The sequence below is a fragment of the Globicephala melas genome, chromosome X (genome assembly GCF_963455315.2).
Source record: "Globicephala melas chromosome X, mGloMel1.2, whole genome shotgun sequence".
NCBI lineage: Eukaryota > Metazoa > Chordata > Mammalia > Artiodactyla > Delphinidae > Globicephala > Globicephala melas.
In genome coordinates this window covers 41,370,248-41,442,336 of record NC_083335.1, presented here as the reverse complement: position 1 = coordinate 41,442,336, position 72,089 = coordinate 41,370,248, and the positions used below count along the sequence as shown (strand labels likewise).

General features: G+C 40.6%; 1 protein-coding gene and 1 pseudogene across 1 annotated transcript; one reads left to right on the top strand and one right to left on the bottom strand.

Annotated features, from left to right (window-relative positions):
• Positions 1 to 40,460: 40,460 nt before the first annotated feature.
• On the bottom strand, positions 40,461 to 43,140 carry LOC132594451 (melanoma antigen preferentially expressed in tumors-like). The gene is made up of 3 exons (XM_060292015.1): positions 42,851 to 43,140; positions 41,809 to 42,135; positions 40,461 to 40,974 (listed from the first exon to the last, which is right to left on the bottom strand). Exons 1-3 carry the CDS (start codon positions 43,138 to 43,140, stop codon positions 40,461 to 40,463), a joined length of 1,131 nt encoding a protein of 376 aa, XP_060147998.1.
• Positions 43,141 to 53,379: 10,239 nt separating this feature from the next.
• Positions 53,380 to 55,615, top strand: LOC132594502 (pantothenate kinase 3 pseudogene; annotated as a pseudogene).
• The last annotated feature ends 16,474 nt before the right edge of the window (positions 55,616 to 72,089 follow it).

Below are 72,089 nucleotides of genomic sequence, written 5' to 3'. Positions count from 1 at the left end.
GTGAGTCTCTTATAGGCAGCATATTGTACATTCTTGTTTTGTTTTGTTTTTTTATCCATTCAGCCACTCTGTCTTTTGATGGGAGCACTTAGTCCACTGATATTTAAAGTAATTATTGATAAGTATGTACTTACTGCCATTTTAAACCTTGTTTTCCAGTTGACTTTGTAGTTCTCTATATCTTTCACTTTGGCCATTTTAATTATGCTACGTCTTGGTGTCACTCTATTTGGGTTCTTCTTGTGTGGGACCCTCTGCGCTTCCTGTACCTGGATATCGGTTTTCTTCTTTAGGTTTGGGAAGTTTTCAGCCATAATTTCTTCAAATACATTTTCTATCCCCTTTTCTCTCTCCTCTTCTTCTGGTACCCCTATTATGCATAGGACTGTGCACATTATGCATATGATTATGCATATTACGCATGCTTTATATTATCCTATAGATCTCATATGTTTTCTTCATTTTTAAATATTTGTCTTTCTGTCTGCTGCTCTGATTTCCATTATTCTATCTTCCAGATCAATTATTTATTCTTCTGCTTTGGTTAGTCTGCTATTTATTGCTTTTAGTTTGTTTTTTTATCTCTGCAATTGAGTTGTCTAGTTTTGATTGATTTCTCTTTATAGTTTCTAGTTCCTTGTTGCAGGGATCTGCATGTCTATCAATAATCTTTCTTTATTTCTTTGGCCTTTTTCTTACCTCCTTTCTGAATCTGGGGACTAGTAGACTGGCGAGGTCTCTTTCATTATTTGTTCCTTCAGGGGATTTCTCTTGTTCTTTTTGTTGGGAAGAGTTCTCTGTTTTTCATTCCACTTAACTTTCTTTGTCTCTGAATTTAGGAGAAGCATGAATCTACTGTGTTCTTGAAGGGGTGTTTTGAAGTTGGAGGATTCCTGTGTAGACGGTACGAGTCCAATATTTTTGGTGCAAGGGCTGGTTTTGGTGTGGGTGCTTGCCACATATTTCCTTAAAGTGTGCTGGCCCTTGTTCCCTTGATAGGGGGTGTGTTTGAAGTTGTGTTGACCAGAGCCTGCACTGGTTGTTGGCTGGGGCCTCCTCTTTGCTCGATGGGTGTCACAGCCCTGTTGGGGCTGGGGTCTGCTTCCCAGCTGTTGGAGTAGAAGCCCTGAGGGTCAGGTTCAGTCAGGTTCCATTGCCCCTGAGCACATGCCCTGATGCAAAGGAGGTGACCACTGAAGCTAATGAGGTCCGTGTGGTCACCACAAACTTATCTGCCTCCCGTGCAGGCATCTATGGTCCTGCCCAGAAGCAGCCCAAGGTTGCATCCCTTTCTCTGTTGTGTTTTCATCCCAGACCTAGTGCTGGGCTGTGGTGTGGAGTAGGCTGGTGCTGGCGGCCGGGGCCCTGTGGCTGCAGGAATTGAGGTGGTTGTGCCGCTGCCTGGAACCTGGGCTGCCTCTGTGGCAGACCTCTCCCAGGACCTGTCAGCTCCAGATCTGGCTCCAAGCTATGGTGTAGTGTGAGCGGAGCAAGTGTACTCCCACCGTGAAATGAACGGCTGCATACTCCTGCCAAGAGCCCGTCCAACCGAGATGCAGTGCCCAGCTGCTGTGCCTTTCCGTGGCGCCATCTGGTGCACGTGCTGGCAAAGTCCACCATGGCCAGACCTGCCCCCACTGTGTGCACACTGACAATGGGCACTGTGGCAGGACCTGCCCCCACTACGTGTGGGCTCACCATGGGCTCCTTGGTTTGGCCCAGACCGTACCCCAGGCCCGCCGGGCTGTCTCGACACATCTAGATCAAGTCCTCTCCCTGGACCTGTGTACCTAAGATTCAATGCTCAGCTGCTGTGTGCATCTGAGGCCCCACCACCTTGTGGGTACGTTGGATTGGGAAGTGTAGCAAGGCAGCAACCACCAGTGCCAGTCTCTCTCTGCCCTGATTGTTAACAAGCCAGCACGCATGCACTCCTTGTGAGTAGAATTTAGGCTCTTCCATCCCCTCCATCTATCCCAGCGACTTTTCCAGCAGGCACGGGGGCTCGCCCGGGTAAGGTTCTGCCTATGTGTACCTTTCCTCCTTTACAGATCTCTCCCAGGGGTGCCAGGACCATCCTCATGCCCTTAAATTTTTTTTCTGTCCTTCCTGGATATGTAGAGATATTCCTTGCAGCTTTGGTTGTATTTGAGATCTTCTGCCAGTTTCCAGTTGGATTTCTGTGAGAATTGCCTCACATGTAGGGGTATTTTTAATGTGTTTGTGGGGAGAGGTGAGCTCCACATACTCCTACTCCACCATCTTGAACCCCTTCCCTATTTGGGAGACTTTGAATTGCATCAAAGTATCCCATATAAAAACGGATACACTAGACTAAATTAGAATTTCAGAATCCAGTGATAGTCAACTATTGCAAATGCCTTTCAGTTTTTAGAGAGCACAGGATATGCCATGTTTTTCCAGATTTTGTGGGGAAAAAAGGTAGAGCATCATGTACATTTTAGATTATCATTGGACCCAAAGAGGCTACATGAAGTAGATAATTAAAAATCATCTGGTGATGTTATGGAAATGCAAAGTTCATTGATAGAACTTAGTCCTCAAAGCCTGCTTTCATTCTAAAGAAAACTGGCAAAGGTCACTCATTTACATCATATGAGAACATATCCACCATCAGTAGATGCCAGTGTGATATCGTAACAAGAAAACAATGTGGCTGTTTACGTAGAAACCCATCTCACAATACTTTCAAAGAGTATACTTAGAATTATTTGTGGGGTGTGGCAAATAGTAGTTACAATGAGTGGATAACAAGAGCCAAGCTAGGACCACTTCAATTCTCCCTATCTAATAATTTTTAAAACCTTGAACCATACTTATTTAATTTTTAAATGCTTTTCACCTGGATGGGATTTTCAAACTGTACCAGAGAATCATACCATCACAAATGACATAGTTTATGAGCAAAAACCCTGTAAGGAATCCCTGCCTTCTCACCCCTTTCCATCCTTTGGCCTCAAAAGAAGTTTTCACTGTGGATGTAGTTTTCTGATTCCAGGCTGTGGTAGTCCGCAAGAATGAGTTCATCACCTAGAGCTGTTAAAATTTACACTGTGCTGGGGGAAGGGTGCACACTGAGTACTTTGACAGGGAGCACTATCTACAATTGTTTCTGTTCTTTCCCATTGCTTGACACTGACAGTTAAGTCACTTCTAGTTAATTAACGAGTTTCTTAAAGGAACAAAGAAAAACATGTTTTGATTACCATTTCTATAAAGGTATAGCAATATCTGATAAATTCTCTTGGATAATGTTACCAGATTAAGTCAATTTTCCTTTCTGAAAGTAAATTCACATAGGATCTCTACTTGAGTTGTACATATTTGTGTTTGAACCAAAAGCATTTGAGTATTTGTGTTTAATTTAGCAGCATCACAAATGTCTGCTATTCTCCTTTCCCAAGTCTCTGTGTTAAACAAAGCCACTAGCACTGACCTCCAAAACCTCCACCCCAAAACAGAAATATAAAAGAGTAAAAGTTGTTCCCAGTAAACCTTGCCAAACAACATTCAAGAAGAATAGCTTATCAGCCTGCCTCACCTAAACAGACACAGCACCTGATACATGCAGTGAGTGCCGAAACTGCCTAGCTCACATAAGCTGTGTTCATACAGGTGTTTACCCATAGCCTTAGCGTCCCTTCCCCAATGTATGTTATAAAGAGCTGACAGGCACCCACTGGTGTAACTAAATATATTTTTAAATCCTAAAATAACTCCTGGTAATCATCGCAGGGAAAGAATAAATGATACGACCATTAGTTCTGGCAGGAGAATATCTGACCCTTCCCAAGAAAAGTTATACTTAGAACTCCAGGGTTTGCCTTTTGGTGAAAGAAGTTGACCTCAATCACCATTAGTGGATTTGTCCATTACAGAAGCTACAGTTGGGACAGACATCAGGTCTTGATGTCGGATTCCATCCAGTGATTGTATACAGATGCTTCCTAAATGCATCTTGAGGTTTCATAATAGGCTCTACTGTAAACACGTGGCTCCATTTTCATACCGTGCATTTACATGTGTCCCATAAATAATTTTCCAAAATTATCCAAGTAACAGCAATGTGCCCAAACAGAGTCACTCCAAAAAATCACTACTTCCTTCAACAGGCTTAGAACTACAAACACAGTCTGTTATCCTTACTAGTATATTCAAATTTAACCATGGTGCAAAATTTGGTCTGTTGTATTTTCTTCAGGTTATTTATGTAGCCATGCCACGTTGCAGGGTGCCGGCAAAATAATCCCACTGCTTGTATAGCATTAAGTTTGCCTAAGCCAGCAAACGGGCAAGATCACATCAAATCTCTTTTGGATATACAGACAGATCTTCAGTTTTCCGCACCAATCAGCAAAAGAGGCGTTTGTAAAACTGCAATTAAAAAAAAAACTAAAACTATATTGTATATTCTCCTTTCTCTGTCCTTTCTAGGAAGATGCAAACAAAATATAAGTGCAGTAATATCTAATTCAGATTCTGCTCATTTTTAACCTTTGAATTCCGTTAAGAGCCATAAAGTCTGCAATATTTATCTTAGAATGTTTAAAAATAAAAGAAGGAAATGTTTTCAACTAACGTGTAACATTTTATACCACCTTTTATATACACAAATACTTCACTTATTAAGGATAAGTTTATATTTATACCTTAAAATGAATCCGAGGGCCTTAACTGGCTTCTGCTTTGATTAGTGAAAACTGGAATAATAATCATAGTAACTAGTCTATAGAATTGCCACTATTAAAGGAGTTGACGTTTTAAAGTGCCTGACACAAAGTAATCATTATATACATTTTTTTTCAAATTAACAGCTAAAATTCACTTACTGAGTTTGCTTTCGTTTCTCTTAGACTTGCATGAAATTACGGCAACAAAGCTTACCTGGGGGGAGAGCAGGAAGATGGCGGAAGAGTAAGACACAGAGATCACCTTCCTCCCCACAGATACACCAGAAATACATCTACACGTGGAACAACTCCTACAGAACACCTACTGAAGGCTGGCAGAAGACCTCAGACCTCTCAAAAGGCAAGAAACTCCCCACGTACCTGGGTAGGGCAAAAGAAAAAAAAGAATAAACAGAGACAAAAGGATAGGGACGGCACCTTCACCAGTGGGAGGGAGCTGTGAAGGAGGAAAAGTTTCCACACACTAGGAAGCCCCTTCGCGGGCGGAGACTGCGGGTGGCGGAGGGGGGAGCTTCGAAGCCGCGGAGGAGTGCACAGCAACGGGTGCGGAGGGCAAAGCGGGGAGATTCCCGCACAGAGGATCGGTGCCGACCGGCACTCACCAGCCCGAGAGGCTTGTCTGCTCACCCGCCGGGGCGGGCGGGGCTGCGAGCTGAGGCTCTGAGGCTCGGGTTTCGGTTTCCGACGGAGCGCAGGGAGAGGACTGGGGTTGGCGGCTTGAACATAGCCTGAAGGGGTTAGTGCACCACAGCTAGCCGGGAGGGAGTCCGGGGAAAAGTCTGCACCTGCCGAAGAGGCAAGAGACTTTTTCTTCCCTCTTTGTTTCCTGGTGCGTGAGGAGAGGGATTTAAGAACGCTGCTTAAAGGAACTCCAGAGACGGGCGCGAGCCGCGGCTAAAAGCGCGAACCCCAGAGACGGGCGCGAGCCGCGGCTGAAAGCGCGGATCCCAGAGACGGGCGCAAGCCGCGGCTGAGGGCGCGGACTCCAGAGACGGGCGCAAGCCGCGGCTGGAGGCGCGGACCCCAGAGGCGGGCGGGAGACGTTGGGGCTGCTGCTGCCGCCACCAAGGGGCCTGTGTGCGAGCACAGGTCGCTCTCCACGCCCCTCTTCCGCGGATCCTGTGCAGCCCGCCACTGCCGGGTTCCCGGGATCCAGGGACGACTTCCCCGGGAGAGCGCACGGCGGGCCTCGGGCTGGTGCAGGGTCACGCCGGACTTTGCCGCCGCAGGCCCGCCCCGCATTCCGTGCCCCTCCCTCCCCGCCGGCCTCAGTACGCCAGAACCCCCGAATCAGCGGCTCCTTTAACCCCGTCCTGTCTGAGCAAAAAACAGACGCCCTCCAGCGACCTACACGCAGAGGCAGGGCCAAATCCAAAGCTGAGCCCCTGTGAGCTGTGAGAACAAAGAAGAGAAAGGGAAATCTCTGCCAGCAGCCTCAGAAGCAGCGGATTAAAGCTCCACAATCAACTTGATGTACCCTGCATCTGTGGAATACATGAATAGACAGCCAATCATCCCAAATTAAGGAGGTGGACTTTGGGAGCAAGATCTATGATTTTTTTCCCTATTCCTCTTTTTGTGAATGTGTATGTGTATGCTTCTGTGTGAGATCTTGTCTGTATAGTCTTGCTTCCACCATTTGTCCTAGGGTTCTATCCGTCTATGGTTTTTTCTTAAAATTTTTTTCTTAATAATCAATTTTAATTTTAAGAACGTTATTATACTTTACCTTCGTCCTTTCTTTCTTTCTTTCTTTCTTTCCTTCCTTCCTTCCCTCCTTTAGACAACGAATCATCCCAAATTGAGGAGGTGGTCTCTGACAGCAAGATTTATGATTTTTCTCCCTTTACCTCTTTTAGTGAGGGTGTATGTGTACGCTTCTGTGTAAGATTTTGTCTGTATAGCTTTGCTCCCAACATTTGTCCTAAGGTTCTATCCGTCCCTTTTTTTTTTTCTAAATAAGAATTTTTTAATTCAATAACTTTATTATACTTTATTTTATTTTTACTGTATCTTCTTTCTTTCTGTTTTTCCTTCTTTCCCTCCTTCCTTCCTCCCTCCCTCCCTCCCTCCTTTCGTTCCTTCTTGCCTTCCTTCCTTCTTTGCTTCTTTCTTTCTTTCTTCCTTCCTTCCTTCCCTCCTTTCCTTCTTTCTTTCCTCATACTTCTACTAATTCCCTCTACTTTTTCTCCCTTTTATTCTGAGCCGTGTGGATGAAAGGCTCTTGGTGCTCCAGCCAGGAGTCAGGGCTCTGCCTCTGAGGTAGGAGAGCCAACTTCAGGACACTGGTCCACAAGAGACCTCCCAGCTCCACATAATATCAAACGGCGAAAATCTCCCAGAGACCTCCATCTTAACACCAGCACCCAGCTTCACTCAACGACCAGCAAGCCACAGTGCTGGACAACCTGTGCCAAACAACTAGCAAAACAGGAACACAACTCAACCCATTAGCAGAGAGGCTGCCTAAAATCATAATAAGGCCACAGACACCCCCAAAACACACCACCAGACGTGAACCTGCCCACTAGAGAGACAAGATCCAGCCTCATCCACCACAACACAAGCACTAGTCCCCTCCACCAGGAAGCCTACACAACCCACTGAGCCAACCTTAGCCACTGGAGACAGACATCAAAAACAGGAGGAACTACAAACCTGCAGCCTGCAAAAAGGAGACCCCAAACACAGTAAGATAAGCAAAATGAGAAAACAGAAAAACACACAGCAGATAAAGGAGCAAGATAAAAATGCACCAGACCTAACAAATGAAGAGGAAATAGGCAGTCTACCTGAAAAAGAATTCAGAATAATGATAGTAAGGTTGATCCGAAATCTTGGAGATAGAATGGACAATAGAATGGACAAAATGCAAGAATCAGTTAACAAGGACCTAGAAGAACTAAAGATGAAACAAGCAACGATGAACAACACAATAAATGAAATTAAAAATACTCTAGATGGGATCAATAGCAGAATAACTGAGGCAGAAGAACGGATAAGTGACCTGGAAGATAAACTAGTGGAAATAACTACTGCAGAGCAGAATAAAGAAAAAAGAATGAAAAGAACTGAGGACAGTCTCAGAGACCTCTGGGACAACATTAAACGCACCAACATTCGAATTATAGGGGTTCCAGAAGAAGAAGAGAAAAAGAAAGCGACTGAGAAAATATTTGAAGAGATTATAGTTGAAAACTTCCCTAATATGGGAAAGGAAATAGTAAATCAAGTCCAGGAAGCACAGAGAGTCCCATACAGGATAAATCCAAGGAGAAATATGCCAAGACACATATTAATCAAACTGTCAAAAATTAAATACAAAGAAAGCATATTAAAAGCAGCAAGGGAAAAACAACAAATAACACATAAGGGAATCCCCATAAGGTTAACAGCTGATCTCTCAGCAGAAACCCTACAAGCCAGAAGGGAGTGGCAGGACATACTGAAAGTGATGAAGGAGAAAAACCTGCAGCCAAGACTACTCTACCCAGCAAGGATCTCATTCAGATTTGATGGAGAAACTAAAACCTTTACAGACAAGCAAAAGCTGAGAGAGTTCAGCACCACCAAACCAGCTTTACAACAAATGCTAAAGGATCTTCTCTAGGCAAGAAACACAAGAGAAGGAAAAGACCTATAATAACGAACCCAAAACAATTTAGAAAATGGGAATAGGAACATACATATCGATAATTACCTTAAATGTAAATGGACTAAATGCTCCCACCAAAAGACACAGATTAGCTGAATGGATACAAAAACAAGACCCTTATATATGCTGTCTACAAGAGACCCACTTCAGACCTAGAGACACATACAGACTGAAAGTAAGGGGATGGAAAAAGGTATTCCATGCAAATGGAAACCAAAAGAAAGCTGGAGTAGCAATTCTCATATCAGACAAAATAGACTTTAAAATAAGGACTATTAAAAGAGACAAAGAAGGACACTACATAATGATCAAGGGATCGATCCAAGAAGAAGATATAACAATTGTAAATATTTATGCACCCAACATAGGAGCACCTCAATACATAAGTCAAATACTAACAGCCATAAAAGGGGAAATCGACAGTAACACATACATAGTAGGGGATTTAAACACCCCACTTTCACCAATGGACAGATCATCCAAAATGAAAATAAATAAGGAAACACAAGCTTTAAATGATACATTAAACAAGATGGACTTAATTGATATTTATAGGACACTCCATCCAAAAACAACAGAATACACATTTTTCTCAAGTGCTCATGGAACATTCTCCAGGATAGATCATATCTTGGGTCACAAATCAAGCCTTGGTAAATTTAAGAAAATTGAAATTGTATCAAGTATCTTTTCTGACCACAACGCCATGAGACTAGATATCAATTACAGGAAAAGATCTGTAAAAAATACAAACACATGGAGGCTAAACAATACACTACTTAATAATGAAGTGATCACTGAAGAAATCAAAGAGGAAATCAAAAAATACCTAGAAACAAATGACAATGGAGACACAACGACCCAAAACCTGTGGGATGCAGCAAAAGCAGTTCTAAGGGGGAAGTTTATAGCAATACAAGCCCACCTTAAGAAGCAGGAAACATCTCGAATAAACAACCTAACCTTGCACCTCAAGCAATTAGAGAAAGAAGAACAAAAAAACCCCAAAGCTAGCAGAAGGAAAGAAATCATAAAAATCAGATCAGAAATAAATGAAAAAGAAATGAAGGAAACAATAGCAAAGATCAATAAAACTAAAAGCTGCTTCTTTGAGAAGATAAACAAAATAGATAAACCACTAGCCAGACTCATCAAGAAAAAAAGGGAGAAGACTCAAATCAATAGAATTAGAAACGAAAAAGGAGAGGTAACAACTGACACTGCAGAAATAAAAGAGATCATGAGAGATTACTACAAGCAACTCTATGCCAATAAAATGGACAATCTGGAAGAAACGGACAAATTCTTAGAAATGCACAACCTGCCAAGACTGAATCAGGAAGAAATAGAAAATATGAACAGACCAATCACAAGCACTGAAATTGAAACTCTGATTAAAAATCTTCCAACAAAGAAAAGCCCAGGACCAGATGGCTTCACAGGCGAATTCTATCAAACATTTAGAGAAGAGCTAACACCTATCCTTCTCAAACTCTTCCAAAATATAGCAGAGGGAGGAACACTCCCAAACTCCTTCTACGAGGCCACCATCACCTTGATACCAAAACCAGACAAGGATGTCACAAAGAAAGAAAACTACAGGCCAATATCACTGATGAACATAGATGCAAAAATCCTCAACAAAATACTATCAAACAGAATCCAACAGCACATTAAAAGGATCATACACCATGATCAAGTGGGGTTTATTCCAGGAATGCAAGGATTCTTCAATATACGCAAATCTATCAATGTGATAAACCATATTAACAAATTGAAGGAGAAAAACCATATGATCATCTCAATAGATGCAGAGAAAGCTTTTGACAAAATTCAACACCCATTTATGATAAAAACCCTGCAGAAAGTAGGCATAGAGGGAACTTTCCTCAACATAATAAAGGCCATATATGACAAGCCCACAGCAAACATCATCCTCAATGGTGAAAAACTGAAAGCATTTCCACTAAGATCAGGAACAAGACAAGGGTGCCCACTCTCACCACTCTTATTCAACATAGTTTTGGAAGTTTTAGCCACAGCAATCAGAGAAGAGAAGGAAATAAAAGGAATCCAAATCAGAAAAGAAGAAGTAAAGCTGTCACTGTTTGCAGATGACATGATCCTATACATAGAGAATCCTAAAGATGCTACCAGAAAACTACTAGAGCTAATCAATGAATTTGGTAAAGTGGCAGGATACAAAGTTAATGCACAGAAATCTCTGGCATTCCTATATACTAATGATGAAAAATCTGAGAGTGAAATCAAGAAAACACTCCCATTTACCATTGCAACAAAAAGAATAAAATATCTAGGAATAAACCTAACTAAGGAGACAAAAGACCTGTATGCAGAAAATTATAAGACACTGATGAAAGAAATTAAAGATGATACAAATAGATGGAGACATATACCATGTTCTTGGATTGGAAGAATCAACATTGTGAAAATGACTCTACTACCCAAAGCAATCTATAGATTCAATGCAATCCCTATCAAACTACCACTGGCATTTTTCACAGAACTAGAACAAAAAATTTCGCCATTTGTATGGAAACACAAAAGACCCCGAATAGCCAAAGCAATCTTGAGAACAAAAAAAGGAACTGGAGGAATCAGGCTCCCTGACTTCAGACTATACTACAAAGCTACAGTTATCAAGGCGGTATGGTACTGGCACAAAAACAGAAAGATAGATCAATGGAACAGGATAGAAAGCCCAGAGATAAACCCATGCACATATGGACACCTTATCTTTGATAAAGGTGGCAGGAATGTACAGTGGAGAAAGGACAGCCTCTTCAATAAGTGGTGCTGGGAAAACTGGACAGGTACATTTAAAAGTATGAGATTAGATCACTCCCTAACACCATACACAAAAATAAGCTCAAAATGGATTAAAGACCTAAATATAAGACCAGAAACTATCAAACTCTTAGAGGAAAACATAGGCAGAACACTCTATGACATAAATCACAGCAAGATTCTTTCTGACCCACCTCCTAGAGTAATGGAAATAAAAACAAAAATAAACAAATGGGACCTAATGAAACTTCAAAGCTTTTGCACAGCAAAGGAAACCATAAACAAGACCAAAAGACAACCCTCAGATTGGGAGAAAATATTTGCAAATGAAGCAACTGACAAAGGATTAATCTCCAAAATTTACAAGCAGCTCATGCAGCTCAATAACAAAAAAACAAACAACCCAATTCAAAAATGGGCAGAAGACCTAAATAGACATTTCTCCAAAGAAGATATATAGACTGCCAACAAACACATGAAAGAATGCTCAACATCATTAATCATTAGAGAAATGTAAATCAAAACTACAATGAGATATCATCTCACACCAGTCAGAATGGCCATCATCAAAAAAATCTAGAAACAATAAATGCTGGAGAGGGTGTGGAGAAAAGGGAACCCTCTTGCACTGCTGGTGGGAATGTGAATTGGTTCAGCCACTATGGAGAACAGTATGGAGGTTCCTTAAAAAACTACAAATAGAACTACCATATGACCCAGCAATCCCACTACTGGGCATATACCCTGAGAAAACCGAAATTCAAAAAGAGTCATGTACCAAAATGTTCATTGCAGCTCTATTTACAATAGCCCGGAGATGGAAACAACCTAAGTGCCCATCATCGGATGAATGGATAAAGAAGATGTGGCACATATATACAATGGAATATTACTCAGCCATAAAAAGAAACGAAATTGAGCTATTTGTGATGAGGTGGATAGACCTAGAGTCTGTCATACACAGTGAAGTAAGTCAGAAAGAAAAAGACAAATACCGTATGCTAACACATATATATGGAATTTAAGAAAAAAAAAATCTCATGAAGAACCTAGGGGTAAGGCGGGAATAAAGACGCAGACCTCCTAGAGAACGGACTTGAGGTTATGGGGAGGGGGAAGGGTGAGCTGTGACGGGGCGGGAGAGAGTCATGGACATATACACACTAACAAACGTAGTAAGGTAGATAGCTGGTGGGAGGCAGCCGCATGGCACAGGGATATTGGCTCGGTGCTTTGTGACAGCCTGGAGGGGTGGGATAGGGAGGGTGAGAGGGAGGGAGACGCAGGAGGGAAGAGATATGGGAACATGTGTATATGTATAACTGGTTCACTTTGTTGTAGAGCAGAGGCTAACACACCATTGTAAAGCAATTATACCCCAATAAAGATGTTAAAAAAAAAAAAAAAGCTTACCTGTACCCACCGCTTAGGTTTTTGAAGTGGTCCCTAAAATATGGCAATGGTTATGGTTTTAGGGAGGACCTAGTCCATTGCTATGTGTTAATTTATGTGTTAAATTTCACATGTTATAGGTAAACAGAATTAGCACATGAAAGAAGCACATTAGCACATTAAAAGGGGGTTGGGGCAGGTGAAGCCAGCTTGTGTTCTGAGGAAGATCATCCGGAGGCACCACCATCAACGGGAAGCCCAGGAATGTGGGCAATCTCAGGTCTCCAGGTCTCGTGAAGAGAACGGCCTCCTGAAACATGCAGCCGGGAGAACCCTGCTGTCACTATCCTACACTCAGGAGGCTGACCCAGCTTTTGAGCACCGTGGGCTCCTAAGGCTATGGTCATGCGGATGCGGCCATCAAGTGGCAGGCCCTGACAGATATGTGGCAGGCCCAGACCTACTGGCCATGTCAGCACCATGAGCCCTTAAACCCTGAGCTCGTGTAGTCTCTCTGGACCTATTGCCACTATGATCATGTGGTAGATCCAGCTTTTCAAGTCGCTAGAGCATGGCAGACTCCCAAACCCTGCCCATCATGTGGGTTCATCCTGTCATGTGGCCCTCACTAGCTAGTGGCATGTGGAAGCCTCAGCCCTCCAAGTCACAAAGGTGACCTGCTTCTGAGAGTCGTATGGATGCTATGGTCGGTCACATATTCCCCTTGGTCACACATCAGGCTCAGCCATCTCTATCTCGTGAAGATTGCTGGCTACCAGAATCTTCAGACCCCTGAGTCAACACGGATGTGGCCGCTACCATCACATGGCAGGCAAAGCACCTGCCGTCATGTGAACACCGCACCTACCCTTCGGCTGTTGGTTGTGTATATTCTACGGTCATGGGACATGCTGTGGTCTCCTGAGGCTCAGTTCTCTCGGTCACAGTTCACGATTGAGAGCTCCTGAACCCTGAGGTCACCTGCGTCCTTCTACTCTGTGGCCTCCGCCAGCCAAGCCCCTGGAAGTCAGGTAGGGCCCCACAGCGGCGCGTTGCGTTACGTTCCGTTACGTTACGTCAGTCCCGCAGTCACGTGACGCCGTAAGGTCGCGACCGAGGGGGGCGCCCTTTCAGCGTGTGGAGAGCCTGCCGAAAGGTGGGTAGCTCGGCTTAGCCTTCTGAGGAGTCAGACCGAGAGGTGAAGAAGACCTTTAGAATTAAGGTACTTGTCCTGGCTGAGGGGGAACTTTGATGAGGCTCTGGCTCCGATGCCACCCTTTCCACCGGCTTTCATATTCTGCCACGGTAGGCGGTAGATGGTAGGCGGTAGTCAGGTAGGAGGGGCGCCCGCCGGTACTAGAGGTTTACTCAGAATTGGCGGGACAGCGGGCGGCAGGCGTTCATGGGCTGCTCTCGGCAGCTAGGCTCGGGAAACTGGGTGGACTCCCTCCCTTCTCCCTTCCTTCCCAACCCCCACATTAAAGCCCTACTCTTGCTTATCTCCCGTATTCGTATTCACTGCCTGCCATGTGATGGCGTCCTCTGCCCTGCTCTGACCACGTTTGTTGTTAAGAACACCAGAGAACTCCACGATGCCAGTTCGTATCGATGATTTCAAATCTGATCTGAATTTCTGTCTCTTAATTTTTTCTGTAGAGAGAGGCAAGGAGAGAGACTTTTTTTAATTTGGTATTTTTCCAGTAAATGTGTGAAAGTAGCCAGCACCTTAAGGTTCAGAATTTGTTTTCTGTATTTGCTTTGCGGATCAGTAGCTTTTCGAAGTGTGTGTGTGTGGGGGGTGGGATGCCATAATCTTTTTCTGCTTGGACTCTCTAAACGGCTTAAATTAGTCCAGCCAGACACTATTGTCTTCTGATTTTCCTCCTGATTTTCTAACCATTCCTTGTTACATTCCTTGAAAGCTCTCCCCTTTCCTTCATGTGGGAAAAAACAGTGAATTTATTTAAGAAAACCATATTAAGTAAAATTATAGATGATGCATTTCATAAAAATCATGTAGATGGTACTTAATGAGTAAAATGCAGCAAGTAAAAGATGGTGTTTACATTTGTGAGGGATTTAAATATTGTTTGAGAGGTGGTTAAAGGGGTGATGTTTTTTATTATATAATAGCCATTTCTTTCCTCTCATTTCAGCACTTTCAGGTTTGTTCTACAAGACACTATGTCTGAGAGACAGCAACAACAAAAATGTTTTTATCCATTGAAGAAATATGGGACATACAAAAATGAAGGTAAAAAGGATTTCCATATTGTCATATTTTAAAGATAATATGCCACTTGAATCTCAAAGAATAGGGTAGTGTCTTAGCTTGTCCACGTTGCTGTAGTAGAACACCATGGACCGGGTGGCATATAAATTACAAAAATTTATTTTTCATGGTGTTGGAGTCTGTGAAGTCCATAATCAAGGCACCAGCAGGTTCAGTGTCTGGTGAGAGCCTGCTTCCTGGTTCATAAAGGGCTGTCTTCACGCTGTATCCTCACATGGCAGAAAGGGCAAGGGAGCTCTCTGGGTCCTCTTTTGTAAAGGCACTAATCCCATTCATGATGGCACCTCCCTCGTGACCTAACCACCTACCAAAGACTACCTGCAAATACTGTCACCTTGGAGACTAGGTTGGTACATAAACATTCAGTCTGTAGCAGGTAGTTTCCTCAGGCTATAGGAGAATGGAACATTTTTCCACAGACCACTGGAAGTACTAGTGTTCCTCAGAAAACATTTTGGGAAAGCCTGTTCAAAGTAAATCTCTTCTGCCGCATTAATACCTTGTACCTTTGTTTACTAAGAAGAATGTATGCTTACTAATAATTATAATCTGTTCTTCTCATTAAGAAACTACTTATTGCTTACTCATTTTATCTTATGTCAGTAGTCATTCTCTCTTTTGCTTAATCTTTCCACTTTTTCATTCTTTACATATAACCTCAATTTATGTTTCTGATACCATGATGGCAAGAAATAAGTGCATAAGTGCTAGTCATTAGGAAGACTTAAAAATAAAATAAAATGCCCCACTCTTGAAAAGATGATACAACTTACCCGTAAGGATGAGTGGATGAAATAGCTCTCATTTTATACCAATTTTCCACACTTTTTCAAAACTAGTTTGTAATTTTTATTTCATCATTATAGCTGCCATTTTTGAGTTCCTGTTATATGTCAAGCACTGTGGCAACCTTGTCATACCAGTTTTCTCATTTAATCCTCAGAAAAATCCTGAGAGGATGTTATTTTAATTTACAGATAAGATACAAGAGTCAAGATAGGCTAGATTATGCTGTGGTAATAGACAGTCCCCGTATCTCAGGGGCTCATTCCTCACTTCGACTACATGTCCATGGCAGGTGCATGCCCCTCACAGGATGGTGGACTTTGGGGGTCTGAGCCATTCTTACTGGAATGACTTGGAGACCCAAACTGACAGAGCAGCCATCATCTAGAAAGTTGTCAGTCCCTGTGCCTGAGTGGAAGAGTACCCTGCAAGGCCTCAAACCAACAACCATATGTTCTGGCCCAGAAATAGCACATGTCACTCACAACCCATTAGCCAGAGCCAGTCACATGCACAGCTCTGTCCAAACAAAGGAGGTCAAGAAGTACAGCTCTTCTAGGTCGCCGGAACAGGGACAAATGGAAACACATGGCAAACAGCACTACCGCATGATGGAATTGAGGCTCAGAGAGGTAAGATACTCGCCTAAAATCACATACGCAGTAAGTGACAGAGCACATTCTGGATATATGATTTCAACGTCCGTGCTCTTTCTGTTCCTATTCCTTTCTATATTGTATGCTGTCCTCTTCAATGAAGTTCATATATACTTATCATAGAAGTTCGTTTGCTTCAATGCTGCAGTTCCATCTCCCATAATCATCTGATATTCCAACAATGGATTTAGTTAAACCCTCCTCGTTGGTAAGCCACAGGTCTTTTCCAAGTAATTAAATGTACTGGATATTTGGATATCCATGCTCTTCAAGGATAGCAATTATAAAAGAAACATGATGGTAGATGAAGAGACTGTGGATTTGTCACATACTTGATAAAAATCATCTCATGCATTTCCATATTGGCAAGAAAAAAAATAATAAAAATAAGAGTAAAAATTAATGAAATTGATAACAGATATTGAAGAGTGGAATAAAAATGCTAGATTTTAGTGCTTTCAAAATATAAAAAAATAAGGAAACTTTTTGCAATATGGGTCAAGAAAATTAGAAGGCACAGATAAGCCCCTTTTGAAGAAGGTGTCTTGATTGTACTTACAGTAAAGATTTAAAAGATAATATTATGAAAAATATATGCTGATAATTTGAAAATTAATACTAAATGGGTAAATTCTAGAAAAAAGAACTTTATATTGGGGAAACAGAAAATATTAAGCTTATTCTTGACAAAGCATGCGTGAGAAGGCAAAATTACTGGTGAATCTTAATTTGTTATAAAAACGCAAAAAATAGAAATAAGATAACGGCAAACTTAATCCAGCAATGGCTAAAACAGATAATACAGCAGGGCAAAGTTGTGTTTATACCAAACTTGCAATGTTGGTTTAACATTAGGAGATTCATAATGTAGTTCAACACATTAATAGGATACAGTAGCAAGAAAAGGGTGATTATCACAAAGATTCCAGAAAAAAATGCATGCAATAAAATTCAACAACCAATCAAGATTAAACAACGACAAAAATAACTCTTAGCTAACTGGGAATAGAAAAATATTTCTTTAAAATGATAATGTGTACTTTAAAAAAACTACAACAAACACCGTACGTAATAGTGAGACATTAAAAGCATTCTATTTTAAATCAGAAGAGGCAAAGATGATTCATATAATCACTTCTGTTCAACATCTTACTGAGTCTCCTAGGCATTGCAGTAAGCCAAAAGACATACATACATTAATTAATACATATCTGGCAAGAATATGTGAAGAACCCTTGCAACTCAACAATATAAAGGTAAACACCCCAATTTTTTTAAACTGAGGAAAGGCTCTGAATGGACATTTCTCCAAAGAAGACATATAAATGGCCAAGAAGGAAATGAGAAACTTCTCAACATCGTTAGTCATCAAGGAAATGCAAATTGAAACCAAAGTGAGTTACCAGGTCACACCCACTAAGATGGCTTTAATCAGTGAAACAAATGATAACAAGTGTTGGTGAGGATGTGGAGACATTGGAATTCTCATGTGTTACTGATGGGAATATAAAAGGAAGCAGTGGTTTGGGAAAACAGTTTGGCACTTCCCCAAAATGTTAAACACAGAGTTACAATATAACCCTGTAATCCCACTCCTAAGTATCCTACCAGGAGAAATGAAAACATATGTTCACTCCAAAACTTGTTCAGGAACGTTCATAGCAGCATTATTGATAATGGCCGAAAAGTGGAAACAACCCAAATGTCCTGTAGCTGATGAATGGATGAATAAATCTTGGTACATCCATATAGTAGAATATTATTCAGTCATAAAAAAGAATACTGTTCTGATACACGTCATAACATGGATGAACCTTGAAAACATGATGCTAAGTGAAAGAAGACAGTCACAAAAAGTCAAATATTGTATGAAATGTCCAGAATCGGAAAATCCACAGGGTCCAAAAGCAGATTAGTGGTTGCCAGGGTCTGGGGGAAGGGGAGGAATAGGGAGTGATCACTAATGGTTAAGGAGCTTCTTTTTGAGGTGGTAAAATTACTTTGAAATTAGATAGTTGTGGTGGTTGCACAATCGTGTGAATGTACTAAAAAGCACTGATTTGTATACTTTAAAATGGTGTGTGCATTGTATCTCAATAAAAGATGGTTGGAGACTTGTACTTTAGAATTTGCCATTTGTTATTTTCTTGAACATCTTTCTTGATCAGTATATATTGAATTCCCTTGTTCTTTTGAACAGCTCTACTTTTCTGTTTTGAATTCTAGTGGGCATGAATGCTAGTGATAGATGGTTTGCTTTTCACTGGGTCTTTCTTCGTCATTACACATAGTGTTCATACTGGTACATGTGTCCCAGCAAGAAAGTGGCATAGATTTAGTGGTGGCATTGCATGGTCAGCGTGACTGTACTGTGGTACTAATGGAGATCACCTGTTGTTCTCCCACTGCAGGTGCCTTCAGGACAATGAATGGAACTACACCAGAGCTGGTCAGATCTGCAGTATGCTCAAGGTGAGGTCTGGGAAACAAGTGGGTTAAAGATGAACGTTTCTGGGCCTTCAGGGAGACCAAGAAGGTGGAGGCTGGTGGCCTGGGAATGGAACTCGGGGAGCAGACTCTTCTGACATTCCGACTCCTTCTCTCCAGATCGAGGGCAAGACCCCAGAGGAGGCCTTCAAAGAAATCCCCTAAAAGGAGCCCTTGGATGTCATCTTTGTCTTCATCCACATCATCTTTTCTCTCCAGCCTCAGGCCACGCCCATGCCTGGGGTTGGAGGCCTGACTGACCAAGAAGCCAAAGTTACGTTGTAGGCCAGGTAACATAGCCACCTGAAGGGTCAGCTGTTCTGTGTCTTTTCCCCACTCACGATTGCTGTTTGGTTTCATAATAAAGAGTGCTGTTGCAAGCTGTATGTTGTGTGTCCTCCATTGCTCTTCCCTGCCCCAATCACGAGCCAGTAGGTCCAGGCCTCAACGTCCCTGCCTTCGTCCCCAAGGAGGAGGCACCTTCTAACCCAAACAAGTGGGTTTTTTATACACTTTTTTTCCATTTATAAAACGTGAAGATTCTGCACAAAAATGGGATAACAATGGGATTTAAAGTGCATGCATCAAAACTCCTTTATGTCCCAGCTAGATGGGTTTACATATATCATGTGTCAAGTTGGGAAATTTAAAAATACGTGTAGACAATTGAAAATGGAAACACAGCATACCAAAACCTGTGTGACAGAGCAAAAGCAATGATCAGAGGAAAATCTATTAGTTGTTAGGTAAACGCAAAATAAAGCCACAATAGGATGCCACTTCACACCTACTACATTGCCTATAGCTTTTTTTTTTAAGGAACATAACAAGATGAACTTTGGTGAGGATGTGGAGAAATTGGAACTTCTGTACATTGTTGGTGGGGATACAACTGGTTTCGCTGCTGTGGAGAACAGTTTGTTGGTTCCTCACAAAATTTAACACAGAAGTACCATATGACCCAGCTACTCCACTCCTAGGTGTACACCCAAAAGAATTGAAAGAGGCGCCAAAACAAATTATTGTACGTGAATGCTCACAGCAGCATTATTCATTATATTCAAAAGGTTGAAACAACCCATCTGTCCATCAAGGGATGAGTGGATAAACAAATTGTAGTATATACACACATTGGAATATGTATTTTTGCAATGATTGAAATCCTTGTGATATGTGCTCACGGAAGTTGTCCTTCTGTTTTATCAGTGGTCAGAGAGTGACTTGACAGAGATTTCCTGAAGGGCCTGGAGCCAAAAAGGAAAGGAAAACAATATTGTCTAGTCTTTGCAGATTGGCTTCTGATCGGGGGCACTCCACCAATGCTTAGCCAGGCTGCCTCCAACTCTGCCTTAGCCTTCACCTCCTGCTTTTGAGGAGCCCAAAGGTCAGCCACATGTGCAAGCCTGGCTTCCTGTCAGACCTTCTGAGCCTGTGTCCTACCTTGTGCCTATGCATTGCACTCTGGAATCTATGCTATGCCTTCAAAACTCTTATTCCCCCAAGAATTTTCCTCATCACCCTCACCCTTTACAGGCTTTGCGGGCTCTCTGCTGCTTGACTTATCTTATTTCCCTTGCCCCAGGCAGCTATGGGTACGGTACGTTTTTAGATGTTTTTGAGAGACGCAACTGAGAAAGCCACTCCGTGCCTGGGAGGGGCAGTGGGAAGCAAAACTCATCCTCTGTGCCATTCCCTCAGAGGTCCTCCATAGAGGTCAGAAGGCACAATCACAGTTTTGGGGGAGAACAAGATCCATATTATGACCCCTGGGACCAGCCAAAAGCACCGTGAATATGGCTGCAAGTCTCATGGGAGATCCAAGAAGGAAAGAGATATGAGAACATATGTATATGTATAACTGATTCACTTTGTTATAAAGCAGAAACCAACACACCATTGTAAAGCAATTATACTCCAATAAAGATGTTAAAAAAAAGGAAACAGTTTGGGTTTAAGTGGTAGGTTACAAAAGCAAGATAGAATATTCCTGACACCTCATGATACAATGTGAAAGAAAAAAAAGTCAGAGTATAAAACTGTATATTACAGTATGGTTCCTCAGAAGAAGATATTAATGAATGCTTATGTTTTTATGTGTAATTATAAACATTAAGAAGTCAAGGCAAAGGAATGCGTGAGCGTGTCATCTGTTTATAAATGGGTGACTGGAATGCAGAATTGTTATTCGTTCAGATGTATGCTTTGCTTGTATAAAAGGATGTTTGTGTCTGGGTCAGCGTCTTCCCAGGTGCTTAGGGTGAAGCACTATACCTGTTGGCTCCTTACGCAGCATAACAAGGACAATTTATCATTGATAAGCAGATATGAGTATCTCCTCGCTGATTAATAAGCTGCAACACTTTACATGACTCACCCAACTTTTCCTGATCCGCGGTTCCTTACATGTAAGAATCAGGGGTTAGGGCTAACCGCCAGCTTAATCAAGATATAGAACACATACCACACTCCCTAAAGGTTCCCAGTTAATCTCCTCTTCTTCCTCTGGCCCCATGCAAACTTTGATCTGCTTTCCATTTCCATATATTAGCTTTTCCTGCTCTAGAATTCCGTATAAATAGAATCACACATCCTGTACTCCTTTGTGTCTGGCTTCTTTAACTTAACATAATTTTTTTTTCTTGAGATCCACCCGTGTTCTTGCCTTTTTATTGCTGGGTAATATACCATTGTATTGATTTGTTTACCTTTAATGTTGTTTTAATCAAGTTTCAGGAGGAAGTGAAAGTCCAACCTCGTGTTCAATCAGCCATCTTCCTGGTCAGTGTTCTTTTCTTATACAATGGATATAATTTCAACCTTTACCACTCCATTATCTCTCTAGAGAAATACTATCTTTAGGTCTTTTCCAGCCTTTTCTCTTTTTCCTGTTCCCTCAGTACCAATCACTCCATATGTTACGTTTGTTCTGTCCCTTCCACGCTTACCCTGTGTTGTGACCATCTCCTGAAGAGAAGACTTCACTGTCGAGTCAGCCCTGGGCTCCTGGGTGTTTGGCTTTAACCCATACCTGGCTCTGGGCTCTAGCCTTCCTCCCTGACCCTAGCACTGGTGGCCCCTGCCTTACCGCTGTGTTTTCCCATTCCCTCCCTCCCTCGCTCGCTCTGTCCCTCGCTTGCTCCTTCCCTTCCTTCTTTCCTTCCTAGAAGGAGAGCATTCTCTGTTTATTACATGGGAATTCTTATTTCATACTTTCCAGCACAGTTATGTATTTATTATGATTGGAATATTCTATGTATTCATTATTGGAATGTTATTTTTCCAAAACCATGATTATAAGATTTTTAAACTAAATATTGTAAAATACTTGCACTCTTATCATTTAAATTGTTCAGGCAGTTCTCAACCTCGTTTACACACTAGAGTCACTTGGGAAGATTGAAAAAGTCACTAGCGCCAGCCTACACCCACAACAATTAAAACAGATTTGGGGGCAGACCCAAACAATCACATTTTTAAAACTCGTCATGTGATTGCAGTGTGCAACCAAGGTTGAAAACCACTATGTTAAAAGGCATCAGCTTTGGGGTTATGCTTGGCAGAAGACCTTAGGAATGCCTGCCACCTCACTTTGCTGACTTTCTACTCAGTGCTCTTTTTGGGGACCTAGTGATTCCATTAGCTTACAGTGGGGATTGGTAAACTGTGGTCCACAAGCCTGTTTCTGTATGACCTGCAAGCTAAGAATGTTTTTCCATAGTCGAATGGTTAAAATAATCCAAAGAAGAATGTATTTCCCGGCATGTGAAAATTATTTGAAATTCACATGTCCCTGTCCGTATATAAAGTTTTATAGGAAGACAGCCATGCTGTGTCTGTGGCAGCTTTTGCTCTACAATGCAGATCTGAGTAGCTCCATCGGAAACTGAAAGGCCTGCAAAGCCTCAAATATTGGTCATCTGGCCCTTTCCAGGGAAAGTTTTTTGAGCTCTGGCTTAAGAGCATGTGTCCTTAAAGCAAATGCACAGTAACAGCAGTAAATGGCTGATGGTCCCTTTGGCTAAGCCTGTGAAGAAAATTTACTGTAGTTACTTGCGACTTCACGGTAGGGTCCTTCCTTAGTAGTCCACTCATTCATCGTGTTCTGGGTCAAGTGTGGGAATTGAGTAAGGGACTACCATTCGCCATCACGATAGCTCGAGTCACCAGATCTAGAGTTTGATTTATTTATTTTTATGTTCTTATATTTTATTATAAATAAATACTTATCTATATTTATTTTTACACTGATCAAATGCAACTTTGGAGTATGTTCAGATATTTCAAGATCCAAGGGATCTGTTGATCAATTAGCCACCTTCAACGATTGCTGTAGGTCAAACCAATGTGACTACCCTTCCAGCCTTGCTGCTTATTAAGGTAAACAGCACTCACCTTGAGGCAGGAGGTTAAGTGCTCCTACTGGGCCTGCAACTCCAGGACCACAACATCCCCACTGAAATGAGGGGATCTCCCATCTCATCTGTGGCCTACATAAGTCAGCCACTTCAGAACACTTCGAAGATGAAGATGCCCTCTGCACTAATGTGTTTCTCAGTGCTGTGGGGAAGGGAGCATCCTGTGAGTCCCTAACAGCATCTGTTTGGTCCACCGACACATTGACTTCAAAGGCATTTCATTCAAGTGACCACAGGCAACAACTCCTGCAACTGTTTCACCATTGTGTGCCATGGAACACCAATATTTCATCCTCTAATGTCACTTGGATCCTTACTGTCTTCAGATCCACCTACGCCAAATACCTTTTTTCAGATTCCCACTTCCTTCAGGGGCCCTGGCTTGCAACCAATTTTGGTGTCAAGTACTCTTTCAATCAAAGTTCCCACTTGCCTATGCCAGCTATTCGTTCTAATAGCTATTTTATAAAAATAAGACGCTCTTAATAAAATATATTCCATAGCTGACAAAAACTCTGTGAGGGCCAGAAAAGCCGGCTTGGATGCTATGCAGCCAGGGGAAGTCCACTCACGCTTTGGGACTGCTATAGCTGAAACACCACTGCTGCCTGTGTGCTAACTGACATGTATGCATTCCAGGCACTCTGCTGTGACTGCTCCATAAGAACCAGAGATCCCTCCCATCATACACAGTTGACCATGTCACTGAGCCATACACGGCTCCCATGTCATTCAGTTACGCCTCCAAGTCTCAGGATGGTGCATATGCTTGAAACCACCGATATCCCATTTAGAACCCGAGCTGTAAGGGGTTCTGGTTAATGTGTACACACACACACACACACACACACACACACACACACACACTGGTTTCATGTTTTTAGCTTTTTGGTCACTAAAGAACAGGAAAGCTTATGAGTGTTCATGTATGTCAGAAGAGTTGCCAATGGAATCCGATTCATAGTTGATTTTATAGAACGTTATAATTTTTGCTTCTGTAAATGGTATATTCCGAATGGAAATGGTACTTTCTATTTGTTACAATTATCTTGTGTATATTAGTCTTATACTCAACAAACTTATTAATCTCTATCATTAATCTTAGTTTCCTTAGCGTCTCTTGAATTTGCATGAAGGTAACTATGTTATCTTGACAGCTTTATTTTCCCTTGTACACATTTATTAATTCCCATGTGTATAGATGCATATATACATTCTGGCTCACTGTACTGCCTAGGAGATGTAGTATGATGCTAAAACAAAGTGGTCATGTAAGTCATCTTTGTCTCTCTTCTGATTTTAAAGGGAATGCTTCCAACATTTCGCTATTAAGTATGATGTTTGATGTAGTTTACCCTATTTTTAATATCTGTTGTCAGTCTAAAGAAACATCTTTCAATTTATGAATTGCTGAGAATTCCTGTTATTGTCAGTTTTACTGCTGATTGGTTGTTTCAATTTTTGTAGGTCTTTTTTTACTGAATATTTTGTGATAATCCTCCTTCCTTTATTTCACTAATGGGCTAAGTTAACTTCACAGATCTCCTAATGTTAAACCAATGTGGCATGCTTGGGATTAAACACGACTTTGTCATACTGTGTTTCCTGTCTTCGCTGTGGCAGGATTTAGCTTGCTATTAATTTATGTATACGTTTTGCATTTGTGTAACTAACTGAGATTGGCTAATAATTTTGCCGCCTTGTGTATTCTTTGTCAAGAATACGTTTAATAATATTAAGATTTTCTGTTTCTTTAGCATGGAAAATCATGTTTTTCTCTGGGATTGATCTGTTTTCTCTAAATTTTAGATTTATCAGCATATCTTTTCCATAACACTGTTGTATCTTTTGAATCTTTGCTGAAACTGAAAGTGTGGCAGCTTTTCTCATTTCAGAGTGGCTTCTCCGTGCCATATCTCTAATTTTCTTGACCCTTGTTGCCAGATGTTTCCTTATTATCTTATCTTTCTAAAGTGCTTGCAGCTGGCATTTTTTTATTGTTGTTGGTCTCTGTCATATCTGTTATCAGTTCCGTTCATTTCTGTTCTTATTTTTCCTTGAAAAGTGTGGAAAGACAGATTAAATTTTATAAAGTAAATGATCCATGAACAGGCTTTTCATCTACCACCATGCTTTATTTTCTAATTTTTATGTTTGAATATAATGAACACTCAAGTATCCAAGCCATTCATCTGTTTGGAAGAGGCCCACAGCTTTGCAGTGCTGCCACTGCCACCACGTGTATTCAGTTCCACTGTTGGCACATCAGATGTTTAAGGAAGAGGGAACTGGAGCACTACTGCTAAGTACAGCTGACCCTGGAACAACAGGGTTTGAACTGCGCGGGTCTGCTTATACTGGCATTTTTTCAACAAATGTATAAAAAGTACTCGTGTAGAACATCGTGTACAAGACAGGTATTGAAGTGGATAGCCTATCCTTACACAGGCATAAGGTGAGTGATATTTAATAAAAAATTAATGACGTGTTAGTTTTCTTACTGTTTTATAACTTTGCTTTCAAAGAATTACATACCCGTACAGTACGTCTCTCTGTCTCTCTGTCTCTCTGTCTCTCTCTGTCTCTGTCTCATAATTGGAGAAACTACACATCAGCCTATCATCACCACTGGTATGTGTTTTTTTAGTATAGCAATGTTTCCAATGCTGTATCATGAAGATGACTGTGATACTGTATGCCATAAAAGTTTTATAATGATTCATTCATTAGTGTATGGTCTAGGCTTGCATGAAGAAATGGTATCTATCCCAGTAGACAACCATAAAGCAATCATATTGCTGCTTCTTCGTTATCAGTGCACGAATCCCTATACCTGTAAAAAAAATATGAATTCCTTTTCCACCCGATCTTTCTACTTTTGGTGTCTAGTGTTAGTAGTACATATAACATCTAGAATATTTTGTATCATATAAGACATTATTGATGTGTGTACTGACGGACAGACAATTCATTTTGTAAGCAGATGATGCAAACTTTCGGTATCAATAAATACAGTACAGTACTGTAAATGTATTTTCTCTTCCTTATGATTTTCTTAATAACATTTTCTTTCCTCTGGCTTACTTTATTGCAAAAATACAATATGTAACACATATAACACTCAAAATATGTGTTGATCCACTGTTTATGTTATCGGGAAGGCTTCCAGTCAACAGTAGGCTATTAGTAGTTACGTTTTGGGGGGACTCAAAAGTTATCTGCAGAGTTTTGACTATGCAGGGGGTCGGCGTCCCCAACCCCCGTGTTGTTCAGGGGTCAAGGGTATACACGTATTTCATTTAAGAGAATAGCATACAATTTAGAAAAGAGTATGTAAAGAACATCGACTTTGAAAACATACCTGTCTGGATTCAAATCCTGCTCTGTCCCGTACTGCCCATGTGACTTTACGCAAGTACTCAATCTCTCTGCATTTCAGTTGCGTCATACAGCAGTCAGTGGTCCTGTTTGTCAAGTGTTTCCATTTCTCCCCTGTTCCAGGCCCCTGGCAGAACTGTACTTCTTGCTTTATCCCCTTGGTTTGGGCGGGGCCATAAATGTGACTAGTTCTGGATAATGGGTTTGAGTGATATGTGAAATAATTCTGGGCCACAACATATGGTTGTTGGTGTGAGACCTCCCTCCAGGCCCAGGGCCTTCTTCCCCTCAGGCACAGCGAATGACAACTTTCTAGATGGTGGCTGCTCTGTCGGGTTCAGTCTCCAAGTCATTCTAGTAAGAAGAGATCAGATCTCCGACATCCACCATCCTGTGATGGACGTGCACCTGCCATGGACATGTAGTGGGAGTGAGGAATAAGCCAGTGATATTTGGGGATTGTCTATGACCACAGCATAGCTCAGCCTCTCCTGACTCACGAATCTCATCTGCCAACTGAAATAACACCCTCTCAGGATTTTTCTGAGGGTGAAATGACTTAACTTACATGACAAGGTTATCACAGTGCTTGACATATAATAGGGACTCAAAACATGGCAGCTTTAATTATTACATAATAATAAAACTGTTTTTGAAAACTGTAGGATATTTGTATAAAATGAGAGGTATTGTGTCTGCTCATCCTGACAGGTAAGTTGTACTTTTCTTTCCAGAGCGGGGCAGTATATTTGTTGCTATAGAGAAGACTGCTTAAGGATGTGCACTTACGCACTTGTCTTTGCCACCACGCTAGCAGACATATGTTTAGAAATTGAGGTTACCTCTGAAGACTAAAAAGTGAATAGATTTAAGCAGGAGGGAGACTGGCTGATGAGATAAGATAAAATGCATTTCAGAGCAATAAGTAATTTCTTAAAGAGAAGAAGAATAGATTATAATAATTATATACATACATTCTCTTGCTCTTAGTAAGCAAAGGCACAAGGTTTTAAAGTGGTAGGAGATTTAGTGTGGACAGGTCTTCCCAGAATATTTTCTGGCAACACTCGTTCCTCCGATGCTCTGTGGAAAAATGTATCATCCCCGCATAAGTTGGGGAAACTATCCTTGCCTTTGACATTCATATTGCATATTAGCATATTATCTAAAAAACATCCTATGGTATGGAAATTCATTTACCTCCAGTCCTGTATGTTCCACACGTCTCTGAAGTAGAGTCCAATTTCGTTGTTGCTGTTTTTTGTGGCCCTAGTGTTTTGCAGAACAAGCTTGGAAATGCTGAAGTGAGAGAAAAATAAAGTGGATTATTTAAGCATCATGTAATATAAATTATCACAAGTGACAATATTCTTGAGCCATGTATCAAGAAGTATTTCTCCCCCATAAATGTAAACACAATCTCGCTATCTGCTCAACTTGACTCATTCAATACCACTTTTCATGACAGGCCAGGACCCTGCTGCTGAGAGATGACATCCAAGTCCATGAACCCCAGCCACCCTGTCCACGGCCGCCCCACCCACCCAGGCCAGGCCATTCTCCTCCTCCACTTCACTCTCTACCAGCAGCTGCTCCCGTAAGTCCAGGTTCAGGTCGCACACACCCACAGGCTTTCTCTGCCAGCTGTACAACAGTTAGGCCGTATCCAGAAGCCCCCTCCCGCCCCCCACCTCCGTCCCACACTCTCTCTCGGGCCCTTGGCTCTTTGCCGGACCTCGATCTGACATTGCTTGGGCGCCTCTAAAAGCCCAGTTCCCTGAGTAAACTAGTATCGGCGGGGGCACCTCCTACCCGAGTACCACCCACCGCGGCAGGATATAAAAGTTGGTGGAAAGGTTGGGATCTGAGCCAGAGTCTCCTCAAAGTCCCCCCTCAGCCAGAGCGCCCACCACATCTCTAAAGGTCTTCTGCACCTATGGGTCTGACTCTTCTGGAGGTTAAGCCGAACTGCAGTTGAATAGACCCTCCCCACTCTTAAAGAGCAGACCCTCCTGCACGACCGTAGGTGATCACATGATTTCGGGGACCACCTGAACCACCGAACTGAAGAGCCCTCAATCTTCACGTGACTGAGAGGCCTGAGTCTCACCTGACCACATGATGGCAATGACCATAAGGTCCACTTGACCAACAGCGAGTGGTTCAGAAGCTGCAGAGCTGACATGAGTGGAAGAACTTTGGGTGCCACGTGTGGTAGGAGACACACTGTTGCCCATACATGGATATACAGCGTTTAGTAGCCCACAACCTTCATGTGATGGAGATTGCTGAACTTGACATGTACCCTGCTGGGAAGGGTACCAGATCATAGCATCCACATAACCGTAAGCAGTAGATCACATCAGCTGAGGTTACCACATGCTGGTAGCTAGTCAGGGTCACATGAGAGAAGGAGCCACATGACACGCAGGGTTCAGGAGTCCACCATGCTCTAGTGACTTGAAGGGCTGGAGCTACCACAGGGTCATGGCGGCAACAGGGCCAAAGAGACCACATGCCCTTTGGGTTTAAGGGCCTAGGGTTCTGACCAGACAGGAAGGGCTGGTAACTATTGTCCACAGGATGGCAGCAGCCACATGATCCGCAGCTTTAGGATCCCACAAATCTCATGTGCCTGGGAGGGCTGAGTCAGCTTTCTGACAGTAGGGTCCAATGACAGTAGGGTCCAATGACAGTAGGGTTCTACTTGATCTGCAAGTTTCAGGGGAACATTACCTTCGGGAGAACAGGAGATCTGAGATTGCCCACATTCCTCATCTGCTCTGTGATGCTGGTGCCTCCGAGTGACCTTCTAAGCGCACAAGCTTGGGCTTTACATACACCCACCCCACTCTAACGTGTTAATTTTATGTGCTTTTTTTCCCGCCCCATAGCACATGAAATTTAACACATAACAAATTAACACATGAGGATGGAATAAGTCCTCCCCCAAACCACAGTCCTGGGCATGCTGTAGAAAGTACTGTTAAGAGCCTAAGCAGTGGGTACAGGTAAGCGCTGTTGACTTCCGTTTCAGGCAGGGCTAAAGGAAATTAAACCAAATCTAATGAGTTGTAGTTGTTAATTTCGGAGGCAAAGTGTATAGTGATTACTGCGGGCCATGCACTTGAGAAGGATAACTCATTTAAGAGAGGTAACTCTATAGATTACGTACTGTTACAGAACTTTCCAGATGCGAACACTGAAGTCCAGAGGTATTAAATCAATCACTTGACTAAGAGATCACGGATATTGCAGGTGGCACACCAGGACTGGCCCACAGGCCGTCTGGCTCCAGACTCTGTGTTCTGCTCACCCACCAGGTTCCTCACCAGAAGGTAACATTGGGTACACCCTAACTACTTCAGAAAATCTGGCAAATCAGCCCCACTTACTGAAAAGTTGAGATCTTGAGAGAGCTCTTTGGGATGCCACGCTAATTAGACCCAGTCAAATTTGACTCTATTTCATGGCCTCTATTTAAGGTTTGTGTATAGATATAAACGTATCTCTGATATGTGAAATATGTGTATATGAGTTGTTTATGAATTGCTTGATGATAGCTGAAAACATTTCCTTCTTTTAAATAAACACTGAAAAGAAGGTATCATAAAGTTTAGTCACCATACTCCCCGTGCCTGAATTACAACAATTACAAATGAGTGGAATCTGAATTCATTAGGGTTTACAGTGCATATTCCGTCTGTGTCTGCACAGAAAGAACAGAGAAAGGAGTAGGACAATATATATTGTAGGGTTTTTTTTATTGCAAATCCAGAAACACCTATTTTGCTGATTTGTGTGGGAAGCTGCAGGATCATCAGTATGTCCAAAATAAGTGTGATCTGATCTTTCTGGTTTGCTGGCCTCGGTAAACGATGCTTTACATTGTTTGGATTATTTTGCTAGGTTCCTGCAATGTGGCATGGCTGCATAAATGAGCTGAAGAAAATGCAACAGATCAAACTTTCCACTGTGGTTAAAGTTGAGGTATTAAGAAAGACAAGAGACTCTGTGGTTCTAGGCCTACTGAAAAATGTCCTAGTTTGGTGTAAAGAATTGTAAGAGAAGACAGTTATTCGTGCAGGTCACTGTGTCTCATGTAACTGTGAAGAATTATTTGTGGGACACATAAATTCAAGAGACAAAAAAGGAGGCATATCTTTATTTAAAATAGAGCCTATTATGAAACTTTACGCTGGATTTAGGAAACATCTCCATGTAGTCATAGGATGGAATCTGATGCCAAGACCTGATATAGTTGTTATAATTAGATACAGATGAGCAGATCAACAGTGCAAGATGCAGAACAATTTTATCGAGCCTATCTATGCTCACCTGATGGTGATTGGGGTCAACTTTTTTGACCAAAAGTCCAATTCTGGCCTCCTCATTATCCCTCTTAAGTCAGATTTTGCTCCTGTCAGACCTGATAACTCAAATCAATCATTCTTTCTCTGAGATGACGATCCGGAGTTCCTCAGGACCTTTTGAAAACATTTAGCTACATCAGTGGGGCCCTGTCACCACGCTCTACTATATATCACGGGGGCGGGGAAGAAACTCTATGGTTAAAGATCTGTGTATCTGGGGTCCAGTTTAGGCATTACATTTATCAGGCACTGTGTTTAGGCAGCATGATAAACCATTTCTCTTGCATGTGATTTGGCAGGATTTCACGGAAACAAATTTTCCTTCTTTTATCTTTTTTGTTTTGAGGTGGCCACTTTGGGAGTTGGTGCCTGTGGTTTTAGGAGGAGGAGTGGCTTTATCTAACACAGAGAATTGGGAAAGGGGAGCAACAGAACAGTTGTGATGCTGTTTACCTAAAGGTAAATACTCAAATTCTTCTTGTTCTAACACACATATGTACAACTAAACTAGATGTCGTATGTGACTTTACTTTCAGAAAGCAAAGTTGACTTACCTAGCAACAGTACACAGGAGACAGCGTCACATGGGGCTGTATCATTATGGAAATTGCATTCAGAACCTGTTTCTCTTTGTTCCTTTTTGAAATTCGTTAAGATATATGGACGTAAGTTTACTGTCAGTGGTTTTTTTGTTTGTTTTTTTAACATCTTTATTGGAGCACAGTTGCTTTAGAATGGTGTGCCAGCCTCCGCCCTACAACAAGGTGAACCAGCCACACATACAAACACGTTCCCATATCTCCTCCCTCTTTTGTCTCCCTCCCTCCCACCCTCCCTATCCCACCCCTCCAGGCAGTCACAAAGCACGGAGCTGATCTCCCTGTGCTATGTGGCTGCTTCCCACTAGCTAGCTATTTTACGTTTGGTAGTGTATATATGTCCATGCCACTCTCTCACTTTGTCACAGCTTACCCTTCCCCCTCCCCATATCTTCGAGTCCATTCTCTAGTAGGTCTGTGTCTTTATTCTCATCTTACCCGTAGGTCCTTCATGACGTTTTTTTTTTCTTAATTCCATATATATGTGTTAGCATACGGTATTTGTTTTTCTCTTTCTGACTTACTTCACTCTGTATGACAGACTCTAGGTCCATCCACCTCGAAAGAAGAGAAACGGTTGCAGTTACTGTACTGTGGCGTAGAGTTGAATATCCCTACCCACCAACCATCGTGATGTAAAATTCTACAGCCCTAGGTTGAATATAATAGGTCGAATAAGAGGCTTATCCTGTGAGGATTACCATAGCATGGAAATAGGAAATTACATCCACAATTAAAATTTCTTCTGGGCAAAGGATGGAGAGAAGTGAGAAGATAAGGATTCTGTACAGGGTGCTTATTCATAAGCTGTGTCTTTTGTCATGATATGACTCTCCAGTACAATTCGGAAACCCCATCCACGTGAAAACCATTGAAAATAAAATTGTGGTTCATAGATTTTCATAGTCCTAGTCGAGAATGAACTTTTTCCTGGGCTGCTTCTTTTTATCCACTCAAACATTTTTCCATTCAAATCATAGTTCTAGAGTGTGACGTCAGGAAGTTGGCAGAATAGGAGTCTCCAAGTAAACATTTTGCCTAATCAGCCATGGGCGAGAGTGTTTTTGTGGGGGCCCCAGTATCAAGTGAGGAAGCCCCAACACCCTGATCCTTTAAAAAAAAAATTCCAAGAACAGACACGTTGAAGAGAGTAGGAAGAACAGCTTCACCCTACCAATATCAAACTTCCCGCAAGGCTACACATATCAATGCTTAGATAGATGCACTAGGCCTGCAATTCCTCCCATGGGAGATAGTGAGAATGTGGTGAGCACCTGAATACCCAGTGGTGCTAGACGCTGCCCAGGAATCCCACTTCTTTCTTGCCCAAACCCAGAACCCAGAGGTGATGAGCATGGCTGAATAGTCTTGGGATAGCAAGGAGAAGGGGAAAGGGCAAAGGCTCACAGCAAACAGGGCACCAAGCTCAAGAAAGGGCTGCAGTTCTACTAACTGCCTCACAGACTGTACCTTACAAACCTCATAGGACCCATCACCTACAGAAGCCTCAATTTGCCCATGAGCATATCCAGCACTCTATATGCCGGTCCCCCTTAGAACCGGCATTCCGTGGACACCCCTGCAGAAGGTGCACTCATGCCTCAACAGATCATGCACATGTGCATAAAGAGAACTGGCACCACTCTGCTGGATGGTGAGAACAGACATACCTTAAACACTTCAGGGTACCGAAATGGGGAAAATAAACAGGAGGCTGTCAGCATGTGTCCCGGCTTTGTGCAATTGAGAAAAGGCGTGTATCATCCAAACACTTCCTTCACAAGATGGAGCAAGAGGGGCAGAGCTGGTGAATCCACAGAAAAGGCCTCAGGGAACCCCCAGTATCCCTAGCTTGGCTGAGTGTTGCAGGTGTTTCTCTCCTGATAAAGGTCAGTAAAGGCTGATGGAGGAGATTCCTTCCTTAAATGTGAAGACACCAACACGAGATTTTCAGGGGCAGGAAAAATATAGGAAGCCCAACACCCTACCAATGATACAAGATAATTTCCCAGTAACTGACCCCATAGAAATGGAGGTCCATGAATTGCCTGACAAGGAATTCAACATGATTGTTTTAAAGATGCCCAGCCAGCTACAATACAACTCAGTGAAATCAGAAAAGCAATACCTGAACAAAATGAAAAAGTCAACAAGGAGATAGAAATCACAAAAAGGAGCCAAAAGGAAATTATGGAGCTGAAGAATACAATGGATGAATTTAGAAATATAACAGAGAGCTATAACAACAGACTTCATCAAGCAGAAGAAAAAGATGTATGAACTCAAAAAGAAGTAATTTGAAGTTATCTAATCAGAGGAGAAAAAAAAGAATGAAAAATATTGGGGAAAATCTATGGGATTTTTAAAACACCATTAAGTGGACTCATATATGGATGATGGGGACCCTGGAGGAGGAGGAAGGGAGAGAGAGAGAGAGGCGGGGGGGATTTTATTTATAGAAATAATGGCTGAAAACCACCCAACTCGTGGGAGCAACATGGACCCCCAAGTTCACGAAACTCAAAAGTCCTCAAACAGTTTCATCTCATAGGAGGTTATATGAAGACACATTATAATAAAAATATCAAAGACAAGGAAAGAATTGTTTTTCTTTGCTTAACTGTCTTTATATTTTACTTATTTATTTTGAATACTTACAACAATCTAGAATTTTTCCCATTTCTATTAAAAGTTAATTTTTATTGGAGTATAGTTGCTTTACAATATTGTGTTAATTTCTGCTCAACAGCAAAGTGAATCAGCCATATATATATATATATATACACACACACACACACACACATACATATATCCCATCTCTTGTGGATGTCTTTCCTATTTGGGTCACCACAGAGCATTGAGTAGAGTTCCCTGAGCTATACAGTAGGTTCTCATTCGTTATCTATTTTATATATAGTAGTGTATATATGTCAATCCCAATTTCCTATTTCAACCCACCCCCCCTTCCCACCCTGGTATCCATATGACTGTCCTCTACATCCGTGTCTCTATTTCTGCTTTGCAAATAAGTTCATCTGTATCATTTTTCTAGATTCCACATATAAGGTATATATTATGATATTTGTTTTTCTCTTTCTGAATTACTTCACTCTGTATGACAGTTTCTAGGTCCATCCACGTCTGTGCAAATGGCACAATTTCGTTTCTTTTTATGTCTGAGTAATGTTCTATTGTATATGCGTACCACACCTTCTTTATCCATTCTTCTGTTGATGGACATTTAGGTTGCTTCCATGTCCTGGCTATTGTAAATAGTGCTACAATGAACATTGGGGTGCATGTACTTTTTGAATTATGGTTTTCTCAGGGTATATGCCCAGGTGTGGTGTTGCTGGGTCATATGGTAGTTCTATTTTTAATTTTTTAAGGAACCTCCATACTTTTCTCCATAGTGGCTGTATCAATTTTCATTCCCACCAACAGTGTAAGAGGGTTCCCTTTTCAAAGAGAGAATTGTAAAGTCTGTAAGAGAAATGCCACTTGTCATATACAAGGGAACAGCATAAGGCTATCAGATTTCTGAAAAGAAACCTTGCAGTCCAGGAAAGAGTGGGATTATACATTCAAAGTGCTGAAAGAAAACAACCGACAACCAAGAATACTCTATTCAGAAAAGCCGTCCTTCAGAAATGAAAGATAGATGATGACATTCCCAGACAAGCAAAAGCTGAGGGAGTTATTCACCACTCGACCTGCCTTACAAAAATGCTAAAGGGAGTTCTTTGAGTGAAAACAAAAAATTAACAACATGAAAACCTACGAAAGCATATAACTCATACGTAAAAGTAAGCATATAGTCAAATTCAGAACACTCCAACATTGTAATGGTGGTGGATAAAACACTTTTAACTTTAGTATAAAAACGGAAAGACAAAAGTATTAAAAATAAATACAGTTGCACTAATTCATTAGTGCTCACAATATAAAAGATACAAACTGGGACATCAATAACATAAAATGAGGTGGGAAGAGGTAAAAGTGTAGCGATTTTGCATATGATCAAAGTTAAGCTGTTATCATCTTAAAGCAGACTGGCATAACTAGAGATGTTTTATGTAAGCATGGTGCTAACCACCATGGTTAATTAGTTTTCTTTTTTTTTTTTTGGTAAGTCTTTGAAATGCAGTGCATTATCTCAATATGTAAGCAATATGAACATATTATTAAATAATTTTGTATCCTTTCTCTTCTTTTAATTGGAATATGGTTGATTTACAATACTATATTAGTTTTAGGTGTACAGCAGAGTGATCCAGCATTTTTTCAGATTATACTCCACTACAAGTTATTATCAGATAATGCCTATAATTCCCTGTGCTATACAGTATATCATTGTTGCTTTCCCATTTTATACATAGTAGTTGTATCTCTTAATCCCATGCCCCTAATTTGATTTGTCCCTCCTACCTTCCCTCTCCCTTTTGGTAACCAAAAATTTGTTTTCTATATCTGCGAGTCTGTTTCCATTGTGCATATGCATTCACTTGTATTAGTTTTTAGATTCCACATACAAGTGGTATCATACAGTATTTGTCTTTCTATATCTGACATTTCACTAAGCATAATATTGTCTAGGTCCATCCATATTGCAGCAAATAGCAGAATTTCATTCTTTTTATGGCTGAGTAATATTCCATTGTGTGTGTATATATGCCATATTTTTCTATCAATTTGTCTGTTGATGGGCACTTGGGTTGCTTCCATATCTTTGTTATTGTAAATAGTGTTGCTATGAACCTTTCAAATCAACACTTTTGTTATTTTTCTGTAAATGTATCCAGGAGTGGAATTGCTGGATCATATGGTAGTTTTATTTTTAGTTTTTAAGGGAGCTCCATATTGTTTTCCATAGTGGCTGCACCAATTTACATTCCCACCAACAGCATACAAAGATGCCCTTTTCTCCACATCCTCTCCAATATTTGTTATTTGTAGACTTTTTGATGATTGCCATTCTGACAGGTGCGAGATGATATGTCATTGTTGTTGTGATTTGCATTTCTCTAAATATGAGCGATGCTGAGCATCTTTTCATGTGCCTGTTAACCACGTGTACATCTTCTTTGGAAAAATGTCTATTCAGGTCTTCTGCCCATTTATCATTGGGTTGTTTGTTGTTTTGACATTGAGTTCTATGAGCTGTTTATATATTTTGGATATTAACCCCTTGTTGGTCACATCATTTGCAAATATTTTTTCCCAATCCTTGGGTTTTCTTTTCATTTTTGTTGATGATTTCCTTTCCTGTGCAAATGCTTTTAAGTTTAATTAGTTCTCGTTAGATTATTTTTGTTTTTATTCCTTTTGCTTTAGGAGATTTATCCAAAGGAATATTGGTATGATTTTTATCAAAGAGTGTTCTGCTTATGTTCTCTTCTAGGAGTTTTATGTTTTGAGGTCTTTCATTTAGGTGTTTAAACCATTTTATTTTTGTGTATGGTGTGAGGGAATGTTCTAATCTTTGTTTTACATGTAGATGACCAGTTTTCCCAACACCACTGATTGAAGAAACTGCCTTTTCTCCATTGTATATTCTTGCCTCCTTTTCTGTAGATTAATTGACCATACGTGCATGGGTTTATTTCTGGACTGTCTATTCTATTCCATTGATCGATGTGTCTGTTTTTGCGCCAGGCCCATGCTGTTTTGATTAGCTTTGTTTCATAGTCCGAAGTCTGGGAGGGTTATACCTCCAGCTTCATTCCTTTTTTTTCTCAAGATTGCTTTGGCAATTTGGGGTCTTTTGTGGTTCCATATGAATTTTTGGATTCTTGGTTCTAGTTCTGTGAAAAATGGCATGGGTATATGATAGTGATTGCATTAAATCTGTAGATTACTTTGGGAAGTATGGACATTTTAACAATATTAATTCTTCCAATCCCACAGCATGGGATCTCTTTCCATTTCTTTGTTCATCTTCAGTTTCCTGCATCAGTGTTTCATAGTTTTCAGATAGGACTTTCACGTCCCTGGTTAGGTTTACTCCTAGGTGTTTTATTCTTTTCAATGTGATTTTAAACTGAGTTTAGACTTGAGGATATGGGGAGGGGGAAGGGTAAACTGTGACACCACATAGCACAGGGAGATCAGCTCGGTGCCTGGTGACCACCTAGAAGGGTGGGATAGGGAGGGTGGGATAGGGAGGATAGGGAGACGCAAGAGGGAAGAGATATGGGAACATATGTATATGTATAACGGATTCACTTTGTTAGAAAGCAGAAAGTAACACACCATTGTAAAGCAATTATACTCCAATAAAAATGAAAAAGAAAAACTTTCATTTTGTGATATTTCATTATTAGTGTATAGAAATGCAACAGATTTCTGTATGTTAATGTTGGATACTGAAAGTTTGCTTAATTCATTCATTAGTTCTAATAGTTTTTGAGTGGAGGCTTTAGAACTTTCTATACAAAGTATCATGTCATCTGCAAAGAGTAACAGTTTTACCTTGTCCCTTCCAGTGTGGGTACCTTTTATTTCTTTTTTTGTCTGATTGCTGTGGTTAGGACTTCCAATACTATGTTAAATATAAGTGGTGAGAGTGGGCATCCTTACCTTGTTCCTGAATTTAGTGGAAAGTCTTTCAGCTTTTCACCATTCACTATGATGTTGGCTGTGGGTTTGTCGTAAATGCCCTTATCATGTTGGGACATGTTCCCTCTATACACACTTTGTTGAGAGTTGTTGTCATGAATGGATGTTCAATTGTGTCAAAAGAGTTTCCTGTGTCTATTGAGATAATCATGTGATTTTTATCTTTCATTTTGTTGATGTGGTGTCTCACACTGATTGATTTGCAAATGTTGAATCTTTCTTGTGACCCTGGAATAAATCCTACGTGATTTATGGTGTATGGTCCTTTTGATATACTGTTGGATTTGTTTTGCTAATATTTTGTCCAGGACCTTTTCATTTGTATTAATCAAAGATATTGCCCTGTCATTTCCTTTTTCTGTAGTGTCTTTGTCTGGCTTTGGTGTCAGGGTATCGGTGGCCTTGTTGCATTCTTATTTTATGATGTCTTTGAAATGCCATGTGTTATCATTTCAACAAAGCAACAACATATACAATTCATTTAACACGTTTATCTTTCTAAGTCAGAAATGCAGTAGCAAAATGGAGGTAACAACAAGTTATTAACTATTTTTATTAATTATTAATTAAGTTTTACATTATTTTCTGTTTTTGAAATGCAGTTTATCACTTCAACATGTAAGCAATAAGAAAAAATAATTGTAAAAAATTTTTTACTGAGTCTTTAAAATGTGTGTGCTATCATTTCAACAAGGAAACAATGTAAACAACATTCATTACTTTTACATTCTTCTTTCTTACTAAGTCTTTAAACTACAATCTGTTTTCGTTTCAACAATGAAAATGCAATCTGTTTTCATTTCAACAAGGAAACACTACACACAAAATACTAATTATTTTTTCCATTCTTTTCTGTTATCGTTGACATTTTCTATGTTACCATTTCAACATATAAACAGTAGGAACAACCTATTAATTAACTTTATTTTCTCTCAATTAGTCTTTGGAATGCAATGTTTTATCATGTTGATATGTAAACATATAAACACGTAATTATTATAACATTTTTCTTACTAAGTCTTTGAAATACAATGCTATCATTCTAACAGGTAAGTATATAAAGAATTTAATTTACATTCTTTTATCTTTACTGTCTTTGATATGGAGTATGTTATCATTTCATCATGTAAACAATACACGTAAATTATCAATTAGTTATTCTACATCTTTTGTTTCTTACTAATTCTTGGATACACAGAGAACATTCAACACCTAGGGTACATCACATTTGAGATTAGCCAAATTTCTAGAGTTCAGAAGCCACATATGGTTAGTGGGCACCATACTAAGCAGTGCAACTCTAGTGGAGGGGCAGAGGGAGCAAATACATATGTAACAATGTGTACCATGAAGGAAATATGCATGGTACCTTAAGCAAAAGCAGCAGCAGAATAAATCTGCTTAAATGGGGAAGTAAGAGAAAACCTATCTGAGGAGGTAACATTTAAGCCATGACCTGAGGCCTGAGCAGCTACCCAACAGCACAAAAAGACCAATATCATTTGAGCAGACTATGTGAGGGGAAAAAGTGAGAAAAATACTGTGTTATGGGGGAATAAATAATTTCCCAAGTATTCCAAGAAAGAGTAGAGAAACTGATAAATCATAGGAATGTCTACACTCTGAGTGAGATCAGGGACTTTATCTTTCTTAGCACCTGGAAAAGTACCTAAATCATAACAGATACTTGGTGAATGTGTGTGGAATAAGGAATAACTGAGCCAGGGGTCTGAGACCTGGGAAATCAGGTAGCAATATGCTGATGAAGATACCAGTAGGTAGTTGACATTTGTTTGTTTGTTTCCTTTTAGTTGCATACGGTTTCTCATAAGCCACCTGAGGAAATCAGAAACACAAGAAGTTTGCAGGTCCCTAGAGGGTAAAATTATTCAACAACTACCACCTCTAGGAAGAGTTTCAATTGATCTGACTTGTGTCAAGTGCCCATAAATGGATAAGTGAACCAATCAGTGTGGATAAGGAAATGATGTACCATGACTGGGTCAGCTTACGTCACATACCCAACACTGTGGATAGTAACCAGAAAATGTAGAGGGCAGTGGGCAAGAGATCCAGCGGACCTTTCAAATTCCTCTATTTTCGTTTTAAAGTTCCTCTTTTATAGAGATCAGTTTACATATCCAGTGTTCCTAACCCCAGTTTCCTAGAACAGTAGAACTTTACATATGTGTCTCTACAAACTTGGGCTTCAGGCAAAAAAAAAAAAAAAAAGTGAATGCTTTCATGGCCACACATCAGTGTTGAAACACCTCCCTGTGCTGTGGAAATCACTCTGAACAACTGACCCATTTCATGTCGTTCCTCTGTGCCCCGTGCAGCATCGCTTCCAACTGAGCCTGAACTTCAGCAAGTTTCTGTCGGTCCAAACGGTCATGAAAAATCCATTCCTCGTAGCAATGGACAGGGACAGGATAAATCACATGCTTCAGCTTCATCAAGGAAGTCAAGTGCTGCAGAAGGCTCTTGAGCACAGGCATTGTAATGGGATTGAAGGCAAAGCTAAGGACATGGAGCTGAGTACAGTGGCTCAGGGCTGGGATGACGGCAGAGAGAGTAGAATCAGTTATCATACAATTGCTTATCACCAGATGTTGCAGGGTGCTTGAGACCTTCTCCAGCAGAGCCTGGAAGGGCTCATAAACTTCTGAGAAGATGTGGTTGTTACTGAGACTCAATACCCTTAGGTGGGTGGCCTGAGAGCTCTGGGACAGGACAGTGACATCTCTGTGAGAAAGCTGACAGTGAGGTAGATACAGTGAATCCAACTGAGGTGGCACAACTCTACAGAGAGAAAAATGTAAGGTTATTTCAGAAGAATGAGGGCAATGAGCCCCAAATTTTAGGTACCTAAGGCTCTAGAATAAACTACTGTGTTCATGGTTTGCAATAAGTGGTTAACAATGTGGACTTTGGGATCAGACTTTATAGATTTGTGACCCTGAGAAAGTTACTTTACCACTCTGAGGTACAGGGTTTTAATCTTGAAAACGTGCACAGCAGTCATTATTATACAGAACTGCGGGAAAGATTAAGTGAAGAAATTGCATGCACTTAGTATATACGACATAATCAGTGTTGGATCTGATTCACTTATTTGGCGAGGATGGGTCTCGGAAAGCAGCCAACTGAGGGTTTCCTTTGACTAGTACCCAGATGACAAGCTCGCCATTCAGGTTGTAAGCCTGGGGGTTAATGCAGGAGCAAAATTATCTGGCAGTGTTAACTATTGGGGCCCATCCATGGGCATGTGCATTAGTCCTATAGCTTAATGTTTCTCCATCTGAATGCCTCCCCTTCCTCTCTAGAGAGCTGTAAAGTCCAATAGGAGAAGGACTGAGTCTTTTTCACCAATATATTTACAGACTTCTTTTAGGATCTGCCCACGGTCACTGAATGAATGAATGAATGAATGAGCACAGCTTCCTTTTCTAACCTCATCTACTGCTCAACATAAGGTACCCCTCTCTCCCCCAGCTATGTTCAAACTCCCAGCAGTGCCTATGCTGAGGCAAAGAGAGAAATGGGTTACAAGGAGCTTAGGAAGATCCAAGCATGGTCTCTTCTGTGTTAACAATGAGGTGATGAGGGAACCCAGGTTCCTCCTCACCCCCTCACCTGAGCAGTTTGTGCAGTTGATCTGTGAGGCAGAAGAAAGACAAGCTCAGCTCCTGGAGATGGTCCAGCCGCCCAAGGCAGAGGAGAAAAGATCTGAATTTCCTTCTATTATAAGTTTTAAAGGGGATGTTACACAGAGTAAGGCTGTTCAGGTGGATCATCTGAGCCAAAAGGGTGATGACTTCACTCAGATTAGCCTGATCCATTTCCAGGTTCTCAATGCACCCCAGATCCAGAAACTGCAGGATACTTTTGTGCCCAGACATTCTATCGATTTGCAAATCTCTGCAGCAGACGTGCAAGGACCCAACGTTCTGCTGAATCTTACTACAAATGAAAGAGAGGAATTGCTTTGTTCTCAAGGTACAATTGAGGGAAATATCCACTAGTAATTCCATGGGTTCCTGAGCTGACTGAGGCTCAGACCCAGAATTACCAATCCCGAGGCACCTGACTCTATGCTGAGCTTCTTCTATCTTAAGGATAGAGTGCTGAGAGTAAATGCATGACTTAAAACAGAAAGGGAATGCAGTCCCAGTCTCAGAGCATATTGTCTTACAGACCAGATCACTTCTTAAATCTAGGATCCTCAGTTTGGGCCCCCTGTAAGGAAAGGAAGAGACAGAACACATGAGAGACAGCTGATTTTAATATAACCCAGCAAGATCAATGATGAGAAGCAGGGACAGAACACTTTAACCCTGGTTTTCACTTCATTGCCATTCACCAAGAAGTTCTTTCCACACAAATGCAGTGTCTTTCATCCTTTCCCCACCCCCTCCTTCACCTCCGGTCTTTCCCTGTCTCAATGCCCATACTTCACTTCTGTGTAATCGCACTCAAATCCATTCATAGTTTCCTCAAACACCTCTACTCTATAATCAACTCTATAAGGCAATAGAGTCCCGAAGGACCGACAGCTCTGCAAAGACTGCAGTATTCACCACTGGCTACTGTTGGGAGACCGTTAGGTATTCCCCTGCCCTAGGCTACAGCATACACTCCTGCTGACTCCCTGTGTCTCTAATGGTCATAGTCTTACCAAGAGGAAGAGTTCTGGGCAGGGAGGATCTGCAGACCATCAATCACGGCTTCCAAGATGTCATAGTATGATTCCCGTGTGGTCAATGACCCAATATGGAGACAGCGAAAAGGCCAAACCTTCACCATTGCCTTTAGGATCTTCTTACGCCCACCCAAGAAGGCAGCGTTGAACAATGGAACAAAGAGGTCTCTTGGGATTTCGTTCAGGGCATGGATAGTTGCAGGCTCATTATTCAGCAGACTCTTTGCAGCAAGCTCAAGGAGGGTGACTGTGGTCTTTTGGTCCATCTTCAAAAACCTGCTTCAGAGTGGAGAATTTTTAGAAATCCTGAGAAGGTATCTATAGTCACTTGTTTGCTTCCAGGGTTAGCTGTGGACAAAATACTTATTGAATAAGTATGTGGTGAACCATAGGGCCAACTCAAGTGACCACTACTATAGGAATAGAATGAAAATGGACTTGTGTGCATGCACGCATGCACACCCACACACACACACACAGACACACACTTCCATGAGATAAAATGCCCTTAGAAATCAGAGGTAAGTTAGCAGAAGACAATGCTGACCACCTAGCTGCCTTCCTCAAATTATTTCCTCCTGAGGAGCTTCCAGATGGCAGAAGAGTAAGAAGTGGAGATCACCTTCCTGCCCACAAATACATCAGAAATACATCTACATGTGGAACAACTCCTACAGAACACGTACTGAATGCTGCCAGAAGTCCTCAGACCTCCCAAAAGGCAAGAAACTCCCCAAGGACCTGGGTAGGGTAAAAGAAAAAATAAAAAACAGAGACAAAAGGATAGGGATGGGACCTGCAGCAGTGGGAGGGACCTGTGAAGAAGGAAAGGTTTCCACACACTAGGAAGCCCCTTCATGGGCGGAGACTGCAGGTGGCGGAGGGGGGAAGCTGTGGAGCCACAGAGGAGAGCGCAGCAACAGGAGTGTGGAGGGCAAAGTGGAGAGATTCCCACACAGGGGATCGGTGCTGACCGGCACTCACCAGCCTGAGAGGCTTGTCTGCTCACCCGCCGAGGTGGGCAGAGCCTGGGACCTGAGGCTCGGGCTTCAGAGGTCAGATACCAGGGAAAAGACTGGGGTTGGCTACATGAACACAGCCTGAAGGGGCCTAGTGTGCCACGGCTAGCAGAGAGGGACTCCAGGAAAAAGTCTGGAGCTGCCAAAGAGACAAGAGACTTTTTCTTGCCTCTCTGTTTCTTGGTGCACCAGGAGAGGGGATTAAGAGCGCTGCTTAAAGGAGCTCCAGAGAAGGATGCGAGGAAATAGTTAATCAAGTCCAGGAAGCACAGAGAGTCCCATAGAGGATAAATCCAAGGAGAAACACACCAAGACACATATTAATCAAACTATTAAAAATTAAACACAAAGAAAAAATATTAAAAGCAGCAAGGGAAAAACGACAAGTAACACATAAGGGAATCCCCATAAGATAAACAGCTGATCTTTCAACAGAAACTCTGAAAGACAGAAGGGACTGGCAGGACATATTTAAAGGGATGAAAGAAAAAACCTACAACCAAGATTACTCTACCCAACAAGGATCTCATCCAGATGTGAAGGAGAAATTAAAAGCTTTACAGACAAGCAAAAGCTAAGAGAATTCAGCACCACCAAACCAGCTTTACAACAAATGCTAAAGGAACTTCTCTGGGCAAGAAACACAAGAGAGGGAAAAGACCTACAATAAAAAAAAACCCAAAACAATTAACAAAGTGGTAACAGGAACATACATATCGATAATTACCTTAAATGTAAATGGATTAAATGCTCCAACCAAAAGACATAGATTGGCTGAATGGATGTAAAAACAAGACCCATATATATGCTGTCTACAAGAGACCCTCTTCAGACCTAGGGACACATACAGACTGAAAGTGAGAGGATGGAAAAAGATACTCCATGCAAATGTAAATAAAAAGAAAGCTGGAGTAGCAATTCTCATATCAGATAAAATAGACTTTAAAAGAGACTATTACAAGAGACAAAGAAGGACACCACATAATGATCAAGGGATCTATCCAAGAAGAAGATACAACAATTGTAAATATTTACGCACCCAACATAGGAGCACCTCACTACATAAGTCAAATACTAACAGCCATAAAAGGGGAAATCAACAGTAACCCAATCATAGTAGGGGAATTTAACACCCCACTTTCACCAATAGACAGATCATCCAAAATGAAAATAAATAAAGAAAAACAAGCTTTAAATGATATATTAAACAAGATGGACTTAATTGATATTTATAGGACATCCCATCCAAAAAGAACAGAATACACATTCTTCTCAAGTGCTCAAGGAAAATTCTCCAGGATAGATCATATCTTGGGTCACAAATCAAGCCTTGGTAAATTTAAGAAATTTAAAATCGTATCAAGTATCTTTTCTGACCACAATGCTGTGAGACTAGATAGCAATTACAGAAAAATATGTGTAAGAAATACAAACACATGGAGGCTAAACAATACACTACTAAATAACCAAGAGATCACTGAAGAAATCAAAGAGGATATCAAAAATTACCTAGAAACAAATGACAATGGAGACACGACGACCCAAACCTATGGGATGCAGCATAAGCAGTTTTAGGAGGGAAGCTTATAGCAATACAATCCTACCTCAAGAAACAAGAAACATCTCAAATAAACAACCTAACCTTACACATAAACAATAGAAAAAGAAGAACAAAAAAAAACCCCACAATTAGCAGAAGGAAATAAATCATAAAAATCAGATCAGAAATAAATGAAAAAGAAATGAAGGAAACGATAGCAAAGAAAAACAAAACTAAAAGCTGGTTCTTTGAGAAGATAAATAAAATTGATAAACAATTAGCCAGACCCATCAAGAAAAAATGGGAGAAGACTCAAATCAATAGAATTAGAAATGAAAAAGGAGAAGTAACAACTGACACTGCAGAAATACAAAGGATCATCAGAGATTACTACAAGCAACTCTATGCCAATAAAATGGACAACCTGGAAGAAATGGACAAATTCTTAGAAATGCACAACGTTCCGAGACTGAACCAGGAAGAAATAGAAAATATGAACAAACAATCACAAGCACTGAAATTGAAACTGTGATTAAAAATCTTCCAACAAACAAAAACCCAGGACCAGATGGATTCCCAGGCAAATTATATCAAACATTTAGAGAAGAGCTTACACCTATCTGTCTCAAACTCTTCCAAAATATAGCAGCAGGAGGAACACTCCCACACTCATTCTATGAGGCCACCATCACTCTGATACTAAAACCAGACAAAGATGTCACAAAGAAAGAAAACTACAGGCCAATATCACTGATGAACATAGATGAAAAATCCTTAACAAAATCCTAGCAAACAGAATCCAACAGCACATTAAAAGGATCATACATTATGACCAAGTGGGGTATATCCCAGGAATGCAAGGATTCTTCAATATATGCAAATTAGTCAACGTGATACACCATATTAAAAAACTGAAGGAGAAAAGCCATATGATCATCTCAATAGATGCAGAGAAATGTTTCAAGAAAATTCAACACCTATTTATGAAAAAAACCCTCCAGAAAGTAGGCATAGAAGGAACTTTCCTCAACATAACGAAGGCCATATATGACAGATCCACAGCCAACATCGTCCTCAATGGTGAAAAACTGAAAGCATTTCCACTAAGATCAGGAACAAGACAAGGTTGCCCACTCACACCACTATTATTCAACATAGCTTTGGAAGTTTTAGCCATAGCAATCAGAGAAGAAAAAGAAATAAAAGGAATCCAAATTGGAAAAGAAGAAGTAAAGCTGTCACTGTTGGTAGATGACATTTTACTATACATAGAGAATCCTAAAGATGCTACCAGAAAACTACTAGAGCTAATCAATGAATTTGGTAAAGTATCAGGATACAAAATGAATGCACAGAAATCTTTGGCAATCCTATACACTAATGATGAAAAATCTGAAAGAGAAATTAATGAAACACTCCTATTTACCACTGCCACAAAAAGAATAAAATATCTAGGAACAAACCTACCTAAGGAGACAAAAGACTTGTATGCAGAAAATTATAAGACACTGATGAAAGAAATTAAAGATGATAGAAATAGATGGAGAGATATACCATGTTCTTGGATTGGAAGAATCAACATTGTGAAAATGACTCTACTACCCAAAGCAATCTACAGATTCAATGCAATCCCTATCAAACTACCACTGGTATTTTTCACAGAACTAGAACAAAAAACTTCACAATTTGTATGGGAACACAAATGACACCGAATAGCCAAAGCAAGCTTGAGAACGAAAATTGGAGCTGGAGGAATCAGGCTCCCTGACTTCAGACTATACTACAAAGCTACAGTAATCAAGACAGTATGGTACTGGCATGAAAACAAAAATATAGATCAATGGAACAGGACCGAAAGCCAAGAGATAAACCCACGCACATATGGTCACAGTATCTTTGATAAAGGAGGCAGGAATGTACAATGTAGAAAGGATAGTCTCTTCAATATGTGGTGCTGGGAAAACTGGACAGGTACATGTAAAAGTATGAAATTAGAACACTCCCTAACACCATACACAAAAATAAACTCAAAAGGGATTAAAGACTTAAATGTAAGGCCAGAAACTATAAAACCGTTGGGAGAAAACAGGCAGAACACTCTATGACATACATCACAGCAAGATCCTTTTTGACCCACCTCCTAGAGAAATGGAAATAAAAACAAAAATAAACAAGTGGGACCTAATGAAACTTAAAAGCTTTTGCACAGCAAAGGAAACCAAAAACAAGATGAAAAGAGAACCCTCAGAATGGGAGAAAATATTTGCAAATGAAGCAACTGACAAAGGATTAATCTCCAAAATTTACAAGCAGCTCATGCAGCTCAATAACAAAAAAAAACCCAATCCAATGCATAAATGGGCAGAAGACCTAAATAGACGTTTCTCCAGAGAAGATATACAGATTGCCAACAAACACATGAAAGAATGCTCAACGTCATTAATCATTAGAGAAATGCAAATCAAAACTAAAATGTGATATCATCTCACACCAGTTAGAATGGCCATCATCAAAAAATCTAGAAACCATAAATGCTGGAGAGGGTGAGGAGGAAAGGGAAAACTCTGCACTATTGGTGGGAATGAGAAATGATACAGCCACTATGGAGAACAGTATGGAGATTCCTTAAAAAACTAAAAATAGAACTACCATACGACCCAGCAATCCCACTACTGGGCATACCCTGAGAAAAGGTCATGAAGTACCTAGGGGTAAGACGGGAATAAAGACACAGACCTACGAGAGCATGGAGTTTAGGATATAGGGAGGGGGAATGGTAAACTGTTACAAAGTGAGAGAATGGCATGGACATATATACTCTACCAAATGTAAAATAGGTAGCTAGTGGGAAGCAGCCGCGTAGCACAGGGAGATCAGCTAGGTGGTCTGTGACCACCTAGAGGGGAGGGATAGGGAGGCTGGGAGGGAGGGAGATGCAAGAGGGTAAAGATATGGGAACATATGTATATGTATAACTGATTCACTTTGTTATAAAGCAGAAACTAACACACCATTGTAAAGCAATTATACTCCAATAAAAATGTTAAAATAAATTAAAATAAATAAAATAAATTAAAATATAGGGGCAAAACCAGATTTGACACACACAGAAAAGGAAATGTCAATGTGACCACACAGGCAGAGGTTGTTTTGATGTGACCACACGCCAAAGGATGCTGGCAGCCACAAGAAGCTGGAAGAAGCAAGAATGGATTCTCTCCTGGAGCCTCCAGAAGGAAAACAGCCCTGCCAACACATTGATTTCAGCTCAGTGATATTGATTTCAGACTTGGCTTCCAGAGCTATGAAAGAATAAATTTCTGCCATTTTAAGCCACCAAAAAAAAAATAAAATAAAATAGAAAAAGGAAAAAAAAAGAAAATGGTCAGAGAACCTCGGGGTAAGACGGGAATAAAGATGCAGACCTACTAGAGGCTGGACTTGAGGATACGGGGAGGGGGAAGGGCGAGCTGGGATAAAGTGAAGGTCAGGGACATATATACACTACCAAACGTAAAATAGATCGCTAGTTAGAAGCAGCCCTATAGTACAAAGAGATCAGCTCGGCACTTTGTGACCACCTAGAGGGGTGGGATAGGGAGGGTGGGAGGGAGGGAGATGAAAGAGGCAAGAGATATGGGGACATATGTGTATGTATAGCTGATTCACTTCGTTATAAGGCAGAAACTGACAAACCATTGTAAAGCAATTATACTCTAATAAAGATGTTAAAAATATTATTTTCTCCCAAAAGGATACAAACCAATAAGAAGGAAAATGTACATCTACACAAAAGCCACACCCTCATCAGTATTTTAAAATGGAGAAGGCCAAAAATTCAAAAGTATTGTGAGTAAAAAAAGAAAAATCATGAATCCTGGCATAAGATTTGTCACACTCCCATTACTAGGCTTTGTGGAAAACAAAAAGACAGACCAAGAAAAGCTGCCAAGAGAGAGGAAAGATGGAAAAGGGCTGAAAGCTGATCTAAAACTACAGCAGAAGGACTAAGCCCAGAATAAATCTAAAAATACCAAAAATGTGTCCTAGAATATGAGAGCCTGGACTACAGGGAAGGCACTCCAAAATCGGAGCTTATGAAGGGACAGGGATGATTTAAAGTGCAGTCTTTGAAAGATATAACTCTTAGGGAAGAAGAAAGGCAAAGAGTTAGGGAGAAGCATCCGTTGGCGCTTGGGTAATGATGGAGAAAATAAACAAAAGGGGAAAATTAAGGATCTTGCAAGACATAAGAGAACCGCAAAATCAGAGCACTCAGGACTTCTCCCTTCATCACCAAAACAAACAAACAAAATAAAAAAGGGTCTGGTCTTTGCTATATTAACAAAATTTCACATTATTAAACTAGGAATCTTGTCGAAGAAACCAGTATCATACAGATGAACAGAATGAAGGGAATTCCATACAAAGCTTTGTAAAAAAAAAAATAGATGAGGGAACAAAAGTGCATACATATTAAACAACCATGAAGGAGAAAAAGAGTGGAAGTCAACACTCCAAACAAAATTAATTATACTCAAGCAAGCATTGGAGGATATGAAACCCACCTTAAACAGAATATTTAAAAAAATCAAAAGACAGAGATTGAATAAAAAGAAAGGCTGAAGCATAGATTTCATAACCAACTTGGGTGTCCTTTAAATATCACAGCCTACAGAAAAAGCTTTTGAACTTGCAGAAACTTAGGAAATTCTGCACCCCTCAGCCCTTCCTAAGGAAGCTACTAGAGCAGGGGTCTGCAAACTGGCCCACTGAACCAAATTCAGCACACTGCTTGATTTTGTAAATGAAGTTTTATTGGATCAAAGCCATGATCAATCATTTATGTATTGACTATGAATGCTTTTGCAGTACAGTAGCAAAGTTGAGTAGAGAGACAGTGACACTGTGACCCAGGAACTTACAATATTTCCTATACTTCTCTTTACAGAATGTTTGCCAAGTAATCTAAAAGAGGAACTGGGATTGTGATCCCACTGCGATGAGAAGGAAAACTTCACCAAAATACCCAATGGTGAGTATTTTACATACAATAGTAAAATGAAGGTGGGGGAAAGGGGAGAAGGCTAATGTACAAAAGTTTTATGCTGTGAAAAAAAAAACACAGAAACTGTGCAACTAAAAATGAGAGAAGGGATAGAAGTAGAAGAAAATACAACAAACTTTTTATCATAATGCAGTAGGTGAGTGTTAAATGATACTGGAGGAAAAAATGCATAGGCCAGAGAGTAAAGTTAAGAAAACAGGTGGTTCAGGATGATTTTAAGAAAGCATTAAACGTGACCAAAAACATGTCTTAATGATAAAAGCCAAAACTCACAATGAAGATATAACCCTTAGGAATATTTATGAACCAATAACAAACAAACACCTTTATAAAGCGAAAATGCAAGGAGACGTAGATAAAATAATAATAATAACAGGAAACAGTAACACTAGGAGATTTAATACACCAAACTCAGTCTAAGGCTGATCAAGTCATATAAAAAAAGAGAAAGCTAATCAATAATGTTATATAGGGAATATATTCTTGTCAAAAATGGATCATAATTATCTCACAGAGATTAGATAATTAATTTCTATAAAGTAGAAATAGTACAAACAATCCTCTCTAACCCCAATGCTATAAAAGTTAGTAACAAAAATTGAAAACAGAAAGGCCTTTCCACCTGAAAAAAATTTTTAAAGCTTCTCTTAAAAACTGTTGAATATAAGAAGAGATGCAAACTGAAGTTGTAAAGAAATTTTTTAAAAGATTGACTGAAAAACTACATATTGGCATCTAAGGGATACATTTAGAGCAGTGATCTGAGGCAAATTCACACAGTAGGCACTTTTATGAGTAAAAATGGAAGAATGAAGATTAATTAAAGTATGGCCTCAAAAAATGAAAAAACAAAAGCAACTAGGTAAAAAAGAACAATTAAAGAAAGCAAAACATAAAAGCAGAAATGAATGAGATACAAAATAGAAAAATGAAATCTTGTTTTTCAAAATGGACAAACCCCTAGCTGGCTTGATGAAGGAAGAAAGGGAGAGATCACACATACACAAAATAATAGACAAAGGAGAAATAATCATTGAAACAGAAAAAAGAGGAGATTACTTTGCCAACCTCCATGCAAATAAACTTGAAAATCTATATGAAATAGGTAACTTCCTAGATAAATACAAATTACCAAAATTCTGATTCTAGTGTTAGAAAGCTTAAATTAGGCAATTTTCATAGAAGAAATAAAGTTATTACAGCAATACCCCCAAGAAGCACCTTGCTCAGATGGTTTTACAGGAGAATCCTAGTAAACCATCAAAGATCAAATAGTACCAAAGCTCTATGAGTTATGTAAGAACATTAGAAAGGAAGGAAACTTCCCTAACTTCTTATATGAAGCCAGTAGGATGCTAACAGGTAAAAGGTAGATACCAAAATACTAAATAGAATATTAGCAAACATCCAACAATACATTTAGAAACTAATATACTGTGATCAAGTGCAATTTATTCCATTAATACAAGGCTGGCTCTATATTAGGAACTCCATTGATATCATTCACCATCGTCATATAATTAAGGACAAATATCATATGATTAAAACCACAGATGCCAAACAAATCTTTGGGAAACTTCAACACCCATTCATGTTAAGAAAAGAAAAACCTCAAGAAGTGGGAAAGAGGGACGCATTCTTAACATGATAAAAGATATATAATTAATTCCTCATGCAAGTATTTTATTTAGTGGGGGACTACCAGAGGTTTTCCAATAAGCTCAGGAATAAGAAAAGTATGCCCATTATATCATTCCTGTTCAGTCTTCAACTACAAGCATTAGTCAGTTGACTAGAGAAATCAATTAGATTTCTGAGAATGAATAACAAGAAGTAAAGCCACCTCTGTGTGCAGATATTACCGTACACCTGAAAAGCCCTATAGAAACAATGACAGATTGAGTAAAACAATAAGAGAAATCATCAAGGTAGTAGGATATAGAGTTACATACAAAAGTCAATGGTCTTTGTGTGCGCACACACACACAGCTGGAGGACACTTTAGTAGAGAAAATTCCATATACAATAGCAAAAACAAAGCTTAAATGCATAGAAATAAACTTAATAAGAGCAGCTATGCAAGGACAATTTTTAGACACTCCTGAACGACATAGAAGGAAACTTGAATAAGTACAAAGACATTGGTCAATGTTCTTGGATAGAATAACACAACATTAAGAAGATGTCAGTTCTCCCTAAACTAATGTATAAATTTAATATAATCTCAAAAATACCAGCAAATGTTTCTATGGAGTTAGATCAATGGATAATAAAATTAATATATTTTTTAAAAATCATGCAAGAATAGCCAGGATATAAGTGAAAAAGAAAACCTGTAAATGGGGAGTAATGATACCAGACATTAAAGCATGCTATAAAGCCTCGGTAATTATAACACTGTGGTACTGGTACATGAGTAGACAAATAGTCCAGTGAAACAGAATAGAAAACCCAGAAAGGTCTCCGCCGCAACCCTCTGCGCGCCGTACCCGAGGCTGCCTCTCGCTCCTCAGGCCGACGCCATGAAGATCAAGGATGCCAAGAAACCCTAACCCAAACAGTGGCAATGTTTGCATTACCTTTACTTGTGTTTTTCACGCTACTTAAATAATAGTAAAAATCTAAGCAGTGGTGTTCCTCTGTACCTCAACTGACGTGATTTTTTAAGTGTAGGTTTGGGTGTCTACTTTGCTAACCCAAGCAGTAAGGTATGTGAAGTTTTTGTCAAGACCAGAGAGAGGAAATGAATTCCAGAACTCTGCTGAGTTGAAAGGATCTCTATGCAAAAGAAGGGACCTATAATGTTCTAGTCTGGATATTAAGGTAACCAAGACGTTCATGGTCTGCAATATAGCATCTCCAGTTACTCTTCCTTTAAGAGCAGATACCCCTAAGAGAACAGACATAGACGTATCTAACAGGCTGGATGTGAGCTTTCCCATGGTTTGGCATGGACATCGGGGGAACTCTGGTAAAGCTCTCATATTTTGAACCTATCGATATCACAGCAGAGGAAGAACAAGAAGAAGTTGAGAGCTTAAAAAGTATCCGGAAATATCTGACTTCTAACGTAGCCTATGGATCCACTGGTATTCGGGATGTACACCTTGAACTGAAAGATTTAACGGTTTTTGGCCAGAGAGGGAACTTGCACTTTATCAGATTTCCAACCCAGGACCTGCCTACTTTTATCCAAATGGGAAGAGATAAAAACTTCTCAACATTACACACGGTGCTATGTGCTACAGGAGGTGGTGCTTACAAGTTTGAAAAAGATTTTCGCACAATTGGAAACCTCCACCTGCACAAATGGATGAACTTGACTGCCTTGTAAAGGGCTTGCTGTATATAGATTCTGTCAGTTTCAATGGACAAGCAGAGTGCTATTATTTTGCTAATGCCTCAGAACCTGAGAGATGCCAAAAGATGCCTTTCAACCTGGATGATCCCTATCCACTTCTGGTAGTAAACATTGGTTCGGGAGTCAGTATTTTAGCAGTCCATTCCAAAGACAACTATAAACGAGTAACTGGGACAAGCCTTGGAGGGGGTACCTTTCTTGGTTTATGTAGTTTATTGACTGGCTGTGAAAGTTTTGAAGAGGCTCTTGAAATGGCATCCAAAGGTGACAGCACCCAAGCTGACAAGCTGGTCCGTGATATTTACGGAGGAGATTATGAAAGATTTGGTCTGCCTGGTTGGGCTGTAGCATCTAGTTTTGGGAATATGATTTATAAGGAGAAGCGAGAATCTGTTAGTAAAGAAGATCTAGCAAGAGCTACATTAGTTACTATCACCAATAACATTGGTTCTGTGGCACGAATGTGTGCTGTTAATGAGAAAATAAACAGAGTTGTCTTTGTTGGAAAGTTTTTACGTGTCAATACTCTCTCGATGAAACTTTTGGCATATGCACTGGATTATTGGTCAAAAGGTCAACTGAAAGCATTGTTTCTAGAGCATGAGGGATAGTTTGGAGCAGTTGGTGCACTTCTTGGGCTGCCAAATTTCAGCTAAAGCATCGGGTTTCTCTCTGTTAATGTCACTCAAGAGGAACTGAAAACTGGAGGTGTTATTACTGCATTATTTGTCACTGGGAACCAAAGGATGAAAGAGTAGCACTATTCCTGTTGATTTTTAAGTATCAGAATATGGTAAGCTGCTATATGTTGCCATATTAAAAAGAGAGTTCCAGTAATGTGAAGTATTTCTAAGTGAAATGCTTTCCCTTCTGTATATAGCCAGTGTTAAATCCTTAAATGCAATACAGCCTCTGATTAATGAGCTTCCTCTGAAAAAGATTTTCTATTTATTTTATTTTATGTAGCCAACATTGCAGTACTGTATGTTCAAACATGAATCTTAAAGTCTCAGAAATGTTTATCTCATGAAAAGAATTGATTCTGAATATTTGTTACAAGTCTGTTCTATGTGTGTTTTGGTTACTAGTAAGTGGACAGTAACATATCCTGTATCGAAACTTACTGAAATGGCAATCAAAGATGATCATTTTTATATGATTTTAGAAATGTTAAAGCAATATTAATTATTCATTACTGTTGTTTTCCAAACATATCTTCTCCCAAAAATCATGTTTATGTGCTCTTTCCCCAGAAGTATAACCTTTTTCAAATGCCATAATTTAATTGAAATACTGTTGTTAAACATTAGCCTGAACTTTAAAATGAATCCTAGAAAATGCACATAATTGGTGATACTGCATTTTTTGTATTTTGAGTTTATCAGATAGTACATTTTAAAATGTTGTTTAATTGGAGGCTTAATTACTTATTTGAAAGTCCGTTCAGTGAGGTCCCAGGACTATTTGAATGGAGTATGGTTTATGTGTATTGGTAGGGTTCTGTGCTCTTCTCTCTATACCACATTTATCTTAGGCCCAAAGTTAGCCATTTCTGTTTAATTAGGTCTGAACCATCAAAGCTAAAGACTGTCTTCTACTGTGAACAGCAGCAAAATCATTTGTTCTAAACAGATGTTATGGAAATTTAAAAGATGAGTTGTTTTGAAACTGGGAATCTGAGGCAGTATTGCAGAATTATAAAAGGATCAGTGTTTCGTACATTCTGGTAATAAAAGCATTATAGTTCCAAAATTTGTAAAAAAAAAAAAAAAAAGAAAACCCAGAAAAACGAGAATAATATATGGAAATTTCAGTATATGATGAAAGGGCATTTAAAAGCATTGAGGCAAAGATGGACGTTCAATAAATGATGCTGGAACAAATGAGACATCTGGGAAAAGAATCAATGTAGATCCATACCACACACCATACACAGAAATAAACTGTAAACGGGTTAGGAATCTAAACAAATGAAACCATAACAAAATCTTTAAGAAAATATGGCAGGACTCTGCTTTAACCTCAGCGTAGGGAAAGGCTTTCTAACTGTGACTCAAATTTCCAGAGGCAATGAAAGAAAACAATGATCTATGTGACTACGAAGGATTTTTTTAATGTACAGCAAACACATCATAACTAAGTCAAAAGGCAATTGACAAACTGAGATAAAGTATTTGCACATGCCTCACGGACAAATGAATAATAGTCCAAGTATATACAGAACTCTGAAGTATTGAAGGACAAAAGGCTAATATTTCTACAGAAAAATGGGAAAAGATATGAACAGATAATTCACAAAAAATATATAAAACAGTCCTCAAAATATAGTCACACTTTCTCATAATTAGACAAGTGCATACTAAGACAATGCCGAGATATCATTTCTCACCTACCACATCAACAAAGGTCACAAAAGTAGGGCAACATGTTCTGTTAGTGAGTCTGTGGGGAAACAGTCACAGTATCTAGTGGGAGTGAAAACCAGTACAACCCTTCTGGAGAGAAATTTGGAAATACCTAACAGAAATACACATGCACTTAACTTTTGGCCCAACAATACTACTGCTGGGAATAAAACTTGAAGATCCATTTCCGCCAACACAAAAATACTTATGCCTAAGGTTATTCACTGCAGCATTGTTTGTAGTTGCAGAGTGTTGAAAACCAGTTAAATGCCCCTACATATGTCAGCGGAGTCCAATGCAGCTGTATAAAAAGAGAAACAAAAACAAAAAAACAATGAAGCCCTCTATGGCATAAAGAGTTTTTTTATGGGATGCTGTTAACTGAAAAAGGAAAAGTGCAAAGGAGCATTATAAAATGCCGTCCTTCATTTAATAAACAAGGGAATATAAGAACACATATATGTATCAGTTCATTTGTGCAGAGTAAATACAGGAAAGATTAAACCAGAAGCTAACGAGATTGGTTATCTACAGGGGGAGTGTGGGAAATAAGTGGCGAATGGGAGGGGCTTAGAAGGCATGAGGAAAGAGTGACACTTGTCTAATAGATGTTTCTGTGCAGCCCTGACTCTTTGAATCACAGTAATATTTCACATACCCCAGAATTAAATAAAAAATTAAAATTAACTAAGATGTGGGGAGGAGGCAAAGTCAAATACAAACACCAACAAATTAACCTAACTATATTACAAATGAATGTCTTAACCACAGCTGAAGAGGTGAGAAAGAAAATAGCTAAGCTAAGCAACTTAGGGAAATAGTAGTTCTTTGACTGCATCCTCTGAGGCCTAAGACATAAAGAACTGTACACAAACACAAGTTATCAAATCTGTTTCTAATAGGCGTATTGGGTAGCCTTTCTGCAAGTACTTCATGTATATATCAGGAATGAACAAGTAAGTAAATATTGAAGATAAGGAGAGCCAGGTGAGACAAAGAAGTTACAAACAAGGCTACAATGGATTAAAATAAGAAGTATCAGTATGAGCTCCTGGCTTTCAATATCTATACATATAGCTAGAGAAATTGAGAAGTATCTGTAAGCATGAGTATATACATACAATATATTTCCTTCATTTGTGGACGGAGAGGGAGGACTTAGCAGCAATGAAACCGCAATAGCAATGAACACACACTGAGATATTGGTTTCCAAATGTCATTTTCCAAGAAAAGGAAACATGGCTCTTTGCAGAAGTGTTTTGATTTCAGGGCCGTGGTGGGGACAAAAACACAAGATGAACAGGAATACCTTACAATGCCAGCAAGGAAGTACACAAAAAAGGATCAGGTCATGCTGAAAGAACACAGACCCCACCAAAAGGAGCTTGCAGTCACCAAAGCTGGAACAATTCAAGAAACTAAATAATGATTTAATTTGATTATAAGTCACAATATAACATAGTTATTCATGATTCAATACTGACAAATAATTTGATTAGCTATTTGATTCAATAATTTGAAATAAAACAAGTTTTATAAACAACTTGAAAATTTATAAATAAATAAATGGGGGAGAAAAGACAGCTCCTCAGAATTCCAATGAACCAATGTAGTAAGAATAAGGAAATAGAAAGTCACCATTAAGTCATAATTGTTGTAGGCAAGATCAACAGATGGATTTTAAAAGTCGTGAATAACAGTCTGAGAAGAAATAGGATATTTTCATAGTCTGAAAGTATTTCCTACACGATATTTATTACTTACAAATAGGAAAACAGTACTATTACAATGGAGCAACACAGTTGTCCCTACCTTAATCAAGTGTTGCAAATGAATATCATCATTAATACAACATATGGACATCATGTACCCCCTCACATGATGCTTGGAGCAAGGAACAGAATTGCTTTTGCAGCGCCGTGGTATAAGACCGAAAATTAAGGCACAGTGACACGTATGCCTTGACATTTGGGGGAAACCCAGAGGGTCTCAAATGGACTAACCACAAGTTCCCATTCCCCTTTTGTGCTGCCGGGAAGAAGGTCCCCTAGCCAAAGAACCAGCCTTATCATGGGAACTAGCCACAGTGCCTGCTCGCCCCTGACTATCAGGTTTCAGTTCCCTACCAGCTCACAGAAGCATTCAAACAAGCCAATCACATCCTCCCATGTGAACCAAGGGTCACCTCGTCCTCTTGCTACTACAGACTGCCCCCCACAGCCCCTGCTTGTTCACTCTCTTCCAGAGAATGACTCCTGTGGGGCTCTACCTGGCCAGTGGTGTCCTCCTCCCCAGGCTGTGAGTAAACGTTACTAATAAGCTGCTCTGGGTAGTATCTGTCCAGTGTCAGGTGTCGTGTGTTCAGCCACCCCCATAACACAAGGGTGGAAATTCCTCCATCACCAATGAGATGAAGGGGAAGAGAATAAAACAGGTACTGTTGCCAAAAATGTATAAGTTCAATCAAATCACAAGAACACATCAGACAAACCCAAGTTGACACACATTCTATAAAATACCTGACCAGTATCTTCAAAAGCGTCAAGATTGGGAAACACCCAGAAAGCTTAAGGAACTGTCAGCCTGGAGGAGACTAAGGAGAAATGATGGCCAAATGCAATGTGGTATCCAGAATGGGATGCTGGAATAGAAAAATGAGATTACTGGGACAAATGGTGAAATTCAAATAAAGTATGTAGATTAGTTAATAGTACTGCATCAATGTTAATTTCCTAATTTTGATAGTTTTTCTTTGGCTGTATAAGATGTTAACATTAGGGAAATCTGGGTGAAGGCTTTCTATACTACTTGCAAAGTTTCTGTGAGCCTAAAATTATTTTAAAATAAAGAATTAAAAAAATCACTGGTTAAAGGAATGGTTATTGTATAAACGACATTGTTTAATAAGAGTTTAACTAATTGAAATACAGTTAGGAGGATGGATAAATGCTCATGCCGCATCATCCATTAAAAAACTATTTCAAACTGCTTTAGAGAGCCCATTAAAATAAATAAAAGTGCAGTCATCTCCAAGATGTAGATTAGTATTTATCTGCTCTTCAGAAGGTAACCATTTTAAGTATAAAAGAAATGAAATACCATATATATATATATATAGAGAGAGAGAGAGAGAGAGAGAGAGAGGGAGAGAGAGAGAGAGAGAGAGAGAGACCAGAGAGAGACAGAGAGGTGGGGGAGGGGGGAGAGAGAGACATACATTTCAATACTTACAATTTAAAGTCTGGGATATCAAAACAAACCGCAAACAAAACTGAGGTGCAAAGGAGAAATACAATTTTTTTTTTCCCGGTACGCGGGCCTCTCACTGTTGTGGCCTCTCCAGTCACAGAGTACAGGCTCCGGACGTGCCGGCTCAGTGGCCATGGCTCACGGGCCCAGCCGCTCCATGGCATGTGGGATCTTCCCTGACCGGGACACGAACCCCTGTGCCCTGCATCGGCAGGCGGACTCTCAACCACTGCGCCACCAGGGAAGCCTCAACTTTTTTGTAAGAAGCAGAAGGCTGATCGAGGGATTTTAAACAGAGAGCAGGAAATGATTAGCCACACAACTGAAGCGAATCACAGCTGAGGAAAGAGGAACGCATGGAGCATGGACAGGACAGTGGACCCAGCAATCCGTTCGATTGCCTGTCTTATTAACCCCCAAACCTTGATCCTGGGTAATTTAATTTAGGTCAATAGAGGCGTAATTTATAGAAAGAATGCTGTTGTAATTTACCTGATTGGAACAAGAGTTGGAAAAAACTTGAGCTGTCCAAGACCCCAGCAGTAGGAGCAGGTTCCTCCCTCTCCAGAGCTCGGAGCGGAGAAGCCTCAGTGTTTCCGGAACTGGGCGTCTTAACGGGTCCCTCTCAACGTTAAGCTCACCGGAAGAGGACTTTGATTGGTGCAGCTCAGGTCACGTGACCCTCTATCACTCAATCTACTCTGTACTGGGAGGAGGGGCCAGATTCCCGACCCCACCCAGAGGGCCGAGGGGAGAGAGCCTTATGCAGGAGAGGGTTGTTCTCAGGCGCCAGCGCCACTCTCCTACATCTCCTTGGCACAGTGTCTCTCCTTGTCACCTGGGCACCGCCTGGCCAGGGTTACTGCCAGGCCGGGTCTCAAACCTAGAGAACTGACGTCCAAATTGATAGTCTACACAACAGAGGGTGTGAACTTAAAAACGAGTGGCGGGCTTCCCTTGTGGCGCAGTGGTTGAGAGTCCACAGCCAATGCAGGGGACACGGGTTCATGCCCTGGTCCGGGAAGATCCCACGTGCCGTGGAGCGGCTGGGCGTGTGAGCCATGGCCGCTGAGCCTGCGCATCCCGAGCCTGTGCTCCGCAGCGGGAGAGGCCACACCACTGAGAGGCCTGCATACCGCAAAAAAAAAAAAAAAAGAAAAGAAAAAGAAAAAAACACGAGTGGCCAATGATGACAAAAAGCCATCAGACTTTAGTGTCCCTGGGGCTCCACTATATTAAACAAGCAGTCGAGTCCCCCACCAAAACATAGGAAAAATGTATTCTTGTCTCTGTGCAGTAAAGCCAGCATAGCATTTACATTGATATTTGACAAAAGCAACGTAATGGAGAAAACTGCCACCCACTAATAACTCTACTATCAATTGCAAGGATAGCTAATAGTATTTGTTTCCAACCCTCTCCCTGGACTCTTGCTTCCACTTCTTCCCTGTCTGCTTCCTTTTCTGATCCCAATTGTTTACCACCTTTTGGAATACAATACACTTTATCCATATGCAATTTTGTAAATTGGCCATCTCCCTTGATGGAAAAATATAAATTCCAGGAGGGCAGGAATCTTTGTTGGTTTGTTCATTAACATATCCTAAGTGCCTATAGTAATGCCTGGTTCAGTGGATACTTGAATATTTGTTGAATGAATTTTTCTCCAGCCACACTAGTCTCTTTTCTGTGCCTCTAACCCTAACTCACCAAACATGTTCTCCTACAATTATGTGTTTTCCTGTAGCAGCCTGCCCCAGATAGCCCTATAACACCTTCCTTACTAAACTCACATCTCTGTCAACTTATCAGACAAGGCTTACTTTTCTTCATGACACTTAGCATTTGATCATAGCTTTTCTGGGTTTTTCGTTTGTTTATTTGTTTTCTTTTTTGTTTTTATTTTGCTTTTGTTTACTTTTGTTTTTCCTGTTTCCTTTCTTCAACACTTTTTCTTTTTGTTTTAATTTATTTTTGGCTGTGTTGGGTCTTTGGTGCTGCGCGTGGACTCTCTCTAGTTGCAGCAAGTGGGGGCTACTCTGCATTGCGGTGCACAGGTTTATCATTGCAGTGGCTTCTCTTGTTGCGGAGCATGGGCACTAGGTGTGCAGGCTTCAGTAGCTGTGGCACACGGGCTCAGTAATTGTGGCTCACGCGCTCTAGAGCACAGGCTCAGTAGTTGTGTCACATGGGTTTAGTTGCTCCGTGGCTTTGGGATATTCTCAGACCAGGGCTTGAACATGTGTCCCCTGCATTGGCAGGCAGATTCTTAACCCTTGCGCCACCAGGGAAGACCAACATTTTTTCTTATACTCTTATTGTAGATAAAGAATTAGACCAGCCATGGCCATTTTAATTTTTGCAGTACAATGTCATCTGTCAGTAGATGGGGTAATGACATCAAATAACTTAAGACTGGATCCCTGGTTTTATGGCTCTACCACTTAGTGGTACCACAAGTTGCATGACCTTGGCCAGGCACATCAACTCTTCCAAGATTTCATTATCCATATTCAAAAGGGGAACGGCAATATATTTTTAAAAATTTATTTATTTTCAGCAGGTCCTTATTACTTATCTATTTTATACATATCAGTGTATACATGTCAATCCCGATCTCCCAATTCATCCCACGACCACCCACAACGCCCAACCGCACTTTCTCCCCTTGGCGTCCATACATTTGTTCTCTACATCAGTGTCTCTATTTCTGCCTTGCAAACCAGTTCATCTGCATTATTTTTCTAGATTCCGCATATATGTGTTAATCTATGATATTTGTTTTTCACTTTCTGACTTACTTCACTTTGTATGACAGTCTCTAAGTCCATGTACGTCTCTACAAATGACCCAATTTTGTTCCTTTTTATGGCTGAGTAATATTCCATTGTATATGTGTACCACGTCTTCTTTATCCATTCATCTGTCGATGGGCATTTACGTTGCTTCCATGACCTGGCTGTTGTAAATAGTGCTGCATTGGTGTGCGTGTGTCTTTTTGAATTATGGTTTTCTCTGGGTATATGCCCAGTAGTGGGATTGCGGGGTCATATGGTAATTCTATTTTTAGTTTTTTAAGGAACCTCCATACTGTTCTCCCTAGTGGCTATACCAATTTACATTAGCACCAGCAGTGCAAGAGGGTTCCCTTTTCTCCACACCGTCTCCAGCATTTGTTGTTTGTAGATTTTCTGATGATGCCCATTCTAACTGGTGTGAGGTGATACCTCATTGAAGTTTTGATTTGCATTTCTCTAATAATTAGTGATGTTCAGCAGATTTTCATGTGCCTCTTGGCCATCTGTATGTCTTCTTTGGAGAAATGTCTATTTAGGTCTTCTGCCCATTTCTTAATTGGGTTGTTCCTTTTTTTAATATTGAGCTGCATATGCTGTTTATATATATTGGAGATTGATCCTTTGTCTGTTGATTCGCTTGCAAATACTCTCTCCTATTCTGAGGGTTGTCTTTTTGTCTTGTTTATAGTTTCCTTTGCTGTGCAAAAGCTTTTAGGTTTCATTAGGTCCCATTTGTTTATTTTTGTTTTTATTTCCATTACTGTAGGAGGTGGATAAAAAAGATCTTGTTGTGATTTATGTCAAAGAGTGTTCCTCTGATGTTTTCCTTTAAGAGTTTTATAGTGTTCGGTCTTACATTTAGGTCTCTAATCCATTTTGAGTTTATTTTTGTGTATGGTGTTAGGGAGTGTTCTAATTTCATTCTTTTACATGTAGCTGTCCGGTTCTCCCAGCACAACTTATTGAAGAGACTGTCTTTTCTCCATTGTATATCCTTGCCTCCTTTGGCATACATTAGTTGACCATAGGTGTATGGGTTTATCTCTGGGCTTTCTATCCTCTTCCATCGATCTATATTTCTGTTTTTGTGCCAGTATCATATTGTCTTGACTACTGTAGATTTGTAGTATAGTCTGAAGTCAGGGAGTCTGATTCCTCCAGCTCCGGTTTTTTTCCCTCAGGATTGCACTGACTATTCAGGGTCTTTTTTGTCTCCATATAATTTTTAAGACTTTTTGTTCTAGTTCTGTAAAAAATGCCATTGGTAATTTGTTAGGCATTTCATTGAATCTGTAGATTGCTTACGGTTGTATAATCATTTTCACAATGTTGATTCTTCCAGTCCAAGAACATGGTACATCTCTCCATCTGTTTTTGTTGTCTTTGATTTCTTTCATCAATGACTTATAGTCTCTTGAGTATAGGACTTTTACGTCCTTAGGTAGGTTATTCCTAGGTATTTTATTCTTTTTGTTGCAGCAGTAAATGGGAATGTTTCCTTAATTTCTCTTTCTGATTTTTGTTGTTAGTGTATAGGAATGCAAGAGATTTCTGTGCATTAATTTTGTATCCTGCTACTTTACCAAATTCATTGATTAGCTCTGGTAGATTTCTGGTGGCATCTTTACGATTATCTATGTAGAGTATCATGTCATCTGCAGACAGTGACAGTTTTACTTCTTCTTTTCGAATTTAGGTTCCATTTATTTCTTTTTCTTCTCTGATTGCCTTGGCTAGGACTTCCAAAACTATGTTGAATAATAGTGGTGAGACTGGACATCCTTGTCTTCTTCCTGATCTTAGAGGAAATGCTTTCAGTTTTTCACCATTGAGAATGATGTTTGTGGTGGGTTTGTTGTATATGGCCTTTATTGTGTTGAGCACATGCCACGGAGCAACTAAGCCCGTGCACCACAACTACTGGGCCTGCATGACACAACTAATGAAACTCGCGCATCTGGAGCCCATGCTCCGCAAAAAGAAAAGCCACCGCAATGAGAAGTCCGTGCACTGCAATGAAGAGTAGCCCCCGCTAGCCGCAAGTAGAGAAAGCCCGTGTGCAGCAACAAAGACCCAACGCAGCCATAAATAAAGAAATAAATATATTAAAAAAAATAAAAATAGGGGCTTCCCTGGTGGCCCAGTGGTTGAGAGTCTGCCTGCCGATGCAGGGGACTTGGGTTCGTGCCCCAGTCCAGGAAGATCCCACATGCTGTGGACCAGCTGGGCCCGTGAATCATGGCCGCTGAGCCTTCACATCCGGTGCCTGTGCTCCGCAACGGGAGAGGCCACAACAGTGAGAGGCCCGCGTACCGCAAAAAAAAAATAAAAAAAAAAATTAAAAAAAAAAATTAAAAATAAAAAAAAGTAATTAATTAAATAAATAAAAAAACAAGAATTGAAATCTTGCAGAGTGTGTTTCCTGGCCACGATGGAATCAAATTAGAAACCAGTAATAGAAAGCAAAAAGAAGAATCCCTAAACACTTCTTCAAGGGCTCTTTAAAAGTCAAGACTCAGTAGCAGGGGCTGGCTGAGCCTTAGGGCTAAGGCAGGCACTGTGGAAAGGTGTTTTTCATTCTTTCTCCTAATGAGAATATACATATCTTTATGAAGGAAGCAAATCTCTCTCTGGTATGCCTTGAGTTCAAAGTTTTAAAGACAGATTTTGCCATTTTACATGCACTCATTTGTGTGTTAGAACACCTGTGCATAATACTTATATATATCATACCATGCACTTTTACCAGCTATGTAGGTGTTCTAACTATCACCACAAACAAGATCAAAAACTGTTTCATCACCACACATTTCCCTCATGCTAGCCTTATAGCCACACCCACCTTCTTCCTGATCCCACATCCCTAAACTCTGTCAAACATTATTATAATTTCCTAAATGTCATAGAAATGGAATCATTTAGGAACGGATTCCTTTCACTCAGCATAATTCTCCTGACATCCATCCAAGTTCTAAAGTGTGTCTATCATCTGTTCCTTTATATTGCTGAATAGGATTCCACGGTGTGAATGTACCCCAGTTTGCTTACCCATTCCCCCGATGAAAGACATCTGGGCTATTTCCACTTTTTAACCATTGTGAGTAAAACTGTGATGAACTTCATGTAAAGGTTTTTGTGTAAACATAAATTTTCATTTCTCTGGGTAAATTGCCCAGAGTGCAACTGCTGTATCATTTGGTAATCGCATGTTTCGTTTTGAAAAACCTGCCAAATTGTTTTCCAGACGGCCTGTACCACTTTGCATTCCCTTTGGCAATGTGTGAGTGACTCAGTTTATCCAGTGTTGCCTGCATTTCGTTTTGTCACTTTTTTTCAGCCACTCTAATAGGTGGGTTTAAAATTTCATTGTGCCTTTAATTTGCATTTGCACGATGGCTAAAGATGTTGAATAGCTTTTCCTAAGCCTATTTGCCCTCTGTTCATGTCTTTCATCCATTTTATAATTGGATTAAGAGGCAAGAATTTACCTCTAGAGAGCTGCCCTGACTCTGGCTAACAGGCAGAGTAAGAGAATGTGAGGCCCCTCGAGACTCACTTTTCTTGACAGGGAGGGCAGAAGTGGGGCTGAAGCTATTAAATGTTCCTCAAATTAGGACTGAACTTGGATATGGAACAGGATTAAGAGATGGGGGCATCTCTGGGTCCATCTGTGGAGATCTGGATAGGGCAGAAAAAGAAGGAGGATATGGGGTAGAGGAAAAACAGTGGAAGGAGGGAGATACCGGGGGATGCCTTCTAAAGGATGCTAGATTCACCACTCTCAGCCTGCTCAATGGAGTGCAAAAAACTATTCTCCTAGACATGTGGTTTTCAACTCTGGATATCCATTAGGATCCCCTCTAATGCTCAGATTCAACCAGCTGAATCAGAGCCTCTAGGGATAAGCCTAGTCATCAGTATATTTAAGGTTCACCCCAGTTGATCTAATGAGCTGTCAAAATTGAAAACCTTATCGGATGGTGTATTAGGTTGCTATGGCTGCCATAACAAGACACCACAGGCTGAGTAGCTTAAACAACAGAAATTTATTTCTCACAGTTTTAAAGGTTGGAAGTCCAAGATCCAGGTGTCCACAGGTTCAGTTTCTTCTGAGGCCTCTCTCCTTGGCTTGCAAATGGCCTCCTTCTTACTCCTTCTTCACATGGCTGTCCCTCTGTGCATACACACCCTGGTTATCTCTTTATGTGTCCTAAACTCCTCTTATAAAGAAACCAATAATATTGTATTAGTGTCTACCCTAATGGCCTCATTTTAATTTAATCACCCCTTAAAGGCCCTATCTTCAAACACAGTCACATTCTGAGGTACTGGGGGTTAAAGCTTCAACATATGAATTTGGGTGGGACACAGTTCAGTCCACAACAGATGGTATGAGAAACACCATGGTCTGAGACATTCATCTCCCTTTTAGCTACCTTCCTGGAACGACTATACAACACTTCTGCCATCACCTCATTAGGTAGAAGTCGGTCATGTGACCATTCTTGGCTGCAAAGGAGGCTGTAAATGTGGTCTTTTACTGGAAACATTACTGTCCCAAATAAATTTGGGATTCTTTTATTAAGAAAGAAGGAGAATAAGTATAGAACATATGCTACACTTTCATACCCAAGGCAGCTAGAAGCACTACCTCAATTATCATGTCCTTTCTACCCAGTTTTCCAACCACAGTTTTCATGGATTCAAACAAAACTGCTGCTTCAGAGACACCTGAGCTCACTCTCCCATCCTCCCAAATCCCATGTCCCAGACTATGCCTGAGTCCTCACAACTTAGCATGCTAAATCTACGTCATTCACTCACTCACTCATTCATTCAACAAATATTTATTGGTTACCAGTGATATGTGAGGCACTGTGATAGGCACTGGAGATAAATCAGAGCACCTGACAGACAGGGTCATGGTTCTCATGGAGCTCACATTCTACAGGGGTTGATACACTCAAGATTTGAGAGCCATTAAGAAAATAATATGGGAAAATGTGACAGAGAATGACTAGGGTGGGGAAGGCAAGGAAGGATTTTCTGAAGATGTAACTTAGATTTAATAGTCAAATAACAAGAAGTACACAGTCAGCAGTGGGAAGATATAGGAGCTGAGCCCTCGAGGCAGAGGGAAGAGCAAGACGAAAGGCCCTAAGATATGGGCAAGCTTGGCAGTTTTAGGGAACAGCTTGTATGCCAGTGTGTATTGGGAGGACAGTGTTAGAAAATGAGGTGAGAATGGTAGGAGGGGCCCAATAACAGAAGGTCCTATGGGCCATGGTAAGGACTCTGGGTTTTGTTCTTATTATGATGGAGCCATTGGGTGCTTTCTGAAATGAAGGGAAATTATTATCAAAATCTGCTTTATTAAAGCTCATTCTAAATGTTCCTTGGAGGACAGACTGAAATAGAGCAACTGTAAGATCAAGAGACAAGATTAGGAGGTTACTACACACATGACAGTGAGAGGTTACAGTCTCATAGACCACAGTCGTAGCAATGGAAGGGGTGAGATGGGGTTTGAGATGAGATGTATCTTGGAAGTACTGAACTTGTTGATGAAGTCCACGTTTGTGATAAGGGATAGAGAGGAATTAAGTGTGTCTCTTGGAATGTGGATTTTTGCAGCTGGGTTAGGGCGGTTTTCTTCGATGGGGAAATGAATGGAGGACCAGCTTCGGTGCAATGCCAGGAAACTGACCGTTCTGTTTTGACCATGTCGTTTGTGGAGCCTATGAAGAATCTGGGTGGGGAGCATGTGGTTGGATGTATAAGTGAGGAGGTTCTGGGAACATTCTTGGCTGTGGCAAAAAAAAAACAAACAAAAAAAACCAAAAATCAAGCATGCAAGCAAACACACGAAAAACCCAACTGTACAGTTGAATCTGAAAATACAGCTTGATTCCACATATGAGTATGACACAGCTCTAGATTCTGGAAGGGATACAAAGACATATTAAAAGCCAACTTCACTGAGCTATAATTTGTGTTCAACATAATGCACCCATCTTTTTTTTTCTTTTTTTTTTTTGGCTGTGCTGCACGGCTTGCAGGATCTTAGTTCCCCAACCGGGGATCGAACCTGGGCCCCTTGCAGTGAGAACACCGTGTCCTAACCACTGGACTTAGCTGAAAGCTGAAGGCTCTGACCTGCCAGGGGCTACGAACTGTCAGACAAGAAAGATATATGTGTGGAATATAACTATCATTCATCCACTTATTCATTCATTCATGCACCTAGTGCATGTCAAGCTTAGTGCTAAGAAGGGAAGATAGGACCATGAAAAAATTCAGACAATGTCTCTGTCTCCCGGAAGATTAGGAGTCAAAATAGAGAACTGCAAGTGGCTCTGGTTGCTAAATAGTAAGGGAGGTATTTGGTGAGATAATTGGAGCCCCAAAAGGTCTAACCCCAGTGCACAGACGCAACTCTTCCCCTTCTGCATGTCACATTGACAACGCTGTGGCATGACCTAGAACATAGAGCTGTTAGAATAGAATAAACCTGAACATTCTGTGCATAAATGGCTGAGGAAACAGCTTTCCAAACCTTCTACCCAGCAATCAGCCCTGATTATGTGCAAAAGTAGATCTCAATTTCATTTAATTCTCACAGTTGGAGTTGTATGACTAATTATTTTTTCTCTGTATCTAATTACAAAGCTGAGGATAAGAAGGGTGAAGTATCTTGAAAGAAAATAGCAGATCTATTGATAATAGGAAAGTGTTAGATTTTATGCTGTGAGCTACTAACAAGTGTGGAATACTAGTTCCCATCATTTAGGTCCAGGCTGAGGTAGTAGCAATGCAAATTTCTCAGTCAAATGCCTGGGATTCATTGGCCATTCGAGAATTTTAGGAACTGGAGAAGCTATAGGAAAATGAAAGCCTAACATACCACCCTCCTGACTGCTCCGCATCATTGCTCCTGCCTCTGCTCTCTTGTTTTCTATGATAACGTCAACTTAACATTAGGTTCTGTTATTGACTGAACTGTGTTCTTCCAAAATTCATATCCTGAAGCCCTAACTACCAGTGCCTCAGAATGTGACTGGATTTGGAGATAGGGCCTTTAAAAGGTGATTAAGTGAATTTAAGGCTGTTAGGGGATACGTTAATCCCATCTGACTGGTGTGCTTATAAGAAGAGGAGTATAGGACACACAGAGAGACAGCAGAAGTGTGTATACAAAGAGGGACAACCATGTGAAAAAGCAGCAAGAAGATGGCCATCTTCAAGCCAAGGAGAGAGGCCTTAGAAGAAATCACCCCTGCTCACACCTTGATCTTGTACTTCCAGCCTCCAGCACTGTGAGAAACAAATTTCTGTTGTTAAGCCACTTAGCCTGTGGTATTTTTGTTGTGGCAGTCTGAACAGTCTAATACAGGCATTATGAACGTGTTTCAGTAGTTCATGAAGCAGGTAGAGTAGACTGTCAGAAAGGATGAAAATAAAGTGATGGTAAAAAATACCAATGATCAGTAAAACTGAAAGAAACGTGGTTAATTTGTATCACTATCAGGCAAAATAGACATCAAGCAATTGCAACCAAGAAGGCTACTATCAAACCATAAAAGAAAATGTATTGAGAAGATTACAAATTCTGAACTTACATTCACACGATAACATATCTTCAAAAACATATATAGCAGTAAGTAGCAAAGTTACAAGTAATAGAAAGTAAAATCCACTTTTGTGTATACGATAAGGAAAGATACTGGCTTATATAACTGAGAGCCCAGAGGTAGAGGAGACTTTAGGTTAGTTGAACCAGTGGCTCAAAGATATAAAGACTCAGGCCCAATCTTGAACCAATGACTGTGGCTAGGGACATAGGGTTATTGCGTGAGATCTAGAGTAACTCTGGTCTCACCCTTGGAACTAGCAGGCAAATTCCCCCCAACATGTGACTGTACGAGGGAGGAAATGCACTAATGAAAATTTGAGACCACTTAGGAATGTATATTGCATAGGTAAAGAAAAATATTCACCTTCAGGCACCATTTGAAAGCACAATTATCAGTATGAGCATAATACCCACAGTACTCAAGCTCAAATGGTTTTCAACTACTATGTCTTTCCAGGTAACAAATACTTCTATTCAGGAAATACCTACATTGAATCAGTGAATGGGGAGCTAGAAAGCACTAGAGCTCTCACCCCTGCAGTAAGTTTAGGAAGGACCACAAAGGCATCCATGGTAACGTTCTTAAATCTGTTTTTCTGCTCAAATTTTGGGCAAAGCTTTTTCTTTACTATCGTACTTTGATATTATTGTGTCAGGATAGTTTGACACAATGGATTCTTTACAGTTACAATTTCATCAAGTATTACCATTCTGTACACATACAACACAGAGTTCATAAAGATATGAAAGGTGAGAAGCAAGAAAATTGTCAACATTTATGATCAGCAACAATTTTCTTTAAAGAGCACCATTAAAATTCAATATGGAATATCTTTAAAAGCTTCAAGCTTTTAGAAGAAATCCAGTCTCATGAAAATGTAATAAAATTAAAGAACATCTTCTGTTAATGTACATATTTGTAAATATGCAAAAAGGAATATTCCTCTGGAAACACTAGCCCAAGAACCACCGCAGCCCTGCCGCCTGGCATACCAGAACCCAGCCCATAACACCAACAGGCTGGCACCAGCTCGAGGACACATTGGGCCCCTCAACCAGCTTCTCCTGGATCTGGCCCCACTCACCAGTGGGATGATGCCATCTTTGGAACACCCCAGACCCCATACCCAGCCATGTCAGGAACTGGTCCCACACACCAGCAAACCGGCACTAGCCTCAGGAATCCAAGGCCCTGTAGCCAGAGATCCAGGAACCTGGCTCTGCCCACCAGCAAGCCAGCACTAGCTCCAGGACTCCCTGGGCCACAGCCCCACCCACCAGCAGGCCAACACCAGTTCCAATACACCCCTCAGCCAGCTGCCCTGGGATCCAGCCCCACTCAACAGTGAGCCAACACCAGCTTTTGGACACCCCCAAACCCGGCAGCCAGCCATGTGGAACTGGCTCTGCCCACCAGCAGGCTGACACTAGATACAGGACCTCTAGCCCCACCACCACCCACTGCAGAGCCTAGCACCACCCACCAGTGGGCCAGCGCTAATCCCGTGACTTCCTGGGGCACTGCAGCCAGCAGCCTCATGACCCAGCCTCACTCGCCAGTGGCCACCAGCCTCTGCACAAGGCAGGGCCTGGCAACCCACTGGACCAGGGGCCAGCCACACCTACCACACCACCCACAGTAGTGTGCTGGTCACAGCAGAAGGGCACATGCAGCCCTAACAGGGGACACCCTTAGAGCATATAGCTCTGGTGACCAGAGGGGAGAGCTCGGCTGGGTCACACAGGACGTCTCCTACAAAAAGCCACTTCTCTACAGTTGGGAAATGGAGCCAACCTACCAGACACAGAGAAGTAAAACAGCAAATTGGACAAAATGAGGCAACAGAGGAATCTATTCCAAACAAAGGAACATGATAAAACCCCAGAAGAAGAACAAAGTGAAGTGGAGATAGGTGATCTACCTGATAAAGAGTTCAGGGTAATGATCATAAAGATGTTCAAAGAACTCAGGAGAAGATTGGATGAACAGAGTGAGAAGCCTTTAACAAAGATTTAGAAAATATGAAGAAGAACCACACAGAGAAGAATACAATAACTGAAATGAAAAATACACTAAACGGAATCAACATTAAATGAAATGATGCAGAGGAATGGACGAGCAAGCTAGAAGACTGAGTAGT

Excerpts from the sequence above, each read along its gene's own strand:
- LOC132594451 (XM_060292015.1), bottom strand. The coding sequence starts at position 43,140 with ATGGACCAAAAGACCACAGTCACCCTCCTTGAGCTTGCTGCAAAGAGT. Across the intron at positions 42,136-42,850 it reads GCCCAGAACTCTTCCTCTTG|TAAGATTCAGCAGAACGTTG; the intron begins GTAAGACTATGA and ends TTTCATTTGTAG. Across the intron at positions 40,975-41,808 it reads CAACTGCACAAACTGCTCAG|AGTTGTGCCACCTCAGTTGG; the intron begins GTGAGGGGGTGA and ends TTCTCTCTGTAG.